The sequence below is a fragment of the Macrosteles quadrilineatus genome, unplaced genomic scaffold (genome assembly GCF_028750875.1).
Source record: "Macrosteles quadrilineatus isolate MER2022 unplaced genomic scaffold, UCM_ALF_1.0 Scaffold_19__1_contigs__length_3004403, whole genome shotgun sequence".
Classification (NCBI taxonomy): domain Eukaryota; kingdom Metazoa; phylum Arthropoda; class Insecta; order Hemiptera; family Cicadellidae; genus Macrosteles; species Macrosteles quadrilineatus.
This window is the reverse complement of record NW_026542612.1, coordinates 440,428-512,516: the sequence shown is the minus strand read 5'-3', so window position 1 is coordinate 512,516 and position 72,089 is coordinate 440,428. Positions and strand designations below refer to the sequence as shown.

The window sequence follows — 72,089 nt, the reverse complement described above, 5'->3', positions numbered from 1 at the left end:
AAATGAATAGATTACGAATATCAGATAATTTTTTCATCGTGATAAAATGTATTTGATTTGTAGTAGGATCAAAAAGATTGAAAACCATGATTTTTTAGTCAAATTTTTCGTTTATTTCGTGTTAACTAACAACACATTTTACAATAGAAACTTTAAAACTGAATTACTTTTACACCTCTCATATTTAACTTAAGTTAGAGTTATTTAATTTAGTTTCATAACCAAATACATTTATTCGTTTTTACATCATTAATGCGGATATAAAATATGTGTACATATTTTAGATGGATTAGTTGTATTCGACGCCATTCAGTGTACAAAACTCTACCTAATGACTAAAAAATAAATTTAAATAAAGATTTGTTTTTATTTTATTTGATAAAATGTTTTAGAAGTGTTTAAAGAAGTACGCCGACTAAGTAATCGAGAAACTTAGTCTTGAAGTACAGAGATCGAGGCAGAGGTGATTGGGAAACCAGATCTTCACCGAGGAGGGGAAGGATTTGTCGTGAAAGGAATTTATATTAGCAGCCAATAGCGGCAGGTCGCAGAGTTAATCTAGACTGATGAAAAGACTTAAAGGCTTTGAGCAGAATCGCAGTAAGTCTTCCAATCTGCTCAAGTCTCAAGACTCAAGACTCGACGGCCGCAGATCTTACCTTTCAACCGTAGTTTCTCTTTATCGCACTACAACCACTCCATAATTAGATATCGACAGTAATTTGTCAGACGAATCTTTGTAGGGCTTTACGGGATCTTACAAAATGGTTATTGTAGTAATTCATGTATAAAGTATAAACAAAAACTATAAAATGAGATTTTAGATCATCCACTTATAATATACTGTATGTCTGTATCATGCATAATACAAAATAAATAAATACATTAAAAAATAATTTTTGATCAGTTTATATAAGTACATTACCGACACGAAAGCGTATATTTTAAGACAAAGTCATTTCTTTGACCAGAATTGCTCTAATTGAAAATCCTGATGTAAAAAACAAAATGTTACCGAACTAATTGAGGATCGAACTGTTCATCTTCTGTTTATTCAGCGAGCACTGTGACCATTCAGCCTCCCACCACTTCACAATTATAATGAACCTAAATCTGTATTTAGTTAAAACTTGGTGGACCACTTTCTTTTAATCCTAAGTGCCTATCCTAGAAGCCTTCAATAATTTAATAGACCTTTAATATTTATTTAATGGTTTATTTTAGTGTCACATTTATTTTATTATACTTATACAAAACCCTTTTAACTTAAACAGTTTTTTTAATCACCCAATAGTTTCATAATTTCAAAAGCCATGTCCATAGTTCATAATCTCGAAAAGCCATTTCCATAGATATTAACTTGATTAAGTGCCAAAGTGGGATCGCAAGTTTGGAACATTTTCTGGATACAAAGCTTTAATACCCTCCACACCCTGTTACTGTGGTAGTGGACTGTCTGTCACATTTTAATTTCGCCTTTCAGAGGCTCTGCACACCACACAGCGCACCCTTGACTGCTAAGCTACTAAACTACCCCTCGTTGAATCTCATGAAACCACGGTTCTTTTCAAGCCGGGACTTAATACTATAGAACCTACTCTAATTTCTTCTTATGATGCTCATATATTTCTACGCTTATGAAATCTTGCAACTTTAATGTTGAAAAGATTACAGATGTATAGTTTGTTTTGCACAACAATCATATTTATAGATTGGTTGGTTAGCTGTGATTAATAATTGTTTGTCATCAAATAGCTTTGATAAAGATTACAAAACATTACAATTATTTGAACACTCGACATTTATCCGTAAACATTGTTTTGTAATTATTGATTGGTGTGTTCAGTTGCTATTAACCATCTTAGACAGATATGTATAAAAGGAACCGCTAATAACCGAGGCATCTATGTAGTATACGAGTACACTCAAGGAACAACTTGTCATCCAGTAATAAAAATGACGATACAACATTCAGTACACAAATAAAAAAGAGATAATGCAAAAAATAAATAATACTGACGTCCCCCTCATGCTGAATAAATTTTGTTCCGCCTAAGCGGTTTTCACCGATTTAAATCTTTAAACTACCAACTGAATTTCAAATAGTAAAAATATAACTTGTGTAAAAGGCAACTGAACTTCACATGTCATCAGTACAATAATATATAAACAATGTCGACGTAGACAAATAAGTATGTCTGCATCGATCTCTTTTTATTGATGATCTATTGTTTCAACTAAGTTATCTCAAAATGTCGTATTCTTTAAAACAGTAATTCGTACTATCTTTGACTATTGTCAATAGTCAATTGTACTATACAATATCTCTTCTTACTCTAGATAATAATTACGAAAAATTATTCATTTTTTATATCCATTTTAAGTCAACGACAGTAAATGTGTGAACATCTGTTACTTTATATTTATCATGCTAATTTTTATGTTATACTAAAGAAGAAGAGTAAACAGTTAGAGTTTTGTTTTAACAAAAATTTAATTAAAAAAATCAAACAATATTTCACACATATTTGAGATGAATGATGCTGTTGGTTTATTTGCCTCTGTTTAGTGTGTAGATAGCGGATTTAACATGGACTGTGTAGAGTTAAACAGCTGTTGTCGGGTCCGGCACTCAGGACTAAAAGCCGCTATAATGGACTTTACAGGGACACTTCATTAGGTTAGGTGGCGCCTTTACAGACCTCTTACCTCCAACCTCCAACTCTAACTGTATCCACCAACACCACGTTTACAATAGAACGCCCAACGCCCTCCTCCATTACCACGTAATTGGCTTTGCTTTAGTCTCATCTTTGTAGCTTGGATCAAGTTTCTGTGATAACTTGTCCATTAACAATATAATATTATTGTAAATGCAATTTTGTGTCTGATAGATTCTCACGTTAATCTACTAGAATATCTTGTATTTTTCATGAAGTTTTATACCAAATGTTCCCAAGTCGTTGAAAAATAACCTAAGAACTAGTAAAGGTATTGTCACCAGGATATCTTTCGTCTATTTAGACACTATCTTATAATGTAAGTGCAGGAATAAATTTCACAAAATAGCACCAATTTAACCAATTGAACTATTGTGCTTAGTATAGCTTAGCATGAAACAACAGCACAACATAAAATACTGTCCATAACAAACTACCTTGCATGTAATCATGTTTCTGTAACACCGTTGTCCAAAATCTTCACTGTGTTATTAGTGAAGTTTCTGTTTACCAAATTCCATAACAATAAACACAAACGTCCTTTAATCTGCCGCTTTTGTACGCCTAATTAATCGGTGTGAGAACTCGGATGACCTTTTGTTGTGATATTTGAGATACAACGTAATTTGGCCGATGAAATGAGCATCCCTCAGGGGTGGTCTTCTCACGGCGGCGATGGAAACAATAGTCGAACAATGCGACTATCGATGCGAGTGATATCGATGCTGCAACTATCGAGTTACCTCACTTTGTCGGCCGCTCGCTCGATTGTTTCGCAATTCTACAGGGTGGCCGAGAAACAATATCCGTCTGATGTTTCCAACTAACTAACCCGGCGCCGGATTGTTCTGAACGACTACTGACGCCGGACCGCGGGGCTGCATAGCTCTCTCTCTACCTGCAACGGGGGTGGAAAACAAGCTACATGAATCTTATTAAAAGTTACCACAGTTATTCAGTTATTTATGCTAAAAAAGGCTTACTTGCACTTGTAAATTATAGTAGTAAACAAATATATAATAAACCTTACATTATTACTAAATTACGTGCCTACCTCATTTCCTATCGCCCATAACTTACTGGTCTGAATAACATAAAATGTTGCAAAAAGATCATTCAATTATTTGAATTACTTTATTAGAGTATTACCATTTTGGATATTGACATAAGGCTTTGTCACCCGAGTTTTGATCTTATGAGCTTTTGGAAGTAAACATTCGTTCACCGTGAAAACTATTAATTAAAATAAGCCAAATAGAATCTTGTAAGTGGTAAAATTGTGTTTTTTTTTTATCAATCGAGGGGGTGAGTTTAACATATCTACAGAATTTCACAGTACCGTAGTGTTTTACATTAACACTTGAGATTTCTTATATTTTTTTATACATAATACAGATGAAACGGGTGGATAGATACATGATTGTTTTGCATACATTAGTATGTGCTAGTCTAGTCTTTATTATAATGGAAACGTCGTTATAATTTTAGTGACGTAGTCAAACAATTTGAAATCCCCAAAAACTACAAGCATAGTGTAAAGTTAGTGAGTCGGTGGCTCAGTCGGTAGCGTCGCGGACTTCGGGCCCCAAGGCAGCGATGTCGTGGGTTCGGATCCTGGTCACTGCCGATAACATTTTATCAGTACAGTTCACCTTTGTACTGTACCGGCTCACTCCTTGCTTTGCTGTTAACGATCCACGCACGGGCGCTTAGTCTATGTGGACGGGCAAATGCAAGGTTAAAAGAGGCCACCAACCTCTTTAAAAAAAAAACAACTTTAAGTTGTAGGTCAACCTTTGCCTTCCAAACGTTAAACAAACCACCCTTCTACTAGGATTCCGCATATCCACATTGTTATGTGAAATATTGGTAATTTTATCTTATAAGTGATTTTAATATACACATGCCCTTGTTATAGACGGATCTTATAGGGAATTAATTACCGTAATAACAACCACGGTATAGGTTCAACGAAACCTAGTTAAATCTTGGGACATATTTAAATTTAAAGATTTCAGATAAAAAAACCGAATAGGCAAGTGTTATGATTAGCACTTATACTCATTATCAATGCGCAATTCTCATCTGTTCATAGACGAATCTTGAAATTCCAAAGAAATTGGCTCATAAGTATAGCAATTGAAATGTCCTTCAAAGTAGTCGAATGTAGCATTAGTTTTAATCTAGTTGACCAAAATTAATATTGCAAAACTAAAATCAAGTTTCTTTGATAAGTTAAATGTAACACCAATACATGATCAACACGTTTATAATAATGAATTTCAACACTGAAATGAATTTCCAAGGCATTAACGAATCCTATACAATAGGTTGTATGAAACTAAGAAATGGTTTTTATAATCAATACACAAAGCTTTGTTTCACATATTATACATCATCAAGACTCATCCCAATCTACACAGTGTTTCATTAACTCAGCAAGAATTTATACTAAACAACGAGAAACAATGAGGAACTTCTAGCTAAAGAAGCTTTGATTATGCATTTGCTCGGAGCGATCATTTCAGACAAAACAAGACAACATGTGAGCTCATTGGCCAGCTGATGTAACTAGGGGGGGGGGGGTTGAGGGGATGATATAGTTGTTGAACAATAAGACAATACACTCTATAAGCTAGTATATGTTTTGATAATCACTCTAAGAAACTGATAAGATGTACATAGTAGTTGTTTGAAATGGGATATATTATGTAAACAATTATTAGCTTTATAAACTTTGTTTACCTCCAAAACTCGATCAAATGTTACCTGTATTTCGGAACACAAATTTCCCTTTAGCCATTTCAATTGTCAATTTCCTCACACCCATGACAACTATGAATCCTATTCCTGAAGTGATATTGCTGGTCTAGCTCAGAAACGTATTGCTCCTCTCCACTGCTACGATTTTGATTTATGTTATAATTGATTATATTTTTATATTAGTGTACAGTTTTCAAACTAAGAGTGATGGGGAAATTAATTACATTTGAACGTTATTCGAAGATTCTAGATTATAGTTAGGCCAACGATTGTTGATCCTTACCTACTTTAGTTACAGTTTATTTCCTTAAGTTAAGTTTTAGTTTAGTATACTTCTTTTAATATATAGTTTACTTTCCTACTTTATTTTACTTCCTTATTGCATCGTCTATACATTCTACACATCCTAATCGCCTCATGCCCTTTATGTCGATGATAAAGACTCGGATATGAACAACAAACTGTGGTCATACTGTCAAACTGTCCTTCAGCCCTCGAGGAATATTTGTCTACCTGGAAGATTAAATCTGAACCAACGAAGGAGAATGGTTGATTTTAAATCTTAACGTATACAGTTATAAAGGGCATATTGAAATATTTTTATTGATAAAAGAGATAACGTGGTTAACGGCAATAGCCACCGATTTAACAAATCAATAATTCAATAAAAATGTATTTTTTAATGTAGTCTCTTCAACAACTATGTAAATTTCATTACCGAATTATAGACAAATGAACGAGATCCGTCGATAGAGATTGTTAAATGGACCGACCGCTCGACGAAAGTGAACAAAAATGTAAATTAACCGTACGTATTTATTCGCGCCATTTAATAAACAACTAAGCTATAATCAGGACTCGGGATCGTTCGGTTAATCATTATTGCCAGTTGTGCTGGATAGCCTTTTATAATGTAATTGGAAAACACAATTAGTGTTGAAATGTTTTTGATAGCCAGCGGCAGCAATCGTTCTGATTGGCGTGATTCCCCATAAAACAGGCGATCACAAAGTTTCGACCACACCTACTGCACCACTTTTTACGTCCGACGTTTTTGTTTGAAAGTATTCCGTGTACCTTTTGTTCGCTGGTTGTTTACTGTTTCACATTTCCAGATGACTTTGTCGTGAAAGTATATGGGTGGTGTGTAAACAAAATAAACTGGAAAATATACCTATGAGCACTAGATGATTCTGCTATAGAAACAACACGATCAAATTCTAGGACCGGGATTTTTGATAGTTACGAAATATATTCCATCGCCATGCAAGGTTGTACTTTGAGGGCTAAATGTACTTTTGAATTCGATAACAGTTTTAATGTTTTTATTAACTTTGTTTTAGTTCTGATCAATATGGCTAAAGTACAAGTTGTCAAGACAAGTGAAAAGTAAATTATGCCAGAAAATAACAAAATACAGCATTCAAGAAATAAACCAGTATTTATTTGGTAGGCCCTGAGAGTTTTAAAAACTTAAAACTCATATGTGTGTTAAAACGCACATATCAAACGTGTCATATGTGTGACATATGTGTGTGTTTTTAACTTGCTTTTTTTGTAAAAAAACATTTGATTTTTTCAAAAATTCAGGGACAAAAATAAATGTATTTATTTTAATTTGTTGCCAGTGGATAAACAAAGACTTTTGTTTTTTCATTAGGTGTATAAATATACAAGTTTTTAGGCCTACCTACCACCACGTGAGCAATATACAGCTGTCCGTGTGAAAAGCATGCATTTTCTAAATTTAAACCGACGATAGTCAGGGATTGCCCTAGTGCCTTAAAATGATGATTGTGAAAGCATGACACAAAGGAAATTGTTGTCGTTTGAATTCAAAGGGTAATTCGGATGAAATCATGAAATCATAATTATTCTTGGGATTAAGACTATTTCTCCTTTAAACTTACCACTGATGATTGTTGTTTCGATCATGTTTGGTGTCATTTTTTAAATAGTAAGTATGGTTCCGTTGCACAGATTTGGTGGATTTCAGTTTCCCATTAGTATTATTTGAGTTCTTTCTTTTAATGACGGTAATGTGGGGGGTTCATGTCAAATTGGAGGCATTTGAATACCTGAGATAGCACACACGATTATTATTCACTTAATCATAATTTATGTTAGATTATGTGGGTATAGAACAAAAGATAAAAATATTAGGGCATTGCCATTCCTTTTATTGTTTATAATACATTGATAAAGGTTTTTTATGTTTACATTTAATAATGGAGATTTTAAACGTTGTTGAGTGCACAGGTGTGCTGTGATTGGGGTTTAATATATTTGGAGTTATTCAAAAGTAAAATTGTTTTCTGTGCTGCATTCTATGGAAACAGTGTGGCACTGTTTCAAATCATGACGAATACAGAATGTTGTGATTATTCAAACCTACAAAATATTTGGTGAAAGTAAACATCTACTTTTAAATTATATTTATTTGTAAACATTGTAGTTAAAAATACTTAAAAATTTCTGGGGCGGAACCCTTTTGACGGATCTGCACCAAGCTTCACAAAAACCCACCCTTGAATAATGCTTAATAATGCCTGGAAGTTTCATTACAATCTGTCGAAAGGTTTCTGAGTACATGGAAGGTTGTATATATATACATACATACTTCCTCTTTTATAAATATAGATGCTTATTTTTATGACGCATGTCTTTCTTTAGAGTTAGCCTCAAAATTTTTATAGGCTATGCTATGATTATAGCAATTCAGATCGGATGTTTTTAAAATATAAAATTTATTGAAATGATTTATTTTGTAAGCACTCAGTACTTTATTACAGCTTTAAAGATTTCTAATAAGTGGAGCGGTTAAATGACGAATTATATAAATAGCTGTTAATGAAGGAAATTATGTAAAGTGTTATCCTAACTCAATATTTTAGTCATGCGATCAGGCTACGGATAATTAATCCTTACTCATAAAGTAGTTTTCGCTAGTTTTGTTTCACATTTATCCTGATCAGCTGATGTTATTTATGCAATCGATCATTTAATCGGATTAACTAAACGCACTACATTACTGGCTGAAATTCAACATTAGCTAATAACTATAATTACCCCCATCATAATAACGCCTGATGGTCGATGATTTTTAGTTAATTTCTCCTATTTCAGTAAGTTGAACTCGATGAGTACAGTTGATGTAAAACTAGGTGTATAATGCAGTTGTCTGCTTGCAATATTGAGCGGAGCCAATATTGCAAGCAATATTTGCATATTGGAGCAACATGCAATATTTATTAACTGAGGGGAGCTAGTATCAATCCAATACTTTTCTAAAGTCAATGCTACATCTGTTTCTCGTAAATGAGACTTATCCAAGCCAAGGCTGTACCCAAAGTCAATGGTCCGTCTTGTTCACGTCAATGGAATGTATACTTGTACTATCCAAACACAATGGTATCTTGTTTCACATTAGTGGAATTCCTATTTGCAGTATCTATTCAAAGTCTGCATTAATGGTCTAGTTCACATAAATGGAAAGTATACTTGCAGTATCGAAACTCAATGGTAGGCCTATATTTGGTTCACATAAATGGAATAGCTATTTGGAGTATCTAAAGTAAATAATGTATCAGCCTAATTCCGACAACCCTAATTATTTGATATTTATTTTGTAGTAAATTATGCTCAATGATATTAATCCGATTGTTCTTCCTTTTTCTGTGTACGGTATTTGTAATGTTCTATTTTAGATGATTCGTTGACTAACATATGTTGCGACTCTTGTTTACCTTTTTATTGTTATCTCGCAAATAATGTCATGACGACCAATTAACCCATAAGGCCAATGTTAAATTTCTAAAAGTTTAAAGTCATGTAGGGAAAAGCCCTGTGGTCCGATTTGTACCATTTCAGATTACCCTCCCATGGTTGATTACTATGACTGAGTTAAATTTCGTACAGATCACTTCAGCTCGTTCAGGAGAAGTATTTGTAAAACAAAAGCAGGAGAGTAGTATAAAAGCTTCATTTGTGCAGTAATTTTATTGTTAAACAACTACAGAAGTTCTTTAATTTTTGACTACAACACATTAACTTTGTTTTTATCTGATTATCGGTTTTAATCTAGAAATCAAAGAAATAATAGTTCTGTATAAATCAACCTAATACTTCCCACTTTGTTTTCTAGTCAGATTACAATAAAAATGCGACTTGTTGTCACTATGGATGAGCACTCCGGTCGAATTACTTCTTAAACTGAAAGCTGAAACTAATCAAACTGATCAACTTATCAATGCCCCACGGTGAAGACACAGCCAAGCCAACAGACTGTGAAACATCACGTCAACATTTTCATTGATATAAGACTAAGTCACAGTAGTTGTACTTGTGGGAAGAGTGATTAGACAAAGAAATACTTAGCCCAACAAAAAATAATATTGTTGTCCCTGTATAGATGGATTTACAGTCTAATTTAGATTCAGGCTGTGAAATTATCCCAAGGGTCGGAAAATCAATTCTCGAAATTTTTATTTTCATTGGATTAGGCTTATTCATTAAATTTGAAATTAAAGTGTATGGTTGTTAAATGGTTCTATAGAATGATGTGGCACTTACGAGCCTTTAAAATGGTGAATTTGTCAAAAATGTGGGAACAAACATAGGGAATACACCATTAACCTGACCTAAGTGTAAATTTGCAATAATGTTGCTTGAGAAAATGGGTATGATTTCATCCTGGAATGAAATTTGCCACTTTTAATTGAACAATAATTTTAAATTACTACTTTGAAAGTCCAAGGGAATTAGACCTGGCTGCATTAGTTCCTGTGCTCTAGCATAAGACAATTTCATAATTTAGAGTTCACTAAAATAGTGTGGTTTTACTATTATCATCCCATAATAGTTAAAAATATTTTTAAGTGTTTAACATGGTGAAATATTTTCAGACTACTCTTTTCTTGTCAACAAGTATAATGCGACACACCCACCGCGACCAGCGGGCAGTGATTGTTGTTCAGCATTAGCTCAATTACTCAAAGGGTGTATCTGAAGGGGCTGCACAGTGCACTACAGGGTGACCGGTAATCCTCAGCCAGAGGCGTGTGTGAGTGTGTAATTATCCTCCATATTGAAACACGCCTAAGTGTCACATGATTATTGTTGGTTTTGCTCCCCCGATGATTTGTTTAAGAACGGCAAAGCTCGATTGCACTGGGTGCCCCCGAATGACCGACAGCTGCTCTCTTGTTACGATTGTGTTGGTTATTATTGCGCGCGTTTAACACAATGTCTAAACGCACAATGCCGCATGCCGGTGGGAATGTAGTGGAGTAGGGGTTTAGTTTGGTGTAATCAATCGATAATGTGTTATGTGAATTGCAAGAGAAAATTCAACTAAGAAATGAGATCAGTAATGTACTACTAGCACATCAATAAAAAGAATGTGCGGTACCTATGATTTTTCCCGTGGACCTACTTGGAACCTAACAACGCATTGAAAAAAGGGGTTTAGGTTCCCTGTGATTTTACCACTGCGTTTTAATAGTTGGTAAGTGGTAATTTTGTGCTGAGGAATCAGCAGATACGATGTATAATTTGAATTCCGTAACCGGGAGGCCAGAGCCAGTGTAGTAACCATCTTTTTCATTTTCACTGGACGTGCCAATGTAAAGTTATTGCAAGGGTGCCAATGAAACTGGTTATTTTTGTCGTTGAGATAGTAATTATATGGTAATATTTAACCCTGCAAGGGAAAGATCAACAAAATAGGTCAATAGAAGATACAAAATTTTAGGTATTTTCAATGCTTTAAACATGTTTTCTAATAATTACTATAAGCAGTTAATCCTTAACAGATGAAAAAATGAAAAAAATATTATATCATGTCAAATTGGAAAACAAGTGAGGCTTTAAAATAAATTCCTATATCTCAGCCCTTTTTACGGAACCTACAACAGTGACTTACGTACTATCAACATCATAAAAAAACCAAAATTTACCAAAATTTGGAATTTTACAGTTTAAAATTGCCTGGGAACTCTTTTAGTTCCCTCATTGTTAGTGAAAACCCCATAAGCAGAAACTGGCTCGAATGCGCATTTGTGACTGCCATTGTCAGATACATATAAAGACAAAAGCCTCGATCTAGCTCAGCGTCTCCGAGTAAACAAAGTAATATTCTTTTCAGCGAGTTCTGGTTCTCCTCCACATATCCACGCTAGGATCGCCCGGGGAAGTTCGCCGTTTGATATATTTTCGCGAGAGGGAGAAGCTTTTGTATAATGTGCAACGGGTAATTGCTGCTTTTAGAAGCAAGTTTTGTCTCATGTGTGGCTGTGATGAGGACGAGCTGTTATTGTTCCCGGACAATACACTTTCCTCTCAACGCGAACACCGAACACCAGCCTCTGACACGCTGACAAAGAAACTCACTGTCTTATGTCACAACTTCCGGCAACTATACACATCAACCACGCGGTGTTTAAAGTTAACATTTTCTTCAGCGCTTCATCAAAACACTTCCTCGCTTCAGCTTTAGATAATATCCGTATAGAAACTGAAGTTTCTCTAAGATTTACAAAACAACTAATATCCTTTCAAAGGGTTACTAATTATTTAGAATCAAATCAATTCCATATCACACACTTGATCACACAGTAAGTGATTTCAAAAATCACAAATTATTGAGCATGACGAAATGCCAATTTTTGGGCCTCAATTACATTTCCAATGTTTAGGAGTGTTTTTAATCTTTCAAAGCATAAACAGATATATCTATAGAGATAAAGGCTACCATCACAAAGCAAATCCCGAAAGCTTGAAATCTTTTATATTTTCTTCAAAATCAGCAAAAACTCTCCACAATCGGATCTACCGCGGCCCCCCATAGAGAGGAGATTCTGCGGAGGAGGAGGACAGATGCAGCGGCAGCTGAGAGCCTCCGCGATCTGACGAGGAAATGGAGGTGAAAATCAGCAGAAAGAACCGCACGCGCCGCCAACATCGGTCGGGTTAACCCGTCGACCCGGGACTCGTCACAGGAGAGTGGCAGTCACAACACAACACTGTGGCGTGGGCGAGTGGCGCCTACACTGTCACTGGACCAGCACTCAGCACTTGCACCAACACGGTGTTAAATTCCTGGGACACTTTGTTTATTTTTTGTTCCCCTATTTTCACAGAGAACTACCTGAACACGCCACGTTTTTCACGCCACTTCGGAGTTTATCTACTGGTGGTGACGTCAGCATTAACCTGTCATATGATCTGTTTTCCTTGTTAAAAACATTAGATCTCGCCCTAGTTGAAGCTTCAACTACTCGCTGCAGTAGCACTCAAACATCAGATGTCACACCCCCTGTCGCTGACTTTGGGCAACACTCACTGGGTGAAACCCGTTCGTTCAAAGCCAGCCTAACAAATCGACACATAAAACATGCATCTAACTTTACATCCAAGAGAATCCCCAATTACATTATTACATCATTTTCATATGTAGGCCTATAATTTAAAAAGTTTGAATGTAAGGCGTTGTGTTGGATAAAATGCAGTAGGCTAGTTCTTTATAGTTTTTAAGTCTTATACAAAAATAACTACTTTGCTAAAAACAAATGATTATTTACACAAAACGTAATTCCCGTTTTAAGAGGGAGTAATCTAATCGGTTGAGGGAACGAACAAGTCTTGTGGTAGAGTGCAGGATTGTTCTACGAGGTCCAGGGTTCAAATCCCGCCATATCACCAATGGATTTTATCAAAATTATAATGCCACAACCTCCAGGTTAAGCCTGAGGCAATATGAAAACAATTCTGGGCTCGTGCCTAGCGTCCTAGGAAAAAAATCTAATTGGTAAAAAAATAACAAAACCGCACGAGAGGACGATAGTGTATCAGTACATCCTTCCATTTCCACACCAATTGATGGAATCAAGGAAGGTATTCTAGAGGAGAAATCTGGTCGCCAGTGATACTTCAAAAATTGCCAATTCTCCTGTTTTTAAGTATCGATGATGCTCCCTATACACACACAAACACTCTCTCTCTTTCAGGTGTCTGATGCCATTCGCTCTGTCACCTCACATCACTTCAGGTGGAACTACACGAGAGTGGCTAAGTGGTCTTCTTAGTGACGAGGAATCATCAGATACAAATCTGTGTTCACAAAGGCCCAATACTTACTGGTTCTATGAAGTTCGCGCAGTTCCTCTAAGAGTGAGAGAGATCAGATTGTGTACCTACTTCACATGGATAGTCTCCGGTAGTTTAAAATGCGTTTACTATGAATAGGCCTGAAGGTTTGTGTTACGTTTTAGGGACTGACCCTCAAGAAAACCAATTTTGAATACAGAAGCTTGAAAATTCCTGCAATTTAAATTCCCTAAAAAATCGGTTGTTGTTTAAAACATTACTCTTACATCAATCAAAGTAGTCTAAAAGGTTTAAAACATTAATCCAAAGGAATGCTGCTTCATCTAGACGATGAAGTGTGAGTGATTCGAGGTCTGTCCCTACATTACTGTACCAGGAGTTGCAAACCACATTCTGTTGTTATAGGACCAGGGATTAAGGATGTGATGATTAAAACCTTGATTCTGCTATAGAAACGTTAACATGTTCGTCCTTCATCACATCCGACACCGATCCCACTCATACTCATAGGAAGCAATTGTGTATGCCATCACTATATAAAACAACGGTTTTATCCAACTGTCAGTAGGGTGTTACAACTACACAAATCGGCACGATCCCCTACACCTAATATATTTTAAGAGAGCTATAAGGAACAGCTTTAGAGGATTATCACTTCAGGTAGCTCGTCGACTGACAGAAAGAGTCTAAACCTTCAGATTGTTGTCACTAGGTTGTTAGATCTGTCGGTCTCTTTGCCGGCCTACCACTTCTTTGAAGGACGTGTTTTCTCGCTCTTCTCTCACCACTTACTTAGAACTCCTTTTTGGACCCGAGTATATCTGATCTGTTTGGCCTTCAACAGCCCTTAGCTTATCTCAATCCGCTTAGGGTATCACTCAGAACGCTCCTAAAAATACTTAATAGGTGTTTGTAAAGCACTGCTTTAAGGCACTCTTGAGTGATGGCATCGTTTGAAGTTTTTAATAAGTATTACAATTTTAATGTGCAGTATTATATCAAAGATTACATATGCTACGCAAAATTTTGCGTAAAAAAAGAAAACTACCACCATATATGGTGGTATGCGTGGTTGTTTAAATAGTTTAAATTCACTAATACCTAAATTAACGAAAAAGTTGTAGCAGAGTAATAACATATCATACTAAACATCCACGACAACCTATAGTGTAGGCGTTTTAACTCAAAATTTCCCCATTACCTAAAAACACTCATATAAGTGTAAAACTTGGTACGTATATTCAAATTTACTTCCGAAATAACATACTAAAAGTCCTCGAAAAAAACTTTTGCTATGGTCGCCATCTTGGAAAATGGCATCACAAAACCCAAATTACAAAAAAACTATTCATCCTATAAAAAGCATTAAATGTAAAAAAATGTTCGCCAAAGAAAGAGCTACAACTTTTGTCGAAAGAATATTTCGATATAATTAACCGTTTAGCCATAAAATGCAGTATTTAGAAAATTAATTTTAAAATCGTCAAACAAACTAATTGCCATTACAAAAAAATAATAAATTATTAAAACATTTATTTCATTATTTTAATTTCAAAAATTGGAGTTTCCTGAACAGTTTTAAACCATTAGCATAACTTTTTAATTTGCTGTTAAGTTTTAAATGTTACACTGCTGATCCTTTCGTTGATAGACTACCACAATAATCCTATACTGAGTTCATTATGTTACAAGGATGGAATTTGGTATGAATGTTTTATTTACCTACTGGAATAACATAAAAAAAGACCACGCAAAAACACCTGTGCAGTGGCAATTATCTTAGTAAATGGATATTGAATTTTACCAAAGGATTAAGACATTATAAATCAGTGGAAATATGTTAATATTGCATGTAGTAAGAAACAAACGCCTTTAATACGATTAATTATTTTGTAATTCAAACAATTACCATTGTATCTTGTCACATAATTGCCCAACCTCATTCATGATCAGACTGAAGTTCTACTGCTTGCCAAAAGTTTCCGCGTTATTATTGTTATTCTAGTTTAGTATGGTAGTCTAGCAACGATATTTAAAATTTATGGTAGTCTAGCAACGACATTTAAAATTTATGGTAGTCTAGCAACGACATTTAAAATTTCACAGAAAATATAAATGGAAAGGAGAAGTTATGTTACTGGTATGAAACTGTTCAGAACATTCAAATTTTTAAATAAAAATACTAAGATAATTTTTTAAATAATTTATCTAAAACCTTTTTTAATGGCAATTAATATTTTTTTACGAATTTTCTAATTTATTTTCTAAATATTGCATTTTATGGCTAAACGGTTAATTATATCAAAATACTCTTATGACAAAAGTTGTAGCTCTTTCTTTGGCAAACATTTTTTACGTTTAATGTTTTTTTTTTTTTTTTAGCAGAATAGTTTTTGAGTTGGTTTTTTGGGTGCCATTTTCCAAGATGGTGGCCATACCAAAAGTTCTTTTCGAGGACTTTTATTGTGCTATTCCGGAAGTAAAATTCAAAAACGTACCAAGTTTTACACTTATAAGAGCTTTTTTGGGTGGTTTCTCATATATGACTAGACTACTACTCTTTATTTTCACTAATTGATTGGCATACGTAAGATCATAAAAAGTAATTTACTTAAAAGGGACGCTTTTAAAGAAATATTTCCAAAAGATGAAAAGCTCCTGACTTTGTAAAAGTATAACTTTATGCAATAAAAGTTATAAAACAGAGATTGAACGAAAAATAATTTGAAAGGTTAAAATAAAATGTTTGGGTGTGTTTGTATTCAGTATTTTCTGCCCGAGTGATCAAACGCGGACTTACTTAAACCTCTTTGAAGAAGAAGACGCAGTAGCTTTTAGTGCGACCGGGGAAATTGAGTTTAGGTCAGTAGCCATTTCTCCACTCTCCACTCTCCGCGGCGTAACGCGATTTCTGAGATCTTCTACCCACCCGCGTATGTATCATAAGAGGGGTTGGTAGAGCGGTATACCCTGATACACTCATCCTACCATACATGTTTATACCCTACGGTCCGCCCGATATTTGTGAAGTATTTCTTCTTATTGGAAGGTGTGATATTTAATAAGCCTAATCGCATACTATCGGACATAGGCTGCGATAAACTTGTGTACATGGATTTAAAAATATTCAGTGAAACTTTTAAAGTGGAGTTGTAGTTTATTTGTTAATTCGTATTAAGAATTAATTTTGATCAAGTATTGAGTAATAGGATCTACTTTACATTTCAGCTTTTGCAACATATTTGTTGGTCATTTAGTTGGGTTAGAACTTGAGATGATGAAGCCATAGATAAAACATACTACTCTATGATGAAGCTTACTGACACCAACTAATATTAATTTATAATAAAAAGGGGCTATGAAGGATGTACTTTAATTTGGAGATTTTTCATTTACCGCATTTTAATACTTATTTACGGAGTAGCAAAAGTATGCTTGTTTATAAACACTGTAACTTCTGTAGTTTTTGTGCGTAGATAGTAAATATAAAGTTGTAATTGAATGAATGATGATGCATGGATGATTCGATATAATTCGAACAAAACTTGTAATATAAATATCAATAGTAAAACTCGTAAATGTTTAAATTAAAAAATGTTGATTTATTTAAATAAAACTGGACCAGAAATGAAAATGGAAAGATGATGTTAAAGTTGTCAGTTGTAGGCCCAGGGCATTCGTCGAGTCTCCCTGGTCCTCTATTGAGGCTGTATCGGACCAGTGCAGATAATATGTAAAGTGGTGGTAATACGGCATATAGAGCCGCGGGCCACCGCCGCTTGTTAGCTCTCCCTAGATAACAAATCGAATGTAGTATGTATTATACTCAAGATTAGCTTTGTATTCTTAAAAGGTCATTGAGAAATGTTATTGGAATTACGTGACAACAAATTTCTGATTTTTTATTTTCTAAATTATCTTTTAATTACAAGTGTTTAATAAAGCTTCATAATTTCACACCACATTTACCCGGTTTATTATATCGGTATATTGAAGCATGCAGTCTCCACAATGTGTTGTACCTTATTAGCTCAAGCCTCATGTCAAAGACAATCTTGTCCGTGCTCATACATTTCACCAAACTTCTCCCACACCCTGTGATAACAATGATGGGTAGTTATATCTTGATTTACCATGTTATCTTGTTTCATTTTCGCACATATTATGTTTATAGCAGATTGTTGCATTATAGTATCGTAACATTTTATTTATTAGATACACACTGTGTTATAAAACTCCCGGAACGGTTTAATTTTTAACCGTTATTTGTAAAATAGTATACATTAGTGTAAGTATATCTTAATAAAAATAAGATTTTTTTAAGGAACTATAATTTTTTATCTCATAAGGGTGACAGTCCATGAGGAGTAAATGAAAAATCTCAAATTTAAGCATAGGTTTATTTGGTCAACTAATGGGTTTAATTAGTAGAAAATGATGCCACAAACCCAAGCGATAGTGTCGCAGGTATACCAATCGATACTGCTTTAGATATATAATAGTTATATCACTTTTTAATCTGCATGATACGTGTTATTGATTTTACGGAAAGTCTGTACGTCTATAACACTTGACACATACATTTCCACTAATCCTGTTTTAACAAGACGGTAAATATAAACGATGTAATGGTGGTCGATTTCGATTGGACACTCTAATCATCATCAGACCCTGATCATCATCTGACCTCATCATGTAACATTCGCTTATTGGGTCTGATGATGATTGGAGTGTCCAATTGAAATCGATCCCCATTACCACCGTTTATAAATATTCACCTTCTTGTTAAAACAATATGAGTGATATACCAAGTGTTATTAGACGTATTTTTACTAACTCTACGTATAATAGCTAAACAAATTTATTAAACCGTTACGGGACTTTTCTAACACACTGTATATTAATCTAGAAAACACCATCATATTAAGCAACTTATTTGATCATGAGAGTTCGGATTTAAAAACTATCATTGGTAACATTTTTGGCTGAAATTTAAATTTATATACATATTTTATCCATACAAAGTCAAAATAAAGCCATTACCTTTAAATGCCAGCAATCCCCATAATGGTTTTGTATTGTAATTGTTTTTTTTATTTTGAACACATTTTATGTACGTAGCCTACAATTTTTTGTAACATTGATCAGTAGTTTGTTGAAATCTGTTCTATCAAAGTAAATATTTTTTAAATTTCAATGGTAAAAACTTAATAATTTAATTCCTCGAGGTTCTATAATATTGTAGCTTTCTTGTTACACATTACAAAATCTTCACATAAAACTTTTTAAATGAGTCTCAGATCATGGGAAGGCTGTATTTACCAAGCTAATATTATCATCATAATTAACTAATAACTAATATAATATAGTTATTTTTGCAACTAGTGAGAAAAGTGAGCAATTGACTCACTCGAGAGAAATCCTTACTTAGAGCCGTAGGCGAGTGAGGAATGGTTTCTCGAGTGAGGCAATTGTACTTTGCACTCGAGTTGCACATTATACTTTTCCTACAGTTACCATAAAACAAATAAATTGGTGAAGAAACATAACCTATTTTTACACAGAAGTGAACTTTTAATATAACATTTAATGTGAAGTGACAAATACAACAGTACAACAGATGACCAGCTGATTTACAGCCAGTGCTGCCAGCGTATTTCGCGCGCATACGACGTTGCCTGCATGTTACGCGCTCACTATTTCTTGCCTTCACGTTGCAAATCTGTAGTGATACAAAGTAATTAGAGTGAGACAATGTTAACATTGTCTCACTGATGAGCAAATTGGCCACTTTGCTTTCTCAAATCAGTGAGAGAACATGTACATTGTTAGGTAACTGTAGGAAAAATAGTTTTCTTATGAAAACAGTTTTTTTTATAATGAACAGTTTGGATCGTGAAATTTACGTGATAAAATAGCATTAAATAATAATTTAGAAACAGTTAAAAAATGAAAATAAAAGAAAGAGAATTTAATTTAATGTCAAAGTAACATATTTAAACTTTGTTGCACCGATTTGTTTTCTTATGTTGATCCTAAATCGAGTTATTCCATTTTAAATTATCTATTAAAGTTATTAATTTTATTTTAACGCTCAGACAACTTGTAAATTATCTGTGGATAGTCCTTTATTAAACTACTAAATAGTCATATTTAACGACAATTATACTACAATCCACTTTAAACAAGATGGAACAGACTAAATTAAGAGTGTAATTCTGAATAATCATTGTCCTGTAGCCTGTAGTGCTAAGTGAGAGATAAACTCGTGTTACAGCTGAAGCCACTAGCCAGTAGGGAGTTATAGTTATAACTCTACAGCTAACTCCTCCACTTTACTAATGTGTCGTGGTCCGCTGAGAGTAACACCCAATATTACCACAACTTGGCTAAACTGTTTCATAAACATAGAGCCTTGCTCCCTCAGGAATCACATATTGCTTGCTTCCATATTGTTTCTGGTTATGACTAATTTTAACCTCTGTTTCAAACCGGGCAATTCATTTAAACATTCAGGGATGATTCAAGCAGACATACATACATTCAGTAAAATCCATTTGTTTTACATTGTTTTAAATAATTCATTCAAGAAGTAACTACTACACGCAGTATACGTATGCGTTATCAGTGTAATTACCCATTTTTATAGTCCCCTACACAACACAAGGCTATATAAGCCCAATGTGATAAGCCAATAAGCAATTCCAGAGTCATCTGTGATATTAAACAATCAAATTGCAACGGAGTTAACAAATAAATGGTTTACATAGTTCTTTACATTCACCAAATTATACATCAGAACTACTTACTTACACTAACTACTTGTCAGTGTAAGACGTGTTTGTGTACAACCTACAACTAAGTCATTAACTGAGGGATACAACATCATATTCAGATCCTTCTTAAGTGACGTTAGTGTTCCTAAAACTATTATTGATTAATGCATTGTACATTGCATAATGTAACATAAAATCAGCAATAAGTTTTCTATTGAAGTGGATATTTATGGTGATCGCTCCAATTATATGATATACTAAACAAAGCTGCAATATGATTTGCAATAATGGAGGTGTCACTGTCCTCCAACTGACCACGAAGTGACGAGGCAATAAAATACAATGCAGTTGAAAAGAAGTGATACGCGTTTATTTAATTTTAGCCTGTGATTTTTACTGGTAAAACTTTGTTAACACTTGTTGGTGCCTATCTGAAGCAATCGTCAACGATTGTAATAAAATCACTGTATACTATTAATAAACAACTCTTGTGCAATTATTATACCCACTATAATAAATATGCTCATTAATTTTGTACAAGAAAGAAGACGACATTACTAGAAAACGATTTATCGAAATAATTATTGATACAGGCGTAATAGTTATTTAAATTAAAACCGTTTGTTGTTTTTCAAAGTTGGCCTTAGAAAAGAACAACCGTCTATGGCAAACTAAATCTTATAAATAGGTAACAGAGCTAGTAAAATAGTGGTAAAATAAGGATATATAAATTTTATCACATTTATTAAAAACTCAATTTACATTAAAAAAAATTGAAGTATATGTCACAATATAGCTCAAACAAATCCAACTTTTCCGATAGTTCCCCAAACACCAGTGACCACAATACTTAAAGTTCATCATGTTTGTGATGTTTTTATTTATTAAAGATTGGTCTTCTCACAGCTCTGCACATTCGTTTAGATTATCTGGTTTCTTTATATAAGAGGAACTTAAACGCTAACCGACAGTAAAACAATATCAGTTATTTTTCACCATGTATACTTTGGCATGTAACAATAAGAGTTTTAGCACCTCTGCAAATGTTATTTTTGCTCAATTACAAAAGTAAAGTTGGACCTTTAAAGCCTTTAAGCGTTTCTCATGACCTTACTGTTGTTGCTGACTTTTTAAAGTGTAAGTAAAAGTGGAGAAGTACTGGAGTCAGTGTTACGGTAAATATACGACTGAATTGTTTTTGGATAAGTTTTACAAAGTATTGCAAAAACAGTACAAATCAATTTGTAATAACATAGATAAAAAAAAAATGTCCACTTCGAAGAGCCATGTGGATTAATTTGTTCAGTAATGAAATATTTCTTATCAAACAATAATGGGGTTTCGAAGTTAAAAATCATCTAATTGTGTTTATGATAAACTGTGTGTACGGTTGTGCAGACTTAAATGCTGCAAATGATTGTAAACAGCTACATAACATAATCACAACATAATCTGTTTAAAATTATGTACAGTAATTCTACGTTGAATGCGAATACCACTGCTACAAAATGCGAATATCACTGAGCCAAATTAAATAGCTTTGGTAGAGTATTAATTGACTCTTTTTTGTCAAGTCAAGTTAGCTACTTAATGTGTTTTACTTTTGCTCGGATCGTATTCAATTAAATAGTAAATAGTGTAAATAGCTCTGGCGCAAAGTTCAAATATTCTATATATAATATATCACACGTGAGTCTAAAAACCATTTCATGAGTTATCAATTTGAGTCCCATTAATTATTTTTTTTTGCTTCCAAAAGACAATTAAACTAAAATAACAGTTAAGTTTAACTTACATAGTAAAAATAATACTTCTGCAAAATAAGTTGTTTGAAACTGAAACGAATATTCATCAAAGTTTTATCCACTAAAAGCTTGTTTAGACTTGACTAGCGTCGAATAAGACACCGATGAAAAGCGCTAATTATGTTAAACATCATTACAACTGAAATACAAGACAAGCTGGAGATGATCTCACTGATGAAAAGCGTTAATTATGTTAAACATCATTACAACTGAAATACAAGACAAGCTGGAGATGATCTCACTGATGAAAAGCGTTAATTATGTTAAACATCATTACAACTGAAATACAAGACAAGCTGGAGATGATCTCACTGATGAAAAGCGCTAATTATGTTAAACATCATTACAACTGAAATACAAGACAAGCTGGAGATGATCTCACTGATGAAAAGCGCTAATTATGTTAAACATCATTACAACTGAAATACAAGACAAGCTGGAGATGATCTCACTGATGAAAAGCGCTAATTATGTTAAACATCATTACAACTGAAATACAAGACAAGCTGGAGATGATCTCACTGATGAAAAGCGTTAATTATGTTAAACATCATTACAACTGAAATACAAGACAAGCTGGAGATGATCTCACTGATGAAAAGCGCTAATTATGTTAAACATCATTACAACTGAAATACAAGACAAGCTGGAGATGATCTCACTGATGAAAAGCGTTAATTATGTTAAACATCATTACAACTGAAATACAAGACAAGCTGGAGATGATCTCACTGATGAAAAGCGCTAATTATGTTAAACATCATTACAACTGAAATACAAGACAAGCTGGAGATGATCTCACTGATGAAAAGCGCTAATTATGTTAAACATCATTACAACTGAAATACAAGACAAGCTGGAGACGATCTCACTGAATGGAAAGATAAAGTGAAGACGTAGCAATTACTCTAAGATCGCGACTCGCGACCAAAGAGACGCTTATTTCTGAGCTTATCAACTAATTAATCTGAGAGGCAAGGAGATCCTTGACTGACTCTGAATGAGTTTGTCAACGGATGAAAGATTTGTTGAAGAGCAAGTTGATACTGACAGCGATAAAAGCTAAATTATACTCACAGACTCTGCAAACGGGCATCTTGGTCTGTGCTTAGATCAGCAAGCTACTGTATATGCCATCTCTGCCGAGACGTCACGCATACAAATAATGGTGAGGTAGAATTATGATTCATCTAGACACAGAGGCGATTCTAGATAGACTGCGATTTAATAGTTTCGTGGTTTAATTGTTTACAATTTTTCGTAGAGTTAGTTTCGCTGAGTTGGAGTACTATGGTAGAGTGTCCTAATTGATTTTAAATTTGTGTATGATTTAGTTTCAATCAGTTTTCTGTTTAGTGTTAATTCAAATCGTTAAAAATGGTTAGTTAGAAGTAATCATAAAAAGGATAACCAATACTTAAGTAATAAAAAAATAATTCCGTATTTTTGTTCAATAACTTATTTATTATTATTAAATCAAATTTAAGGTGAAGAATTCCAGATCTTATTGTCCATATATTTACAAATACACCATCAGCTACAAACTTTTTGGGATAAAGAATAAGTATTACATGGTATTACTTAAAAATTTAAGTTTTTTCAAAATTTTCAAAAAATAAAAAATAAACAATAAAACGATTAATCTGAAATATTCGGTAATCCGAAATGGGCCCGGTCCCAACCATTTCGGACTATCGGGACTCTACTTACCCTTTTAGTATTACGGTATAAAAATAAACTAGGACTTTTCATTTAGAACTAATCAAAGTAAATTTCAAAAATTAATTACTTGTGCAGTCAAATCACATCAAGGAAGGTTTTATTTGACAGCCCCCCTATAAATAAAGATAAAGTGGTTTGTTTTATTCACATGCCGAAAATGTCTTAGTCTTTGTTCTGACAAAGTAGTCCTGAAAACAAGTTTAAAATTGAGAACAACATACACATAAACACGTGTTTTGTTGTTGTTGTTGTTGTTATGACCTCTTATAGTTAACAATCAAAGGTATTGCTATATAGACTCAAAACACGAGGATTATAATGTTGTTACATTTTTATTACCGTATCATTATTGATGTTAGGATTCTAGGATTCTGTCCCTGTCTAAATGACAGTGTGAACACCCTTCCATTATAAAAACATCTATGAAACTATTCTACAACGAGAGGCTATCCACTTTCCCACAAACAGATGAGTTATCTGAGTCGGTTCTCTAGGGCATTGAGTGAGATATTCAATGACTTGGCCATGTGGATGACTCTCGACAAAGGTGTTCGCACAATCGTGTCGCTGTTTGTCGCCGAGATCAGATTATCCTCCATTAGGCGTTATCCGCGTAGTCCGCGTAGTGCGAGTGCAGCAGGGCGTGTAACCTTTGTGTGTAATCCCTAATGAAGTGGGTCCTCTGCGTCTCGCAGGTAAGTGCCAACAGACGGTTAAAATAACAACAGGTACAATCGTCGCTATGTTGTAGTGTTGCAGTGCTGAACTGCACCCAGGAGAGGCCATGGGCGCTCTTGACGTCTTGGAATATGATTTTATTATAGCGAGTGTAATAGTCTAAAAGTTTTGTATTTGACTGCAGGTACACTACCTACTGCCGAGAACGTGAAGTAGATATCACCTATAACTCCAAAATAAAAGAGTATTAGGTACTGAATTGAGTAACAGATTTTTGGCTGATTTCTTATTTAATACTTTAAATACTTTTCATACTTTTCATTGAAATGTCGACCATACAGAGTAGGTATTTTAAGCCAAGTATGAATGGAGATGAGTGTAGGATGAGTGGCGCGATCTTGTAGTCTTGTTAGTGACAAATCTTTTTGTTTCTAATAAATACAACAAACGAATAAATTAATTGACCGTTTCTGGAATAAAATCTCACGGTTTTGGTCATGACGGATTAAAAGGTCTCACAATTATGGGTCCTAATTCCAGTTTTCATTTGCCATCAGACTAAGAAATATTGACATTTACCACATGTATTCGATCTGTGCGTTATAGTAGCAAGACCGGAGTTTGAACCACCCACAAACATATGAATAACGAGTAGAGAGTCGCGATTGCATTGATAGACGCAAAGGCGAAATTTAAAAATTAACATATTTTGCTATTAAGTAAGAGTTTCACCAAGCCTGCAAAAATGTATAAAGCTTGTGAAAATTTTGATTTCAAATAAACGTTCGCTTTAGTTGTACTCTATTCCAAGCAGCCTAAGTCCTGGAGTATCGGGCCATGTAATCGACCACAAAGGCCAGGTCTCACCTCTAATGATGGACTTAAGTGCGAACTGTTCACGCGGAAAGCCGCATCGATAAGTAGATATTTTGACAGAGACCCTCGTCTTTGTCACCTAATCCAGCCCAGCCCCAGGCCAGGTGAACAACTAAAATCACACAACGCTTAGAGAAGAGAGGGACTGGGTCTCCAGGAAATATGCATACACCTTTTGTGTACTGAGAATCAGGGCTTTTGATGATTATTCAATTGCTTTGGTTGAAGACGCCGAAGCAAATGCCTCACATTGCTTATGAACTTTCAGCGTTCATTCATCATTTATCATGAAATCGAATAATAATAACTCATTGATCCACAACATTTGTGTAGTCAAGGTTGCCATTCTTTTGCTTCAATATGCTATAGTATTGAAACTAATCCAAGAAATATCCTAGGCTTGTTGCAGATACAGTCACGGCAATCCATTAAATGATTCCCGCTTCATAAAACAGCCAACCCGAACCAGCAGGAGCAAGCTACTACAGAGCTCATTAAAAGCCCGACGCACTCTGATGAGGTCACTGCAGGCAAATGTTTACCAAGTGGATCTCGATGGCCAAATGAAAAGTTATTGTTACTAAAACCCAAAGTTGTGTTTTAATACACCCCCTCTAATCATGATTCAGTTATTATAACCTCCCCTCCTCCATTAGTAAGCGGATTGTGATTTATAACTTCAATTAACCAGTAAACCCTCCCCCTGGTTTTCTCTTACTTACAGACAACAAAGCTAACTGTTTCCTTAGAGGGGGCTAATCCCCGATGTGTAATCGGTGGGGGAGGGGGAGGGGGTCCCTTGAGACACAAACCCCCCTCCCCCTGCCACAGTACCATCACCCACCCTGGTGACCGCACGAAATGACAAACGAATTATCCAATATTATTGCCGACCCGGCTCCCCCATAAACACTCTATTACATACATGCCTGAACCCTAATGTTCCAAATTAATGGAGTGCCGGGCTCGAGCTAATGTACACCTTTTATGTCTCTTCCCTCCCTCGCAACAACTGGCGCTCTGACTCACACTCCCCAAAGTCCATTTTTCTAAAGCTTTACGAGACACCTTTTAGAAAATTAAAGGTCTCTGACCACGGAGCTGCGGCTACTTAATTACCGTGTAATAAACCGTAATTAAAACATCTGGCTGGCGGCTCGGTGGCTCATTGGGATTGTAAAGTGCAGTAGCTGTCACAGTCAGACAGCTGGCCAACCGCATCAGAAAACCTTCACTTTTATTGTATCCTGATGATTTAGCATCGGTACTGTGACTCAAAGTATTTTGTACTACTTTTCTTTAATGTTATTTTAACGATGAAACTAATCTTATCCATCTCAAATGTTGACAAAATAAATTATGAATTGTATTTACCTTTAATACACGTCTGCAAAAGTAGGCATTCCGATTCAGAATTGGAATAAAAAAGCAGAAACTGTTCAATTGTGCCAAACTCGTAGAGCGATTAAATTGGGATAATGCATCTTTTAAGGTTCCTATCATAATCATTGAATAAAAAACCAAAATAGAAAAAAACACAACAATCATACTCTATGGCAATTCTCACACCCTTTAAACAGTTTTCTCTTCTCGCTAAGGCTGGGAACACACTACGCAATTTTACTGTGCGTAACTCACTTGAGTGCATAATTACTTCATGACATTCTCCACATTTTCACATAAGTTTTGTATTATACAAGTAATATTGTTAATTATTATTTAATTTATTATCTTTAAGCTCTACTTATCATATTATTTGGTTTACTGCTTATACAAACATTGACTATATACCATAAATATACATGGCTATTATCGTATATAGTCAATGATATGATAATATTAAACACTGTGTTTGTTCATTTTTTATGTTTGGTCGTTTTGATAGCATATTTTTTACAACAGAAATGGCTTTGGCGTCATTGTGTCTCTTGATTATTTCAGCGAACAACATGCACATTTTACACATGTACATTTTATCATGTATTTTAATGATAGTTAGTATCGACAAACACTAATAGTTCAGGTGTTTGAGTACCTACCTAATAAAAAAACCTTTACTCCATAAGGAATATATTATAACCATTGACTATCTATGATACTAAAGTTGTATCAATATAGTCAAAGCTATAACTTTGAAGGCATGTTGAGCAAAGCCTGCGGATTTTCATTACTTTTATTAGTAAAAGAGGAAGTTTACATAAAACACTTTATTTTGACACTTCGTTTGTAAAATTCCGTCCATTAGTAACAGAGCAGTAGTGTTTCAAGAAATTACTTTCACGGATTAAATCTATAGATGGATAGAATAATTAAATAAGTAAGACATTGGTGTTCATAAAATGTCAAATTGAGATTAGAAACACAATCAATAATGGATTAGACATGTTGTTTACTACTCTCAATCAAATACGACGTCCACGCTCTATTTACAGAATAGTAAGAATGTACACGTTAACGCATAATGTATCCCTGACGTATGTATTATTCTGTATACACACATACGAGGGACTCCTAACTTACGTTTGGCACTAGCTTTCTTTGTACCACAACATTTTACATAACAGTTGAAGACAAATATGCATGAGTTCCCAAGTAAAGTATGCAAGTCGTCCACACCTGAGGGGTATTCTCAATTTCCACCGCTCGAGATTGCTCATAAACTCTTGTATAATAATAATGTAATATTGAGTCGTTCAAGATAGTTGTACCACACATGACGGCAAGAAAATAATTACAATAACATTCCAAATTACACGGTATACCTACTAGATTGTTTTTAGAATCAAATTACAGGTATAATGAATAATTAGAAAGTTTCAAATGATTTCGGGATATTAAGTTAGTATAGCATCAAAAATGAAATTCTTCTTTTGTATGGTTAGATGTATGGTGCACTGATTATTAACATTACACATTTCTTTAATTTAGACCATAATTCCAGTTGTATGTAAAAGAATGAAATAACTTACAACCCATGATTACAGCTATCTCAAGACTACAACTATTCATGTATCTCAAAATATGAAAAATATTGCGCATCTCTAATTACTATACGTAGTATGGTTGGTTGTGCTTTACTCTGGTATTAATTAATGTTTTGGATACTATTAACACATCATTATGGCAGAATAATATGCATAGTACAGTAACTATGTTTCCAAACCATTAAACTATACAGAGTGGAACAAAATGTAAAAACATTTTATGTGTAAAACTACTAAGTACTGGTGACAAAATGGCACAAATTTAGGTTTCCATACCCTCACAGGTAAGGAAAATTATGATTTTGTTTTAATATTTGTATTTGCTTAGATAAAATGGCTATAAGTGCACTAAACGTTCTTTTTATTTCTGATTTATTGTAATTTTCAGGATCCAATAGTAGTTCAGAGTAATTGTGATCAAACATCTGTATAAGTCCTTATTCTGCAATGGAAGTTTGAATTTGTGAATTTTGAGAAAAATCCAATGGCTGTTACGTAAGTCTTTCTGTAATACACTGGTCAGATATTAGTCCAATTAATAACCCTTAAAATGATGTAGGGGCTGAAAGTAACTTGCACCCCCTTAACTTTTTAACTATTTGTAAAATCTGTTTGCGGTAACCTTCTTAGATATGAGGGGCACCAATAATGATGGTCAATTTTTTAAGTTTTGCCCTCAGGGGTAGGGGGTTGCTCAAAATGTTCAAAAGAGAAGTATAGTCGTCATTGGTATCATTTTACAGGTCTCGATGAAGCTAAACAATTGGCCTAACGAAAATTGAAATCGGACCACTAACAAAAAAATGGCAGCTAAAAACGTAAAGTCTCTGATCATTAAAAGTAATGTTTAGCTGTGACATTTTGTCACCATTACCACAGAAAATGTACTAGTTTTCTGTGCCAATACTTAGTATTTTTACACATATCATTTCTTACACTAACTTCGTTCCACCATGTATATTATTAATAACATAATCTGGTTAGTTAACAATTAATTATGCCAAGTTCTTAAAAGTCTTTACAGAATCAAGCTAATAGATTTCAATAAACCTTTTATAACTAGCAACATATTCGATCCGGAATATTTCTCTTGAAATATCCCCGTAGGTCTAGTTGTTCAAGCGTGGGACTTTTGTAACATTCAGCTACATAACAATTAGAAGTCGGTGGTTTGACATTTAAACAACTCTAAAACAGTCGAAGAACTTGGGCTTTGACCTATCTAAAAGGAACGGTTTCTTAGGCAAAAAGAGTATTCTCTGTGGAAAACGCATACAACTCCCCACAACTACAAGCCATACCATTGTCTAATAATAATAGTCAATGGTGATGCTATGAAATATTTAATATGTTATAGTTTAGCCAATAGTCTTCCGCTCAACAACATGAAATTTCGTCTAAAGGTGGCGTTTTCAAGGGTGATAAATGGCACCAATTAGTGCCCATATATTTATTAGCAGCTAGAGCTACAGACCGAGAATAATGTATTCAGTGATTAGTCAGGAGTGATTGCCTAACAGCTGGGATTGATTGGTTTGGAAATAAATCTGAAACAATTTACATATTTAACGCGGTAGAAGTGCCACCCGTGTGAGTAAATAACATGGCTTGTTAATATATTGCTGAAATCGCTTTATGAGTTCATAATGACTCCTTAAATGCCTCTTGAATTTGTATGTCATTGATTGATAGCTCTTAGTTAACGTATAAGACCTCCTATACGATTGTTGCGCTGAATTTATCCATACTCAATGACTTTATCTGCAAATTACTGATAACAATATAGAATTTAAAATATTAATAATGTTACATCTTATTACACAGCTAGGTAAAGAAACACACAGACAACAGAAGATAACAACACTTCGCATTCGCAGGGATAACAATCGATTATGTAGTTGCAAAACCTCCAAATGAATATTGCAATTGACAAGTTTTGCTTTACTTTTCTACACATGCTAATTTACAATGATTATTGTTTCATATCGTGAACGATCTAAAATATTTAATCAAAGCATAAATTTAATTATGAACGATGAATTTATATGCTTGTGTAAATTTGAGTTAAAAGTAAACAACAATTTTGAATATTTTTTTCAGTCAAGTTAAAGTGTCAAGATTTATTTATTTATTTTTATTCTTTCAACGGTAACACCATTTTTACATTCAAAATATACATTAAATAGGATTAATCACTATATAACAATAGCATAACTAGGTAAATAATATATGAGAAAGCATGCCGGACGTGCAAAAAGACATAACCAGTATAAAATATATTTAATCAAACAACACTGTCCGTGACGCGATATCGTCACATACTACTCGTACTTTACTTGTCTTTGCATTGTGCTAACTAGGAAGAGGAAGTAACCCCTAAGTAAACTCTATTGGCCCTTTTGTATCTGATTCTAAAGATAATCCTTTATGTGTTGGTTCAATATCTTGAATGTATTTTTAATGTAATATCGTTACAGCCTCAAAGGTCGTTAGTTCTAGAAACTTTCTTTACACTGCATAAGCAAATATGACATTTGATATTCCTAAAACTAAGTTTATGTATGGTACAATATATTGAAAAGTAACTCTTTAAACATTTTTCTTTTACGTTATATGCCTAACTAACTATTTATACATTTATTTAAGAAGTCTTTGAAACCATTTCATCACACTTTACCATTTATTGTTTTTGCCAGTCTCATTTCTTGTGGTTAAAAACTATATTTTTGTAAAAGAGAGCAGTTTAAATTTTCACGATATTTGTATGAATATTCAGATTTCAGTACCTATATTATCTTATGTATGTTCGCGAGTGAAAATTCATGAGTGAGCTTTACATAGGTAATATATAATATTTAGATACCATTTATAGACTATTATTATGTTTTCCAAACTTTAAACGTGTATCTACTTAATTACTATTTACTGTAACATTTAATATGTTTTCTATGGATGCACCAGGACAATGTTTCAAGAGGACCTCGCTAGTGACTTGACGCAGAGGTGAACATGAGCAAGTAGCGAACGATCGTGCAATACTGAGCTATACAGCCTCTGTCTACCGTGAAAACATCGCAATCACCGCGATGTACCGGGACAATGTTTCAAGAGGACCTCGCTAGTGACTTGACGCAGAGGTGAACATGAGCAAGCAGCGTACGATCGTGCAATACTGAGCCATACAGCCTCTGTCTACCGTGAAAACATCGCAATCACCGCGATGTACCGGGACAATGTTTCAAGAGGACCTCGCTAGTGACTTGACGCAGAGGTGAACATGAGCAAGTAGCGAACGATCGTGCAATACTGAGCTATACAGCCTCTGTCTACCGTGAAAACATCGCAATCACCGCGATGTACCAGGACAATGTTTCAAGAGGACCTCGCTAGTGACTTGACGCAGAGGCGAACATGTGCAAGCAGCGTACGATCGTGCAATACTGAGCTATACAGCCTCTGTCTACCGTGAAAACATCGCAATCACCGCGATGTACCAGGACAATGTTTCAAGAGGACCTCGCTAGTGACTTGACGCAGAGGCGAACATGTGCAAGCAGCGTACGATCGTGCAATACTGAGCTATACAGCCTCTGTCTACCGTGAAAACATCGCAATCACCGCGAATGTACCGGGACAAATATTCCAGCCAACCGATCATTGCCAGTGGAAGAAACTAAACAGTAAAATTAATTACAAATTTAAAATTTTTCCTCAATTGAATAAAAACAGCGTTATTTTTGTCTTTGCAAGTGAGAAGTAATTGTTTCCTCTCGATAAAACAGGATAAACAATTTGGGTTATCAGCAAGGAAAAACATACTTGATGTGATGAAAATGTCAGTTTCGTGGTTGTAAACCTTTAAAAACATTATGTATTTGGTCCCCTACAGCTACTTAAAACTAAATCTCAACCAGTCCAAAATAAGTGGTCTGTTATAAACGCTATTACATCACCCGATGTGAGATCAATCATTGAATCATTGATCAATTTATTGATACATTATAAACTAACGATAACTATTATTTGAATGGATGATCTATCAATTTGTAATAATTAATATGAAAGTTCATGTAATATCTAGACACACTTTAAGTCAGTTATAGACGCTAAGAGTGCGTAAAACTCAGTAATTAAAACACCCATTACCTCAATTCTCCAACATTTTAATCTTCACGCTTTTTAAAACGCACGATGGGGGGAGAGGGGCAGCAAAGGTAAAAGCATAGCTCGAGGTCCGTCCCTCAGCAAAGATCGGATTGCACCTTTATTCACCAACGTCCAGTTTAATTAATATGTTCATTAAAAGCGGCGGCGAGCTTCTCTTTGTCGGGCATTGCCAAACAAAGGAGGGATGGAACCCTTAACTCACGGGTCAAACATATCTTGGCCTAATGGCAGCCATTATAACGACGATCATCCCACACTCCCAGCTTTAACGATGTTTCTGGAACACACACTTCCTTACACGCTCGAGCTGTATTGCAATGTGTATTCAATGGTCTTGGAGTGGTTTTGAGGCGAGTCAATGAGCTATTAAAAACAACTGCCATTAAAAATACAACGATTTCCAATTTCATCATAATAATGTATATGGTATATCTACTGTATATAATATATGTATATGACTTTGACTACTTCAATAGTTTGTTTTTAATTTACTTTTTAGATGTAGCTATTTTTTGTATTTGAAACTTCAGGGTGAAACAAGTCAACCACGAGCCCATTGTTACAAAATTATGAGTTCACAAACTAGTATGTACTTCATATTTTAAATACTTTCTAGGATTGTTCGTGGTATTCGAACTGGCAAAAACCGATTCAAAAAGATGATTTTAATAAAACATAAGTCAGGAAATCCTTATCTAAATAAGTAAAGTTTCCATGAAGTTTTCCATTCTTAATATAAACACTGCTATTTTTTATTCGAATTTCGGACTCACAGATATTTTTATGTTGATCGAATAATTTATCTATTGTAGCCTTTGTCTCGTATTTAATAGCAAGCCTATATTCCCAGACAATTTTATGTACAGACTAATTCGATCTCTTGCATGCTGTAGTATGTTAGTTTTTTATTTTTTTTTTTATTTTTATTTAAGGCAGAGCAAATTTTTCAGAAAACCTGTTTTTTTACCAAATCTTGATTCACAACAAAATAGTACCTAGATATGTTTAGATAAAAAACCAAATATTACAGTATATAATTATTTTTATTGATTGCGAGTGTATTCTAGTTACCATGTTGTATAAACAATACTAGAGGTCGTCCAGTGGTCGAAAACTCGACCAAAAATATGTAATGTAGAGACTTATCTATTTTCACCCCACGCTGTACATATAACACGTGATAGGGATTTCTTTTGAAAGTGTCTTGAAAAAAGCATTTTGTATCAAGGGCTGTAAAACAATTTTGCCTATGTGGCAACATAATGTGAATGCTGTCGTATCACGTTGTGTGGCTTTGGACCAGAAGTGTTTCCCATAGCAAAATCTGCATTCTAAGTAGTTCATAAAAGTCCAATGTCTGAGCCACAAAACTTCCGAGGCACTTCTCTTAGACACATTTAAAACTATCCATCAAATTCGGTATAATAACTGCATCATGTTGATTAACTCTCATAGTCCTATTATAGAGACGGTTTCTTCTTTCTACCCGGCCAGTTAATGTTCGCCGTAGAGGTATTTCAGAATGATGCTTGGAAGTCATTCTAGTTTATAATATCAAATAATACGGCAAATTTATCGAAATTTCACTAAACAAAAAGTAAGTAGGTATATAATAATCGGACATATCATACAACACACAATCAGTGCAAAATCTGACTAATTACCACTGAGAACTAAATTTGTTTTTGTTATTATTTTGATTTTATATTTGTTTTGATTTTCTGTTTATATTGAGTTGTTATTTCGTCACCAGCATGGTAAACCATAAGCCCCATGTTAATTATTTAGAAATTTTAAACAAATTTTTTGTGCTTATTTTTGAGCCTTTTTTAATTTATAAAGGTATTCTGCACATCTAAACGAAATTATCTTTCTAACAGTATGCGTATATTTTCTCTACTATGCACACGAGCTGAGAAAAAAAGGTTTTAAAGAAACATGCTTGCCTATTAATATATAGATAGATTATATTCCATGACCAACCATAGTGGTTTGGTAGCCCACCTTTTACGTTCATGAGATCTATGTTGACGCAAATTGTTAAGGTTAAAAGAGGCTACATATCTTTTTGAAAATGTCTTGTTATATTGTTAAATAAATTGTTTCGTAATTGTATCTTAGCTGTGAACAAATTTACTTTTATTTATTATATCCAAAGTTTTAATTGTAGAAAAAGTTATTATTTAACCAAGCTAACCATGACATGAAGGTTTTATCTTCAGTATTTACACTACAATATACCACTATGCAGCGTCTACACATGATTACTTAGTACGATCAAGTCTACTCAAAGACCTACCACTGTCCCTTAAATTTAAAATGTATTAATGAGGTAATCTCTGAAGTCAAAAAGCTTTGCCTTGGTGAATACATTTACTACTGGGTTTATTAAAAGCGTTCACCGCAAAGATTAGCCTGGAGATCTGAGTGGACTTCGCTGGAACTGCAAAAATTACACGGGTACTTTGTTTAATTTTGTAAAAACCTCATCCCTCTAAATTCCCTCGACTTTTTAATTCCGCCTGAGCCATCAAAGTGTCCAAAGTCGCCTACAAAGAGCTACTTAATTCTACAACTGGACATTTCATTCGGTTGCGTCTCTTCTTGCTTTTTCATTTCCACCAGTTCCATTAATTCATTACTGGCAATAAATCTGGTTGGCCTTTTCTTTGTTATAGTTTGCTTTGTCCACTGTGTGATATTGTGTACAAGAGGGGAACTAATATGAACAACACTGAAAAACTTTCGACCTGTATGTTGGAATTGGTTGGAATACACTCTTGTAGAAACAATCGATTCAGATTCAATCTACTTCAAGCGCTACAAAATAGGCAAATAAAATAACTACGATTAAGATACGTTGATCCGTTAGTGTTATAACGTGAACTACTGGTACTGATATTGAAAAGGCACAGTCTTGTTAAAAAACGTTTTTATGAATATGGAGTTAGCTGTTACAGTTCTTTAACGTGTCATTTATAATACTTGAACACCAACTTTAGATTTGTGGCCGTGACTGAATGGGCTAACTAACCCTTTAGTATTTTGACCGCTGCAGTTCACAGTTGTTTGCTCTATTGAGACGTTGCAGTTGGTTGTTGAGCTGCAGCTGCTTTGGATTATTGTACAGTATTGGCGATCTCCTGTGTCTCTGTAGCGGGGATTAGGGTGGTGCAAAGTGTATTTGTTCTAAAATGGTAATTTTAAACATCAATACATAGTTTAATTAATTAACATCTTCAGATGGGGTATATAGCGTATTTTGCCCGAACTAATCTTAAATGTTAATATTATGTTTACTAGCTTTGTAACTCTGAATGTTTTATAAAAACTTCGTCTAGAATTTATTATGAAATAAAAGCCGTGTGTATCAATTCCACTTTTGATATTTCAGGTTAACAATGGAAAGTTCAATATGAGAGTCGAATCTAGGCTTAGTATCTTTTTTCATTATCATTGGTCATTTTATGTTTGGGAAACGGTGAAATAGAGATTTTTATTTTATAATAACAATCAATAAACCTATTAAGGTCATATCTTATTTAGCTATTTAACTATTTAGCGGAGATTTAATTTAGAACCTTAAGCAAATACTTTTACACTTATTGTTAAAATGTATTGCTGAATTTATAACTACTAAGTATTTGGAAATTAATTAAGAAAGTTAAAACACTTAAAATAGAAATAATCAAAAGAGTTATTTTGGTATAAATGTTGTGTTGCCAGATAATTGAACACAATTTTAAGTGACAGTATGGTCGTACATGGAACATACAGACCGACTACCGAGCCAGTGTGGTGTGTAGTGTTGTGGGTGTGTTGTGTGTCTGACGGCGACGGCTGGACGACTGACGACTGTGCACTGTGCAGTAGGAGCGACGGAGAGCGCTATCGATTCTCACCAACCCCGACGATCAAATTATGAGCTGCACCAATGAGAGCACAGCAACCCCTCCCCCCGCACTCCAACTGGGGAGGTGCGATGAGCGGCGCGAGGGAAATTGGACCTTCCACCCTCTGAAATAAGGCCTAGTTCTGCGCACCACCATGTCGATCATAAATAGGGGTAGAGTTTTATTAGACCGATAAAACAGGGGTTATAGCGATGAAGGGGAGGAATTTTTATGTCGGACTTAACACCGGCGCGGCGCAGGAAACTCGTCCGAACGTGGGACGAAATAAGGCTCTTTTTCGTCCGAAAGGCTTCGATAGCTTCACGTGTATCGCCGAGAAACGACACGAATGATATGTCGCATCGTTCAAACTAAAATCACCCTTACATCAGCCCGGATTAGGTCGAGATTCGCTCGCCGGGAGGGACGGAGGGGATACCTACGGTGTCTCGATTTCACACCGGTGGCACTTCCGTTTCGGGGTTTTCGACGTGCGGGGGTTTCTAAAATTATGTTATTTTCTAGGGTAACATCGCCGAGGGGAGGTTTGTAATTCTCCGACTCGAAAGGGGGTTGTTCCGATTTTACGGTGGCTACCGACGACAGCGACAAAGAACTTCTAACCCCACCCCGAAATGGATATTCGCGGCTAGGGAGGGAGGGGCGTCAATTTGTGTTATACACATCTAGAAGTTGTTCAGTTTAACTTAACACTTTGGCCGGCGAACACAGACTAGCGATCCACTTGTGATAAGTGCCAGTGATAGTAATAGTTTTAATCTTTTTTTATTTAATTCTTTATAACGTTGTGGACATTATTTATAATATTTTAATGTTTTAAAAAGTACATCAATTTAACAAAACTCTACTAGTACCAGTGACTGGTGATGCGACTATGAGTTCCTCGCCGCAGATAGATGTGTGCTCATCCCCGATGCGGCCGTCGTCGCCTCTGCGCTGCTGCCCCTCCAAGACCTCGGACCGTCACTCTCCCAAGGTCGCCGACTCCAAGGGCTCCGGGCCGGGGTTCACGTCGTTCAGCATCAGTAGTATCTTGTCTCGTGGTGACGACCGGGACCGACGAGACCGCGACTCTCTGGACGTCGCTCACCTCGCTGCCGCAGCGGCGCTCCATCCCTGCCACTCCGACCCCGCCATGCTGTCCAGGTCAGTGAACCGTCCCGCCAGTTCAAATATTGTTAGAACGGTACATACTTTTAAAATATGTTAACGATGCCAAAGTAACATATAGTAGATTCCATACGATTATAAAGGATAAGATTAAAATGTATTGGAATTGGCATTGGATATGTACACCCAAAGTAAAAATATTCTGGTATACATTAAATCAAGAAACTTTATAAACTTAAGTAACATCCATATAAGATATCCATATAGTCCCAGATTGTGATAACCAAAAAGTTTAACTATAGGTTGTATTTATTGCTTAATAAAAAAAACCTATTGAATTAACTTTTAAGATAATACATTACGATATCTGTTACTAAACAATTAGGTACACATAAGTACTTAAAGCTACTACAAAATGTAGACCTAAATTTAAGAATTCCAAGCTATAAATAGTCTACGTAATTGGAGATATTTTAGTTGTTGTCAATATAACGAGGCTCCTTACACAGAACACTCATTTAAAATTACCCTCCCATGCAATATAACCAATATGGTAAAGCTTGGTTCCTATGTGAAGATTTTAATTCTTAGAATTCATTTCCCACTTCTACTACTGGGTTTACCGTTTCCTTCTGGCGTTCCTATTCGCTGCTAATTTGCGACGCGTCAATACAGTGCCATCTTTAGGTATCTACAATAGCTTCGTCTTGAATGAATATAACACAAAACAGTCATTACACAACATTTACATGAAAAAATAAATTTGACAAATAACCGGTATCGTCGTCGCGGAGCCACATGTCACACGAGTCATTCTGGGCGACGACTACCAATTGAGTGACCAAAACCAACTCACGCTAATATCTGACTATCATACGGGTGTTACATTTTATTATTTGGTTATTTTAGTTATAAATAATATAGATTATAAAACACAATGCAGATTATCTTAATTTTAGCTTTTGGAGAAAGTTTTTTTCATTATGTGTCGAATGTGTGATTTGCTCAAAATTATTTGACACTTATATATATATTCAAACGAATTGTTTTTTCGACATCTAGGAACATCAAAATGAATAAGTAAATCGGTCCCGAGTCAAGATCTTTCCGTGCCACTAATGGTAATAGATTCTTCCCTATGGGGAAATCCGCTGAACCCTTAATATATGCATTTTATTATATTTTTATGTAAAAAAACAACTGCACTTATAAGATAATCTAAAATACCGTGGATTAAACATAATCCCCTGCAAAGCTAGAACCCTTATATTTGACCCTCCTATTACATTACTCATGCCATCCTTGTCAACTGACCACAGTGAAGTCATTTTTCTTTCTGGTATAGACCTATGTTTGCGATTTCAAGTGTGATATTTATTCTTGTTTTACCAGCTTTAAAACCGATTAAAGCAAAGTACCTATTAACTTATAAATTACTGCTATATCGTAATCGAAGAATAAAATGAGCAGAGTAAAACCTAACAGAAAAATAAAAAAAATAATAAATTAGTCGGCAACAGCTAGTTGCGTGTAAAACATAACCTGATATAAATCACAGATCAACACAGGCGTGAGACTTAACAATAGGATGAGAAGCTACTGGAGATATACAAAGACAATGTTGATCAAGGTAATTATTGCATGCAGGTTTTTTTATTTTTCTGATCGATGAATATCAATAAGTAGCCTATTATGCCTGACGACGCGGAGCGAGTTTGCTAAACCACTACATTGTAGCTGAGGTAATACACAAGACCGCGACAGAGGTGATTTCACAGCTGTCATTATACCTAAACACCGTAGTTTTCAGCTGATAACGAGTTCCACGAGAGTTTCCTCCCTGGCGAGGCCTCGGTTCTGTACAGCTATTCGATGTTCGACTTCATAATTAATTACAAAATACTGTACTACGGGTTATTTTTTAGTATAAAACATTTACTTTCATGGTTAACATTGTGGAAGGTATTTTCTTTACTTATTTATTTTAGTTTAAAATATTATATATACATCACAATGTAGATCAGTAGATTAAATTTCGTCTTCTACATGTGACAGTGTAACGTAATATTGGAGAAAAAGTGGGTCTGGAGTAAGTGCATTGATAAAAAATACTAGCTATAAGGGATTTCAATACTTTGAAATTATATACATTTTGAATTATATTTAAAAAGGAAATTAGTTCATTGATAGATATAGGCTAATTTAGCTAACGTAAACTATACATTGTGTTAAAACATTTTATTTAGGCGAAGATATTTGATCCCAATGAGTAGGGTCTATATTTAAGAATTTTCTTTATAGTAGTAGGCCCCCTACTGTTGAGAAACAAAAATTATACAAATTAAAAACTATAATCATCATAACTAATGTGATAGCCTAAATACCTAAAACATCGCCTAAACTTTTGCTCCAAGCATTTTACCAGTAAACATTAAAATTAAAATAGATTATTTTTTGTTTATAAAATATTAAGTTAAATCTAAGTATACGTGACTTACAGTATGGATTATTGTAAGCCCTTCTACAAGTAAATCAAATAAAAATATTATATATTAATGTCTTCACGCGAAAATCTACTAAATAATTATCAACTTCTACACGATACCGCTGCCGCTGTGAACATTTCAGAATCCGTGCAAATTCTTTCTTGTAATTTTTAAATGTATTTGCCACGAAGTTTCAACTATGTACCACTATTTAAAAAAATATACAATAATCTCCTAATCAACTTGCATTGAAGGAGTATACGTGAACTTATAAAACAACTTTCCCAAATATGCCTGAAGTTTAATTAATTAATGAAGTTGTTACACATAAGGTATATGCTCTTAAACGAAACAGAAAGTATTAATTGAATTTGGAAATAATGAGGGTTTCAAACTGATTACAACTAACTGGTGAATACAGATTTCATTTATATTTTTTTATTAAAATGGTCATTCAAATTAATATTAATTTATGCTAGTAACTTAATACATAAAAAAATAATTTTTTACATATACGTAAAAGGCCCATATAGTCATATCACAATATTCATGACAGTGATGGCTGTTACTGTAGCCTATAATCAAAGAATCAAAATCAAATCAAAACGCTTATCTATATTGATGCTGAACATAAAAATAAATAGTTGTTTGGATAATTCTTTGACATTTCCTCTACCAATGCAGAAACAATCCTCCTCGGCTAAGTCGTCTATCTTTTACTTGAAAGGAAGACCTGTTGCTTGCTGGGTTACAACATTATACATAACACAATACATAGCATAATACACAGGTAAAGACAACATGCTCGGCAGGATTGACTAGGGGCCTATATAATAACATTAGCCGCAACGCTAACATGTTCCTGAGGATATAGATAGGTTAGTTATGAGATAATTTTATACTTTTTGAGTGACGTGTACAGTGCTAAAATTTCCATTTTTATAAGTAGAATATTCCTTCTTAAATTACTTTTCTACGGACTTAGTTACGTTACTTGAAACGTTTTATCCAGATTTCCTTCAAATCGGAAATTTTATACTAGAGTTATATGAACATATCCCATACTATAAATGAACTAACGGGGATTTTACGTATTGGATTGCCTAAATTGTAAGTGTGTTGGTCGCGGGACCAGGTAAAAGAACCCTTATGGAAATTCCGTTTAAAACCCAGTTTCATACACCTGTTAAGAGTCTAACTACTCTTTATTATACATTAAGTGGACATTTTAACAGTTCAATTTATAAATCAAATCTGTTCATTTTTTATAAAACATACTTCCTGCTATTTGCATGGTCAAGGTTACGAAACTATACATTATAAACCTTCGTAAGTAAGGTATTTTGCTCAATCTTAATATTTTTTCTAGTTAAATAATAATAGGTATCGTTAAATAATTTTCTTATATTTACTTAGTTTGTTTTCTTTTAGAATGCATGTGATACCCATAACTAAACTGTGAAAAATTAAATTATTAGTTATGTATACATGGAGATTAATCCCCTAATTCTTAGTCTTAAGTAAAAGTTTGTATCAATATACTTCACACTACATAGTGAGTTCAGAAATTAATGAAAAAGTCGAATCTAAGCCTAATACATCTTAAAAATATATATATTGTATATTGATAAACACAACGCATGGAATCTCCCACGTTTAGTGCCATAACTATTTCTCGCAAATAAGTACTGTGTAGAATTAACACGTTAAATTCCCAGGATTAAGTTATGTCCATCTAATAAAAGGCATTTGAGCATTAATACGTCATAATGGTATTTGATGATCCGATTATCCGCTGGAGCTAGCAGCTAGGCCCTGTAGATGTACTACATAGAGTAACAACCGGCTAGCTGTGTACAGTACACAGAGTACACGGCGAGAGCGATGAACAATGTAAGCGCCATAGAGTATAATAGTGGCTGAACGCGCACTTAGGCCTTGTTAATGGAACAGGCATCACCAATAGATTAGCCATGAAGTAATCAACACACAAACTCCATTACCCGCTACTGCATGCCAGGATTATCTATTACTGGGAATCTGATCTCTTATTGGATAAATGCACCACGATTATAATACTAGAGCTTGGCGCTTAAGTGCTTTACAAGGGAACACTTTGGACGTTTTTGAAAAGGATTTATACAAAATAATTGTACAAGAACGATTCTTTTTAAATATGTATTTCCGTAACTTATACACTAAATCAGTTTTATGGATGCGTTTAAATTCACACTTAAGTGGAAAGATAGACCGATATCATTTACTAAATCTTGTTAAATGAGTGCGATGAGTTTCCATGAAATAAAATAAATATGATGGGTAGATTCAATGATTTTAATTAAACGAGTGCTAAAGTCCAAAAACGATTAGGCCTATGATGAAGCAGTTTTTTTTTTTACTTTAGACTAAGATAGGTAAGAAGTAACTACCACTGAATTGCAACTCGAGTCAAATCAAATCAGTCAAATCCGTGTAAAATATTTATTATTTAAGGAAAATCTGTATAATATCGTCACAAGGTTTACTTAAATGTATGAATGAACAAGATAGTAAAAATAAATAGTCGACAAAATTGTTGTACCATGTCCTTTATTATTAATGAAATCATAAACTCATTCCGTAATAAGTAAATCATAAAAATACGGTAAATTTATTTTTGTTAAGGGTAGTCTATACTTGAGCCTTACCGTACAGAAGAAGTAACACCACATGACCTTATATTTTTCCATCCTACTTTTTATCACCATAATTTTTTATTTGTAGGCAGAATTATTGTAAAGATTCACATTCTACTCTTCAAATAAAAAAAACCTTAACACTCAGAATTAATCAGTTTTTACAATTGCAATACGAGTATCTGTGATTAAACGCTTTTGCCACAAAGAGTTTGTATTCACTCATAGTTTCCGACCTCAATTAAAAATATTCAAACATGGTCCGTGCCCGGAGCGAGTGGTGTACAGTATTTGTTGTACCGGAACTGTGCAAGTGTGTAGTTACAAACAACGCCTATTGCCCTATTATCTTCCCTAGAGGTAGTTAAAAATTACTTTCATCTATTGTAAAATGCCTCTCTTTTGTTTGGACGTCGCCTTGAACCATTTTTGTTTGATTATTTAATTAACTGAGATTCATCGCTGTCATGTGGCTTTGTCATTCGAATGCGGTTTGCTTTCCACTATTTTTCTACAACTATCAACTAATTAGGCCTCGGGGTTAGTGAAATAACGAACACTGAGTGGCGAGGGAGTAGTTTAACATTACTGCGCATTCATTAAATCTCCTATCATGCGGATGGAGTTTTTCTATTCTCATTATTCATTATTCTATAAAATTAAAGGGCTGATAATAGTATCTATTCATCCATCTAATATTTATCCAATGGTAAGCCCACGGGACTTCGGTTCTGGAGAATAGGTTTCTATCTTCGCACTTCCCACGGTTATTAAGTTATTTTATAAGAAAATGTCATGATCTAATATGTCAGAGTCAAACTTGAGCTAAATGTTCATCTATATAAAAGAGGAGTTGTAGGCAGAATAATTGACTCTGTATAAAAGATCTCCTTCTTCGAAATGTCTGTCGAAATTAATAGTTCGTTATATAAAATACAAATACATTTTAAACCCATATTTGAGCGAATGCATTATTTTTACTTAAAGAGTTTGACCATGTGAACTTCTATGTAAATTTTAATAATATGACCTTTTATTTGGCACGAAGTTATGTTGGAGACAAAACAATGGGACGGTCTGTTAAAAGTAGATCTGTTTGTTAGCCATCGTTAGCAGCCGCAGACGTAATCACAACCAAAATTTGATCTATATTATTTAATTAGATATTTTTAGTTTTTTTTCTAAGCCCTCCTTCACGTAATAATTTTAAAAAATATACATACTCTTTGTTCAGAAGCATAATAATTCCTGAAATCACAAATAAAAATTACTATTGTTATCAATAAGCCTTAATGTAATAAGTTATATTCTTATGAAGTCTTAGGTTAACCCCGTAAACTTTAAATTATTGTATTTTACTAAACAGATCTCTGAAAGTATTTTGTGAAGCCTTAAATAAACGTAATACGCACAAAGCTAGACGGTAACCAAAACCGCAATTTTGTAACCGTTAACGGCGACGGCCGACACACGACGTTGACGTTTACAAATCCAATAAAGCCAAAAGCCGCTGTCCAAACATGTTTTTGGAACCGAGAGCAGCTGACTCATTTATCTTCGCCACATCTCCAAGCACCCGCTCCAACAGTTTTATTGCTGCGAAATAATTAGAAACAAAGATGATCTCCAGGTCGCTAATTCATACAGCGTAATCACCCTTCCCCTTGAGTTATGACGACTGTTCACCGCTGTATTATTTCCATGACGTTTACAACTGACGAGTGGGTGGTTTTATGGGTGCCAATTTGGTTTTTGTTGTAAAACCCTCGAGTAAATGTGTGTTTTTTACCTGTGAGCATTGGGTGAAAGAATGCTTCGAAATATCCATTTAGACAGATGCGGTTGGTGGGGTTTAAGATAAAATACGGAAGAATGATAACATTTGTATTAATTAAATGGTATTCAAATTAGGTCAACTAAACTTCTGCTTCACAAATGGGAAAATATTAATAATATTGTAGACAGCAGTTTTAATAGATACATTTATCAGAGCTCAGATATAGAATTTATATCTACTACTGTATTATGATTATTTTTTAAGAATTTGAATGACGGTACTCTGATTTTAATTCACAGCATTTGTAATATTTTTTTAATGTTTGATTATTAGATGTACTTCGTACAACCATAAAAAATAAATCAAGCTTTCCCTTTTTTTAGATTGTCAATTCATTTTTCAAATGAGATTGAATACACAGTAAGTCATATTTTAAAAGAATGTTTGTGTTATTTAAACATGCAAAGATCTCTTATAACCACCGAACGCTAAGCTCATTGTTATAAGTCTTGTCTCATCTGTTGCTGCACCTCCTCTATCACGTATTGAGGACGAGTCCTATGTAAAACATATCCAACAATCTTTTTTAAGCTAATTACAGAAAAGCATTTTAATGATAAAGATTATTAAATTTAGTTTTATTACGGACCATGCAAAACATAGCTTTTGTTACGGTTTCATACTAGAATACCTAATGAAATAGAGTAAAAATGAAGGTAGTTGTTGAGCCATCGACAGGAGTGTGCTGATGCCAATTGTACTCATTTCTGTCAAAGACGCTAACTTGCTCACCAAACCCAACTTGAAGTGCAATCCCCTGTAAACTGTATTATATCTTTTGTTAATAACCACCAAAGTATTAAAATATAAGGGAGGAAATAGAATTTCTACTCAGTATGAATTTCTACACTCTGTGAAAGACTCATTCAGTACAGCTGATCTGTACATTACTGTACATTATCTGTACATTACTGTATAGGTGGAATCTGTACCTCAGCATCCAAGCTGTAACTAACTGTTATACAAAAATGTGAATGTGATGGATATTTTAGTTCCTCAAAACTAATAGATTACTTTATTTCTAACTTTTCAAATGTCCGGCCCGAAAACTCTCGCGTCAGTTCCCTGTAGGATCGTTGATGGAGAATTAAGTGTTTTTGTCAAAATTTGCATTTTAGAGAACTTGTTTTGGCGTCGAGGTGGGATAACGAGCCAGCCTATCTCGATTGCCATGTTGTCAAATTCCAATTAATAAAACCGGAACTATGTTGACTAATTTCGCTAGTCTAGTAGTGGAAGAGTTTAGTGGAGTGTCGGCGTTTGTGTCTGTGGAGCCCCCGGGAGATAATTATTGAAAACAAATGCCTTCATTATATCTACGACAAGATTAGAGAATCTCTAGACCTACTTTAGCACTAGAATATATTACCTAGCAGTAACATCCGTGGTGTATCCATCCATACTAATTAGTGATTAAAAAACTTTATGTGTTCTTAAATTTTGGAGAGTACGGGTGATTTTGAGGCATCCGAGATCGTGTAGTTACTTAAAGTGCAGACCCGTACTTAAAAGCATGAATTGTGTCATGTCATGTATGTCAAGTTGCCAGGCTAGTTGGTATTGCACCTTGTGAAAAAATAGTCATGCGACTATGTGTCCCAATAAAGTCGCTTTTACGTAACATTTATTTTAATATTTTGCAGGCTGTGATATTATAGACGTACCTTGGTAAGATTAGACGAATTTAAACATTATGATAGTAATAAGTTGATTGACATGACTTGACATTCCAAGTCTCAGATTTTTTGCTGCAATCTGCTTGGCAGTCTTTGGTAATACATTTGCATTGTTTTTACGATGTTAATAAAGAAAAATGGCAAATGAAATCAAGAATTACTCCTTTTTAGAACCATATTTATCATGTGACCCTGCAGGACCACGAAATAATATGTACAACTTGTTATGATACACTTATAAGGCAGCATGTGGTACACAACCTTATTTTCTCATGGGATTTACTGATAGTAATTTTCTTTGTTATCAATTCAATTTCCAAGCCACCAGTCCTATAGCTGTAACAGTAACGTATCTTCCACGTCTGTCTTCTTCCGCTCGCTCCTGTACAATGCGACCCTCTGCTCATCCTTCCTCGATTTGCATGAGAACGGCCCACATTAGCATCTGACAGGGGCGGGAATTACAAGTACACACTGTTGGCACAAGGCGTTCATACCGCCATTTTGCAGCACATGCGTCGTCCGCCATTTCCGCGATATATTTAATTACAGTATCTGCCCAGGTGGCCAATGACGAGTCGTATATGTAATGCGAGTGTTGTACCGAGACCAGATGTCTGTGGCGCGCGACACGCGACGAAGCTCCGCGCCCGCGCCTACTCGCGATAATTGATAGCTTCTTATCAGTCTGTCCCATCGCCTAATTGGGAGTCAATTGTAGCGTGTCCCTCGTTACCGGATGACGATTCGCGAAACTAACGGCCACGCATACGATTAATTATTGTAATTGATTTCTAGTTATGCGCGCGTGGCGCACGATCCCACCGCCAGATAGGACCACGCGGCTATCTCCCTAGCTACTCTGCGGCGCATAAATCTTGAATATGCTAAACAAGAAATTGGTCGAGACGATAACTTTGATGATTTGTGTCTAAATTAACTCCGACAGTTATGTGGTCGGAGATCACCACCACATTTTCCTGAAACATTGTAGCGGTCTAAAATGTATACAGTGTGTAAATTAAGTTTAGAAACAAATATGCATTTTTTAAACAGAAATACAGTAGATAGAAATATTCTATTTGTGGAATTGATTTTTAAAAAGGTTTCAAATTTGTTTACATCAAAAATTGTTTAACCCCCCTTAACATCGTAAGGGGTAGGGGGTGACTTATTTTTTGAAATAGCAACACCTATAGAGTGGCCCCTAATTTTGAAGGGTTTGTCAAAAGAAACGCAATGACGTAAACCCGAGGTGGATATCCCACCCCTAGCCAAAATGGCGGGTATTCCAAAATTTGATTTAGACCTACAGTATGTGAAAAACACCAATCCATAAATATAGAAACAAATCTGTATTTTAAAACTGGAATTGATAAAAATATTCTGTTTGTGGAATTGATTGTTCACAAAAGTTCCGCACTTTTTTACATCAAAAATATTTATTTAAATAACAACCCCCATTGAGTGACCCCCTCATTTTGAAAGGTTTTTCAAAAGAAATACAATGACGCCAACCCGAGGTAGATATTTCACCTAAATGCCGGTTATTCCAAAATTTGATTTATGTGAAAAACACCCATTTTGGAATACCCGCCATTTTGGCTAGGGGTGATATATTCACCTCGGGTTTGCGTCATTGTATTTCTTTTTACAAACCCTTCAGGGTCACTCAATGGGGGTTGCTATTTGAAAAAAATAAGCCCCCCCTACCCATTACGCTGTTAGGGGGGTTAAACAATATTTTAATGTAAAAAACTGCAAACCTTTGTTAACAATCAATGCGACAAACAGAATATGGTACTTATGGATTAAACGGAGGCCACATTTTGTCAGCGCGCTGCGGCGGTTATGTTAGGTTGGGTTATCATAATAGAAAGTATCGTTCGATTCATAACGAAGCGAGGAAAGTCCTACACACATAATATTTACGATAACCCAACCTAACGTAACCGCCGCAGCGCGCTGACAAAATGTGGCCTCCGTTTAATCCATAAGTACCCAGAATATTTCTATCTATTTCTGTTTAAAAAATACAGATTTGTTTCTATACTTAATTTACACACTGTATAAATATATAGGTTACTTACTGTCTTTGCAATTCCGAATTTGTTTTACCACTACGGCTGTTTCGGAGGTTACTCCAATGTCGGATGTATTCGTACACTAAACAAAATACTCTGATATTTAGATTTTTTTACGAGATTTCTGAATTTTCATTGGGTCAATTGTTAATAAATACTACATATTATACAACACATGACTCGACACGAAAACATTTAAGCACGTGCACGGTTATAATACTGACGACCGACGATGGAGTTATCTCCGAAACGGCCGTAGTGCTATAACTTAATCAGGATTGCGAAGAAGTAACCTGTCTGTCGAGCGGTTTCGTAGTCCATAAAGGACAAACATACATTGGATTTTATATATATAGATACGTTTTTGAGTTTATTTCAAATAAATTTCAATTACACTCAATTTATTTTTTTAGTTATTAACACTTAAAATAGAAAACTACTCCCGGACATTTGTTAAACTGCTTTGCTAAATTGAACTTAACCAAGAGACTTGTATATTATCCGCATAATCTTTACGTAAATACACAATAACATTTTAATAACCCGCATATTAAGGCTAAGAGTTTTTATTTATTTATAATATTTGAGTTAGAAAACATAAATAAATTAAATAATATTATAAAGTCATGCAAAAACGCAAACTTTACGAAGAATAGACTGCTTTGTATTATTTTCAGCTCATAAGACCGATCGGAGACGTCTTCTTAATCTTTAATGTCTTGCCCCAGCACTTAGACCAATCGCTTCCATCTCTCTCTCTCTCTCTCTTTTTCTCCCCCTTATCCTCTCTCTTTTCACTATTTCCTTCCCTATTCTCGCAAGTGTTCAATTATACAGACAACAATACTCTAGCCCCGATGGCAATCATTAATAGCTCTCAGCAACATTCTGATAAACCAAACAACTATTAACTGTTACAATCCTCTGGAGTTTATCCCAGTTTTGTATATCTTAAACGCCCTTAGGACAAAAGCGGTTTGAGACAAATGTTTTGATAGAAAGTGACTTTTTCATTTTTCTTGATTTAGCAAGTCTTTGGTTTAAAAGACATGTTTTAGCATTGTTAAATATTTGTGTTGGCATCGTTTAACATCACAAAATTAAAGTTAGGGTACATAAATTTTAAACCTAGAATCATCTGAATAGCCATTCACTAGTCAATCTCTTTTAAATTTTTTGATAAAAATGTAATTTTTGGATTCAGGTAAGTGCAAATGAAGTTAAGTATTGTTAAGTATTGTTAAAATAGCATGGTTATTTTCACTATCCAAAGTCACTAATAAAAGAAAGGTGGAATAGTAGCTACCTCTGGGTAAAAACCTTTCGAATTTGTGGTTGTTAAAATTAATGATTAAAAAACTACATACCAAAGAAATAGTGTAAAAGTTACCGTTCTTTTGAATATAATTACTCTGTACAACTATCATCCTATCGTTAAAAAATATCTATATTTTTGGACCTTATTCAAACATTTGGTAAGAATTAAAGATAATTGTAAACAAAAATATACAATGGGAACAAACCACCAAGCCATGCTTCGGTCCCCAGCCACTTATTATAATTATTAACATTATGATGGAGACGTCACCTACTGTAGGTTAATACAGCAACGTCTGTAGAATCTACTTATTGCACAAATCAATGATACAATCTTGGGATAAATACACCCACCACATGGCATTACAGTATTTTATATTAATTTTTTTAAATAAGCTAGGTGGGATTCTAAAATAAAGCGAATTCAATGGTTCGATAAGTTTATATTGAAATGTGGACGCAAACGGAAACATTGTTTTTTTTTCAATGGAGACACATCAATATTTAGTTCTTCCAATCTCACCTCAGAACTTTGAAAGCACACGAGGCATAGTCCCAGGTCAATATCAAGGCAAGAATAGAAAGCGAGTTATTGGTGCGGTAAATATATATATATATATTTTTTAATTAAACCTAATCGGTTCAGTACAAACGAACAGACAGACAGACACAGATAGACACCACCTCGTCTTTATAATACTAAAAATAGCTGATTGTACGAACACTGTTGTTTTCTCGCCCTTTACGATTATGTATTTTAAGATGAAAATCCAGCCAATAAAAAAGTAAAACTAGTAAAGCTAAGTAAAATACCCCCGCCGCAGCAAACCTGCAGATTAAGCGAATTTCCATTTACCTGGCTGGATTTCTACTAAGATATTCCCTAAACATTGTCAGATTTATTTCCTATTTAAAAAACATACATTTTACTTACTTGATACTTGTGTGCTGCGTCGTTGACCGACAATGTCGGATAGACTGCGTACTTTTATTGAGTACTTAGGTTTGCTGCTACAGGGAAGGTATTGAGGTGTGTTTTTATTGCAATGTTGATAGCTTAGTATGAAATAAACAAAATGTCCAAATTTGGTTAAAATATATCCATAAACAAGCAAACTACAACAGTTTATTTATTCACAATAAGAATAACAAAACACTTTTTAGTTATTTTTTTTTATTATCTCCGTAACCGTTGGGCATACGACAACGCTTCAATATACAAAGTTAATTATTTTTTAAGCTCTACAAATGGGATTGGAGAGAAGTTATGAAATTTTGTTTTGTAGGGTCAAAAATGTGAAAAATCAATTTTTACCCCATAAAACCCCCCATAAACCTCCGTTCCCGTTGTCTGATTATGCTGGTTCACGAACTCGTTTGAATAAACGTACGTTTACACGTTTGTAGCAAATTTAATCAAAATCGGATTATTTTTGTTAAAGTTATCGCGTTAAGGGACACTTATACATATATGAATTTGAACGGATGGTGTTTTGGCATCTGGGGATCTCAAAACGAAAAAGTAAATTGGTCCCAGGTCTAGGTCTACTGGTCCATGAGACCTACGGTAATAGCTTATTCCCTACGGGAAATTCGATAGTCAAATCATCAAATAAAATCGACAAATCTATAATTCAATTATATCCACACAATTGAGTCGTAATACTTCTAACACCAGATTAGCCATACGTTAGACGTTTTCGGAGAAGTTTTGAAGTGAAGACCGCCAAGTTGAAGGTGAGGAGCAAGTACCAAGGAGTGGAAGGAAGTTAACCAAGACGATCCTGCTTACTTAGTTAACAAGTCGGTCGCGAAGCTGCTCCGCTAAGTAGTGAGTTAATCGATAAGCCGCCTGTAAATAACACTCTTTGCCCCCTCCCCCCCCCACGCTGCAGCCCCTAAGCGTATTAAATTTGCAGGAACACTTAAGAGGCAGAACTTAGAGGTAAGATGATGTACAGTTTCGACAAAAGTTCATTGTTTCGCCTCGCAACTTGGCTTTATTCGCCTCAGCTCCTAATTCATTACCGTGACGTCGACGTGAGATTGTTCAAAACTTGGAGTCGAGAGGAGAGATCAACTTTGGATTGGAGTGATTCTTACAAATCAGATAAAGATTTTAAGTCAGCCGAAAAAAACTACTCAACTGCTGACGTGTGTTATTTGAAACTAATTATTTAAAAAAAATCTCTAACACATAAGAAAACTATTTGTAACGCCCAAATTTCTTCGTACATTTATTGTTATACATACTAATATGAAGGATACCTCTTCGACGAATAAACACATACCTATTTGAACAATTATTGATAGGTAATAAGGATGTTACCTGTCAAATGATTTTCAAAAAGATTTACTGCTTTAAAAATATACGCCAAGAGATTGTCATTATAAGGTTACCAAAGATTGGACATAAAAATACTTTAAACCTATTACTCCCTCGTACGTATTCATTATAATTTTTAAACGGTTTCATGTTAAGCTTAACAGGAGCTATTTCAAGCACGCGATTTGGTTTTGAATTGAAATAAAGTGTATATGTGAATAGACCAACACCCTACACGAATATGTTTCCTGACTTATTTCAACAAAAAATAATAGTTAAACTATCAAGTATATCGACGAAAGCCCAACGTTAAGTCACTGTAAAACAAATTCCTTTAACAGTTTTAACTGAAAAGCGATGCCAGTTGAGAAACTCTCTTTCATGTTAAACGGAATGAGCAATGATCGTGTGGTTGGGCCGCTGAAGGTAAGGTACTTGTTATTGGTTGAATGGGTTGTGGGTTTGGTTGTGGAGGGGGGGGGGGGGTGGGGGTGGGGAAGTTTGCAAATGTTTATTTAGATGTAGAGAGCTGTAAACGGCGACACTTGGATTGAGTGGCACTTGACTGGAGAGCAGGGAAAGCACTTTGGCGCCCCAAGCGGCCCAACACTTAAGTTCAAGTGCCGTGTTCAGGCATCCATTTCAATAGAACGTCGAACCTCTCTTATGCATATTCCCACCTGGGCCAAGTTTCCCCAACCCTTCCACAAGTCGCTTTGAGTGTTTCTGAAACGGCGATAAAGTTAACTTTTGGTCTTTCATCCTCATCAATAACAGTGGCAATCTCACAAGAAATAGAATGTAAAAACAGTTTTTATATATTTTTTACAAATATTTTTCAAATATAATATAGCTATTCAAATTAAATAAATGTTTCCCCCAGCTCGTAAAAATTGTTATAATTTATAATCAAGGCTTAGCAAAGTGAGCATTTAAGTTCCTAATCGCAAAAACCTTTTAAGCATTTACCTCAAGTGTGATAAACAAAAGTTATGAGCGGAGGGTATTAACATTAACGATTATTGTAAGTGGGTTGCACTTAGAGAGCGCTGAGCTTAAAAAGCGCTGTACTTGGATCCCGCTGTACAGGCTATATACTGCACGCTGTTTTATCATTTTGTGTTTTAGAGCTTATTCACTCGCTTAGGGAAAAAATATTAATCCTAGAAAGCTGTAAATAAAAAAAACAGATTTTTATTTCGATGTTCATATTTTGTGTTCACCCAATGTATTTTGCGAAATGTATTGGGTCATTTAAAGTTTTAACTGAGTTAGTTAAATATTGCCGTTATTAATAACCACTTGGAAGAACAGTATAGTAGAATACTTGTCCTCGCATGAATAACGTATAGGCCTACAAACAAAAGGTTATTTACCTTATTTGTACTGTGCTAACTTGATATAACGTATATGCCTACTGAAACAAACAGACAAGACCATGAGAAATACATGAAACAGATTAATCCTTAAAGTTAAATTTTCCATGGAAATCATCGTTATATTGGACGCCTGAGCTCTTTACAGCCTGTCGTTGCTTTTGATGATTACAATTTGAAACAAACTATAGGCTAATTGTTTTTTTATTTTATTTTTGTCACACCTTTCCAATACCAAAGTCTCCTACCTCTCCAATAACAACCTCGCTATATCGAGGGTATCAACAGAATAACCGATTGTTCCATTTTCTTGCCAGCTGTCCATCTTTCTTAACGACACTGTCTGCTGTTTGTTATCATTATTTCCTTCACATTCAGGTACTGTAATTGGCAAGGAAGGTCCAATGGCAATGTCACATTACAGTCTGTTGATGTAACTCATTTCACATGGAGTTATCTCCAGGTGGTAATTTACCATCACATTGTCCTGACAATACACCTTGACATGACATTGACAAGTTCCTGTAACACCCATCCCGCTACGGGAACGAATAACAAAATGCCAGCTGAGGACATAATATTGAGTAGAAATGTTCAGTTTTGATTTACTGCTGATTACTAAATAATCAATTGGTTACTGTGGCTGCGACAATTACGAAACAGAAATGGAAAACCGAAGGTCCCAGCGATCGCAGTTTGTTCGTTTTAAACATAATCAAACGATTTATTATTATTACGAAATTTAAAATGTACTGTGGACTTGTACACATCACATTGCCTAGTATCAAAATGTAACTTCGATTGTTAAGTACTGTATATCGTTGGCACAAAAGACAGCAGAACCTTGATAAGAAGACTCTCATGGGGATCATTAATTAAAACTTGTTATCAACGTTGACTTCTTATCAAGGTTTTCAGAACCATATGATTAGAAGTCAAATAAATTGTAGGAGAGTTGAAAAATACACTTGTTATCAAGCTTCCTTGTCATCGAGGGTCTTGCTATCGAGGTCCCATTGTATAAATGAGTTCAATTTTGTTATGTCCACACCAAATGACTTAAGGATATTTTCACGACATTTGGTAACTGCACAAACTGTGGTGTAGTTATATCAATCGATCCAATGGATACGTTGTCCCACGTGAATCCATCAACACCTCGACATTGCAAACTCCCCTGAGAAAAAAATATCAGAACGTCTGTAATTTATTCTCAGGAACGAAAAAGGGCTCGTTGAATCATTTGTAGCTCTGAATACTTTCAGTTCAGCACGTTTCCTATGAGGCTTTACCCACTTCTAAATGTACGTATGTTCTTGTGTAACCTTATGTGTGTATGTTTCAGACTGGGGCTGATGTCCCATTTCAACGCCCTGGCCGCCGCCGCCAGTGGTCGCAGTCCCTTCATCGCTGTCTACCCTCACCCACCCCCGGGCACTCCCTCGGACAAGCCGTGGTACGCTGCCTGGGCCAGACTGCATCAGCCACCTCCCACCACCAGCCCTACAGGTGAGCTTTGCAAACAAACAAACTTGGTACAGCTGTGGTACTGGTCCTCCAACATTGAGATCTCAGAGGTTCATGTTTGTTATCTCATAACTTTAGAATTCTCCCCAAAACTACGAGTACATGTTTTCAGGGTAAAACTTTTATTATGCTACCTCAGATCAGGTACAAACAATGTAGTGAGCGAACTGTGGCTTGCTTCGTATCCTATGCTGGGTTACTAGAGAGTACTAGAACTCCAAAATACTTTTTTAGATCTGAAAGCTAATAAGAATTGTTAGACGATTTTTTATTTGAAATTACCCAAACGGAACTCTTTGATCAACGATCTTTGAAAAAGTAGCCTATATATTGATGACGTCATGTCAACAGAACCGATGTTGGTTGTAGTTGCAGATTATATTGGAGGTGTCAGTTCTTAGTTAAGCAAAGTTGTGTTGTATAGTTGAGACTGAGAGCCGATTAAGGAGGTGTCGACGCCAGAACTGGGTCGGCCACTAGGGCCTCACTTGCGGGGCGTCGCAGTTTGAATGTAACGCCCCGGTGCTCGTGTTCGGGGCTTCTCTTCCGACTCTCTATAACAACTGTTTACTTTACACAACCCACGGCCCCCAGCATCAGTCATCATTGATAGAGTTGAGTTCCGTTAAAACCATGAAACGTTAGAGTTTCATCTCTGGTACAAAAAAATAAAAATACAATTATTGTATTTCTGACTTGCTCATATCTTTAGGAAAAAAGTATTTGTACCACATCTATATACTTAAAAAACCCCGACCTTATAGAACAACTGCATGTTGAATAACGATTCAATGTCTTTATGCTGTGACCATTTACGCCAAACTCTAATCGAATCCATCGAATTTCTGATCAGTGATTGCATAGGCTACATTAGATTTTGTAACATATACAGTCTATATTCAACGAATGGGCCATGCAGTGATTAAAAAACATTCTACAGGGACAAACACCCTGAACCACTCAAGTTTGTATTTTGTTCAACTTTGATGTACCTTATTCTTAAAAATTCCTTGAGTATCTAAAATACGTTTGGATAAAGATATGACGATGATTAGTATATTATGCAAACATGAGAAGAGTAGTATGGTACTGCAAGATAGCTGTCTGAACATAGGCGTTCTTTGCCTAAGACATTATGTAGATGACCTACTACGTTGATAATTGTATAGAACGATCACACTGTGGTGACCCAAAGTCATTATAGTTTATTAGATTAATAACCCAGTGTGAATTGTTGCTTCGAAGGTTGATACAGTAGGCTATTAAATACCTACCCTAACTCTAGGTCGCCATTAATTGTTAACTTTCAAAAAATAAAGTAGGCTATTAGATAGCTACCCCTGTAAGTACTCGTTCGCTGTTAACCGTTGCCCTGCACTAGTAAGGTATCGGCTTATAGCCAATTTGTGCCCACTCACACATTTTCACTGTAAGCTCCAGTTAATTAGATTTTAAATAAACAGCGAAGCCGTTTTAAGCACTTCTCTCTCCGCCGGCTTAGGAGCCCTTCAAGTGTCCACTGCTTATTGGTTTTCACTTTGTTGACAGTTTGTCTTTCGCTGTTTTTAAACTTCCCGCCCTTGCTTTGTCAGCAGACACTTCATTTCGGATTTGTATCAAGTTCATTCTTCAATGAAAATACTTCAAGGATCTATTTAAAATTACCTTAAACTTTTATAAGAATAGACTTGAGAATACTTTGTAAATTGTTCGTTTTACAAAACAGAGTTTACAATCTTAAACATTAAACATTCATTTAGGTACAGTTAAAAAAGGTAAAATTAAGGTAAAATCCAATCCTAAAGTACAAATATTAAAATATTATATGAACGAAATAAAAAAATTGTTTGTAATTATTAATATTGTAGCTAAAAAGCTATTAATTTCAGTTGGGACTAACAAAACAAATGCAACTCTATGTTTTATGTTTGACAACATTATGAAATATTACTAATATTCAGAAATAATAACGTTGGAAAAGGACATTTCAGTATATTATTTGTTTATTTCGACTGGTCAATTCTATGATGTTAATGGGCAGTTATTGAGGTACCTGAGTTTTAACTGCTGATTTTCATAGTATGGGGAAGCACTAGTGCTAGACTGTATACATAAGGTTTACATTTTCTTGTCAGAATAAAAAGTCTTACTTACCTTAAATTTCCACTTTACTTTTAATTACGACTAACAAATAACTCCATACAAAAATAAATACTTTTTACTTGAATAAACACTGAAACAAATCCTTTGGCATAACAAATTGTACTATACAGTGATGGTCCATTGATAACATATCATCTGTGTAGGTATTTGGCAAAGTATGGCAAATAAATATTCCTACGACTGATATTTTACTAGGTATTCTTTAAAATATTTAAATCACTTTATTAATAATTTACATACATATTTTTACTGAGTTACTTGATTATGCTACGTTAAAGACTCGATGAAACATTCGCAACCCCCAACCATGAGCTATGAATTCCCAATGTTGAAGCAATATCGTAAGTCTTGTGCTGCTCAATATCGACATGTCTTGAGTTTTGAGTCTCTGCTTCATTAAACATTGACATGGCACTTAAGATCATTTCCAAGGCGTTTCCGGCGAACCTCTCCCGAAGGATCAGCTCCTCTCTCTCTTGTTTTGCTAAAATCACCGTCAAGTGTCTTTCGATCACTTTTAAAGTGGAGAAACAAGTCGTTTCAAAATGGCCAACCTCTTGTACGTACACGATAGGTTAAGACAAATAATAAAATTACCAGTATAAGATGTATTGTGGTGGGGGGTTTAAAACGTTTTTTATTGTAGTGCCTGTACATATGTTTCACAAAGGGTCAAGAGTTCAAACGGGAAAACTGTTGGTAGAGATACCCTAATCATACAATTATAGACCATAGAATTTGAGTTTTAATTCTTATTTAAAAAACCCCTTTCAGTTTTATTAGTCTACGAGATACCTGGAAGAGTAACATTCGAGTTAAAGTATAAATGTTGTAAAATATGAATGATTTGGCTAAATAAAAAAAAAAAATAATAATATTCACAAGGAAGAGGCTAAGATTGGCATCAATACAGAATCATCACATCGGTATAAACTTACTGTATATAATTACTACCCAAAGTTTCAAGGTAATCAGATGTTCGGTTTGTTAAGAACTGTATGGACCCAAATATATGAAAGACATATTAAGTATTCGTATATTTCTGTCCGTCATACTTCAGCAAAAACAGCCGTTTTTATTACATGAGTTGCGGTTCATATTAGCTATTTTACTTCCGAGAGAGTAACAAGTATATTTAGTCCCTAGGGAGAAAACTCGGCTAAACTTCGAGTCCTATCGCTTGTTTTAATTGGTTGTAGCTTATTGTTGCATTCTTGTTAACAGTTCGACATATCGATGGTATAATGTACACTAACACAATCGTTATAGTCACTTTACGCCCTAGTGATGAAATAATACGATTAATGGATAAGGTTATTTTTTGTGATAACAGTTCATTAGAACTTAAATTTTTTAATGATGTATTTTACTTAAATTCCTGCTTTTAAAATGATTAAACTGTAAACTTGTATTTTGGTACGATAATATTTACGAATACCATTACGAAAATATAGGAACCAAATTAGCGACTTAACTGGCAATAAACGTAATACTACACATCCGTAAAAAAATGTGTTCATACATAGTTATAAAGTAAACGTCAGAGTATCATAGTGCGGGAATATGTGTACACTTAGCTGGGGTTCCGGAAGAATGAACACAGTATTATGATAGACGATGTCGTAACGCACTTATTCGGAACACAAACCACACCGGGATATCTCCAATAACAATCGATGAAGCCTCTCAGGACAATCACCAGAAGCCATGTGGACATTCCTCCACCTTCAGCAGCTGATCGTCAGCTGATCCTACGAGCGTTAACATGCGAAGGAGTAACAACGTGGAATGGGAGCTTTTAATTTCGGAAGTAACAATTGAGAACCTCTTGTGGTTTCTTATATATTGAAAGTATTGTACTTTAGGTTGGATACAATAAAAATGCAACATGTTTTGTCCACACAAAGGCCCAGTTACTGTATAAATTTTAAATCTAAAATACAATATATACGTCTTAAAACTAATAGTTACGTTGTTATTGTCAGTGTAGTTGGTGTTAATGGATAGTAAAATATTTCATGTTTTCATAAAAACAGCTCATTGTCACCAACAACGCAAGCATTGTATACAGTTTCAAAGTTAAGTGATTGGAATGAAAATGGTCCTTATAATTTTAATGAAATAGTTTTGCGTAGTTGAGTTTAAAGAAATTTTAATCAGCTACTGTTGCATAACGTTAATTTAGCACCAGATGTAGTAAATACCATCCTGTTATAAAGTTAGCTACGAAGTACATAAGAAGCACAGCATTAAAGGTTGTTTGAACAAATAATAAAGCACTGAGAGGGCTGCGGTAAAAGTTGATAAAGCTAACTCGGGTTATATCTTGTAACTATTGCACTTTCTCCGAAGAAATCGGTAAGGGAGGTGAGTTTATAACTTTAAATTCTACGAAAAACGGTTAAAAGCTTATATGAAAAAAAACAGCTGAACATGTTTTTATAAAGCTATACGTAATTTGAATATCTAGATGAGAATCTCAAGACGCCCTGGATCTGGCCGTGCAGCTGACATCGACCTAATGTTTGGATGTTCTCCGCAAAGCCCTGAGTTATTTCCTCGTTGCATATGTGTAGGATTATGTGAAATATAAAGTGTTTGTACAGTCTCTAATGTCAAACCTTTTGCGGCTAAAAAGAAAGGATTGTCACTGCAGCAAAGAGTATTTATCAAATCACTCTTCTGGGAGTTTGGACAAAACTAAAAAATGATTGTCTTATGCTATGTGAACCAAAATGCTCACATTAAACGTTTGTAATACCTATATGGAAAAACTATATGGAAATTTTTTTTTATTTTCTTAAAACATAGGCTGCATTCTCCTTGTATTTAAAACATAGCAGTATTAGACAGTCAAAGATGTTTATTTCTTTTAGAATCTCCCTGTTTTACCACTTAATTAATCCGGACATAGAATTGGGCACTAGACTTCAAACATTAGCTAACAGCTTTGAGAGGATAATAAATACTCATCTTTATCTCGATTAAATAGTTAATTTACGTCATTATAAACAACAATCGATTAATCTTGCACCCAGTTTTAGTTCGGCCGGAAGCACCTTGAAACCCCGCCGTGACTTGATTGAGTGTTGCGCTATCTAGATCAAAGAATACCATTTATCAGCTTCGCTCCAGTGTCAGACTTGTATGGTCTTGGATACACAACTGCAGAATAATGAAATAGTCGTTAATCATAACATCGTTGGGTCCGTTCTTCGAAACACCTGTTGTTGCTTATATATTAGTTTAAATTTCCTTGTCCTTATAATGTTACTAACTCGATTCAATTAACAAGAGCCGCATGAAACGCTCAAAGCATTTAAATATCTCAGTTTCGCACGTTCTATATATTCATATTTTCTTGCAGGTGGCTCGACGACGACAAACGAAGAGACCAGTAGGCCGAGCACTCCTCACAGTGTCGGGCCTCGGAGTGGATCTCCTCTACCACCCTCCAGCAGCCAATCCAAGGACCATGGACATTCTGTTGGGGCTGACCCTCACCGACGCAGCCACAGCCCTGCGAGCTCTCTAGGTGAGGAAGCGACGTCACCGAGGCAACCTCTGGGTAACCATCACCTCAGCTCTCTCCTCGGGCCCAGCTTCCTCCATCAGCACGACTCCTACCTACAGCTCGCGGCCGCCAGTCAGAAGAACATGCACAGTTACATGTCGGAGCGACGGCACGACGACGACATGGTTGTGGACGGTGATGAAGTGGAGGAGGGAGACGACGATTTCGACTCCAAGGACGACAAGAAGGACGGAGGCTTGATGAGCAACAATAACAAGAGGAAAAAGAAAACGAGGACGGTTTTTTCTAGAAGTCAAGTCTTCCAGTTAGAATCTACCTTCGACATGAAGAGATATCTGTCGAGCTCAGAGAGAGCGGGGTTAGCCGCGTCTTTGCATTTGACAGAAACTCAAGTGAAGATATGGTTCCAGAACAGGCGGAACAAGTGGAAGAGGCAGCTGGCGGCCGAGCTGGAGGCCGCGAACATGGCACAGGCAGCACAGAGACTGGTGAGAGTTCCCATCTTGTACCACGAGGCATCGTCTACTCCTGGACTACAGCATCACTTGTCCGTCCCTGTCACCTCCGCCTCCTCCGCGTACCCTTCCCTCTACTACCACCATCACCACCATCACACTCCCCCGTCCTCCTCGCAGTCCTCACCTCCTCGTGCGCCCTTGCCTAGCCTAGTCTGAAGTTTACCTCACGTGTACCCTGTGGAGGAGCCGACCACTTTTTCCTTCCATCCTTACAGAGTAACCTTCCCAACGGGCTCTGACAATTTCTGTTACACACCTAGCAAAGAACTCTAACATTAATTTCGCAATACATCGACAATCCTACACTTACACTGGTACTTGGTGCTAGCAAAATTATTCATTTTCGTCACTTGTTGTAAGGTACATTGTTTAATAATTCATTCTCTATTAATAGTTTAGTTATATTTTCAATATTCAGGAACCAAACCTATTATGATCTCATGCTCGGACAATGATACAAACTGGCCATTGAAAGTCTGTATCATTTACTGAAACTAAAACTATTAACCTTATTAATGTATGTATTACTAAATTAAATTTGGGTAACTCTCACCCATTAGGCTGTGCTATGACCTAAGTATTCCGCAAATAATTACAATTTCGTTTGGTAATAGTCATTTAAATGTGGAAATTGCGATTTATATTAATTTATTTTAGTTATGAATTTGCTAACTATTTTATAACAATAAGACTTAAGTAAAAAACAACATTTCATACCTAACATACATAAGAGATAGAGTGATTCACTGTTATTTTATTTTCTAATTTCCCATCAAGATCCGAATTGCAACTATGAATGAAAACTATTGTTTTGCCCTGTCTATAGACCAAATATTAGGAATTTACATTTACATAACATTTCCTTATAAATTGATGGTTTTCATGCTTGAATCTCATAATGTACTAACTTGAAACTTGCAACAAAATAATTGATTTCTTTTCCATATTCGATGAAAAGTGAAAAGAAGTTGTTTTATGTACAAATATGTAAGGACTAGTCAGTGTTGAATTTGTCGATCTCGTTTTGTAATAAATGTACCTAATTATGTACAAAATAGTAGTTAGTATTAAAGATTTGTGATAGTAATGTATTATATAGATAGGTTTAGGAAGTAAGTTTATTTATTTGTAAAGAATTGTCATTGAGTACCTTTATGAACATTAACATTTAACTTTAAAACAAAGGTCCCTTGAGAGAATTACGTTTCACTAAGCATTGTACAAAACCTTGACATTTATTTTCTCAATTGGAATATGACAACCTGCGTTTACACAATCTTAAGTGATTTGTAAATTGACAAGTTACTGTGCAGTACTTCCACTTCACAAAATATTCTTGGATCTAAAGTGAAATTACAAACTGTTGTAAATATATTAAATACGGTTACCATGTAAAATGTACCATGTTCGATGTTGTCGTAGACCTTCGCTTCATACGTGTTATGTACATTTTCAAATAAATGCAACAATTTAAATGTAACAATTGTATTTATTAATATTCCACAACAGATTGATATTTTTTGTAATAAGGAAACACAAACCAAGAATCAATTGGTAAACCTCCAGTGTTAATGCTTGGAACCGATAATTGCATGATAATAACATGGCTAAGTAACACATTGACTTTGGATGCTGCAAGTAGTCTTCCCATCTTGGTGTGAGAAGTGAAGCCTGGTTTAGTATCTATTTTCATATCCTGTTACTTTGAGTGGACTGATCTCTAATATTTTTTTATTAGTTCAGGGTGTAATTTGTAGTGTGGACTTTATTAATTGATTATTATACCAAATGCCAAAACATATTTAAATATGCTTACTTAGAATAGTTTAAAAGTTAGAAAAACAACAGGTGAATAGCTAACGTAAAAACTCGCTTTACATATACCTTTAACTAATGGAATACAAGTTATAATCTATAAGGAAGTATCTCCAAGCAATCAATGATGAAATGAATCCAGGTTAAGTATTTAGTTCTAAGTAGGAGAAAAATTTTTGTTAAAATGTAAGGCTTACCTTAGATCCAACTTGTTTACTTAGTAGACATAGGTTTCAAAGTCGCTCGTAGCGTTATCATAGGTCCTACCTTTCTCCTATCTTTTCGCTTTAACAGTGAACAGTATTTAAACATCGCCTTTTCATCTCTTACTTGAGATACTGTCGAGTTGATAAAAACTACACTAACTTTGGACCAAAACCATGATATACAAAAACAAAGATAAAATTAATTTTGATTCATGACCTTGATTGTCCCTATTTGTGGTAAATTTGACTCTATAACAATAGATGTCATGAATAGTACATTATAATTTGACTTACAAAAAGTTCGTCAATAATATTTTGTAGCGATTTTTAAAAGGTTAGATTATTATAATTAATATTTTGAACACTATAGAATACTGCGATCCAACTTTTGATTTGTAACAGTTTCATCATCTTCACACTTAGATAGTAGGGTAGTAATTATCCAATGCTACAATTAAGGTTGTCTTTGGGTCGACACATTAGAGCTGAAGAAATAATTGAAGATCGAAGAGTGGTTATTAATTTGGACTAACGGATTCGCGCGCAGGTGCGTTGGATTTATAGGGCTGAGGGCCAGCACCCATTCCAATTAAATGCCCTTCTAACCAGGGACCGATTAATGGTCCCAATTTACTAACGGGCCTACAGGTGTTTGTTTATTCCAAACAAGATAAGCCGTAGGAACGAGCGTTTTCGTCAACGGACGTTTTCCACATCTTTGTCATCGCCAACAATCAAACCGCCTGCGAAGGAATGCAGCCGATGTGACAGGTACTCATGTATAATTAGACCCTACCATGAAGTTACATAAGAGAAATTACCAGATCGTACACTCAGCGCGCGGTAGAGGTGTGTCCTATGACAAGTATAACACAATACATGAATAAATTATTTATACTTCGATTTTTAAACAAAGGTACCAAATATAAATTCGAACTATATAATTCTAACTGCAGTTTATTTCACAAGAAAAACATTTTAAAATTTTAAACATACATAGTACACATTATATTGAGTTTACATTAACATAATTTCTGAATCCAATTCAGGCTATAACTAATATTGACATAACTTATAGGTGTAAATTATATTAAGGTGTACAATAGGTGTAAATTATACGAAGGTCTACACTAGGTGTTCTTTAAAATCTTTAAGAAATAGATTACTGGGCTACAGCATCTACATGATAATAATAACATCAAAACTAAAACAAAGATAAAAAACATTATTTTTTATACTGCAATATTAATTCTACAAGCATAATAAACGAGATCTAAAATAAATATCACAACAGCCAGATTATGTCTAACGAGATTTTGTAATAAATAGAATACATATTAAAAGAATTTTTACAGTTAACTGAGTGATTTAAACATATATCTAAAAGATTCTCCAAAAAATGTCAATAATTTTACAAACTTTCTAATCTATTGTCCTACAATTATCTATTTGAACTGATGGACAATTGAATAGAAGACTTTCAAAAATGTTCTTCAAAATACTACATAATATTTTTAACATACATTTACTATTTTCTAAAAATTACTAGCTTATTTATTTTTAGTAATTTAAAACTTATGCTAACATGTTACATTATCTAAGGTGGTGCGCGCCAGGTCTGGTGAGGAATAATGTACAGTATCACACCAATCACCAACGTGATATTGCCGAGACACTGAGCTGCTGGTCCACTGAGTTAGAATAATCCGTTAAAATTATCTCGAACAGATAAACAGTTTCATCGTATTTGATCGTTACTTTGATATAAAGATAAGCACTGACCACCTTGGTCCAAATGTCATTCGATGTTACATAAGTGCATTCTTTACCACAGTATGATTGCCCTAAACTAGCAGTGGCAAGTTAATTATTGTAGAAGTTAATATTCGCTATTTCAAAGATTTTCTTCGGTTTTCAAAGTTGACTTTAAACAGTATAACAGGTTATGATTTAGTTCAAAAATAATGGGTTAACATTCTCAAGTTTTTCAATGGTTAAACACCTAAAGGTAAAAAATTGATATTTATGAGGAGGGATTTTTGTTCTCAAATAATTGTTAAAACAATTAATAAGTCAAACTATAAACAGAAAAGAAATTGGTAAGTTTTATACTGTTACTAGTAGAGTACCCGTCCTTCGTACGGGGTTGGCGTCAACGATCACATAAGACCAAGTTTGCGTACTGTATATGCTTATTGCTGTTATAGTCGTTCTACTTTGCGTTTGCAATGGGAGAGGGCATGGTTATTTTTGCATTTATGCCAACATCTAATTTTAACCAAATAGTAACAAAAAGCTGTGAAAAATGAGAATTTCACTTTTCATTGTTTTGATGCAGTGGTAGAACATTATGGCAATGGTATATGTGCTATACTAAAGCATACCGTAAATTAAAAGAAGACAATTTTCTTAAACCGTGTTTTCTCCAATAGCAAACGCAAAGCACGATTATAACTGCAATAAGCACTTTATACTTATACACCAACCCCGTACGAAGGACGGGTACTCTGCTAGTAGTAATATACATTACATTTCCCAACTTAGCTGATATTTAAGCGGCTAAGTATTTATAATACATTTACTTTTAAACGAACAAAACTTCTAATATACCTGTACATAATTGTCTTGTACACTATACTATACCTTGTACACTAATTGCTCCAAGAAATCAAGAATGGAAGATAGTTTTTTTAGAGAAAATTTCTTATATAAAATCCATTTAAGAAAAGCAACAGAAAATCTGAAGTGTTGAGAACACGGAGGAATGTGATTGGATCGAAAGATTGGAGATTGGAGCCGTAAACGTCAGGGTAGAGTCCCTCAGGACCGGGATAACCTGGGGGTGACGGGACTTATCCTTCCCCTCCCACTCCACATCACTCTCACCTCTTAACATTCAATCATCAGCTGATCAATCATCTGCCTGGAGAACTGTAAATTACTTAAAACAATGGCGCGGAACGTTCGTACAGTAGTACGTTATTCTAAGCGACATGAGTTATTGCTCTGAAATTCACTATTCAAGGCACTGCTCTGACAAACCACACATGGTCAAGCACTACTGCGAAAGGCTTTACTTAGAAATAGATCCAGGAAGTTTGTCATCACTGCTCCCAAAAAACATACTCCGAAACACACTGCTTCGAAAAAATACCCCTGAGACACTGCTTCGATAGAATGTGTACGGAAAGGCGTGCTTTGGAGTGGTATCTTTCGGCCTTAAGCCTTTCAGATTAGTGCCTGTGTTTATATTTTAAGTGGATTACTTTAGTATTTTATCACTTGATTAATAATGATTACTTATTAATGATTATTAATAATGATACCGTTTTATTTAAACATATTTCGTTGTGATGGCATTAGCTATTTTGTCTGTGGTATTAGTTTAAAAAGTTCACTCATAATCATTTTATGATCGTTCACTAGATTTTAGATTATTTCCAATTTATAGAGATGCAAAATCTTTTTGAGATATGAAAGCAAGGTGTGTATTACCAATACTATACGGACTTAGGTTTAAAATGTAATTAATACTATTTAGTCGATACTTAGTCAATTGCATAGTATCGCGGAGTTAAACCCTCTTGTACTTTTAATTCGAATAGATAGGCTAGCGTTTGTTCAATAAATATAAATACGGATGAGTTGTTCGTTTTGCCAACATAAAATATAATGAATAAGTTGATCAAAATCTGTAATAAGTAAAAAATTTGCTTTACGCTCTTTATTTGAACATGCAATTAATAATCTAATAATACGTTGAACATAAAATGCGATTTTTTATGCTTCTCTATACTTAACATGCTTACACATGTTTAATAATTTTAGTGTTTATGAACGTCGAGTTTATTTCATGCACATAAGTTGAATTTTTACTAACTTAAATAATACATTAAGTACTACTACCATCGTCAGATTCCGTAGCATATAATGTGAGCCGTATATCCCCACGTATACACATTACAATCACACACCACTATGCTTGGGGGGAAGAGGGACCAAACTGTTATGTAAACTCGTTATGATTGTGAGTGGTAAAAAGTGACAGGAGCTAATCCACAGACCGGCTCCTCAATGGGCGCGGTAGTTTTTAAAAACCCTCAAAAGGATATTTCCGTTTGGCGACAACTCGATCTCGACACCTCGGGGGCAGAAAAACGTCTCGGAATAAATCACTGAATCGAACCCGAGGCCTCCGCTTCCGAGCCTTTGTGCACCCATGTGTTAGTTCGAATGTCACCTAATTTTCGGCTTATTGAAATTTGAGTTGTTAATGATTGCTCCCCTTCGGAGAGCTTTATTCCCTTGTTTTTTGGGGCGGAGTCGTCAGAGAGGGGTGGGCTTTTAATTCCCGTGAACACATGGTACCGGCCCCGAGCCGAGCACACAATGCTCTGGTAAACAGCTCAGTTGTGTTTTGCGTCACTAGTCGTCGTCCACTCACACTCACACAATCGCGCTACAATGAACTTCAAACTCCCACTTGTGGTCAGCTGAGACCCTTACAACATCAGCTGTGTCCAAGTGTCAATCATCTGTATTTAAATGACACATTACTGCGTTGTAATTAAATTACATAACAAGGGTTGTGAGCTTGATTCATCACTAGTGAAAGTTGTATACAAATCCAATTAAAAAGTATATCCTCAATGGATATCGACAAATAATTAATAAAGTTACGTTACATCTGCATAACAGATCCCTACCTAAACAAAACAAGAACGGTTGGCCCAAACAGTGGGCTATACTGTATATGATTCGAACTTTACATATTGCGTATAACATCACGAGATTTACTTGTAACAAATCTATATGCAGAAATAACTATACCCTAATTAATGCTAATCCCCCCTGGGGTTCTTATGAATTATTATGAAGCTACTGCAAACCATTAACAAACCCCAACATATGTTTGAAGCAGATAAAAAATAAATATTTACATATTTAGGAGTATTAACTCGTGTTTGGTCAAATTCTAGCTAGACCGTTAAAATATGAGTGCGTAACCACGTTTGTGGATGATTCAATAAGCCGGTTATGCTTCTCGGTGTGTCTAAACAATTAATAATTGATTCCAAAACGATATTTACAGGGGTGTGCCGGACCACTTAACAAGCAGAACGAGAAATGCCACGCGGTAATTTATCTGATTAATCAAACCAGAATCAGACAATATAGGTGAGTATGCGGAAGACTGAGTCCGGGCCCGGAACGCATTGTGTCCCGACATTTGAATAAGCCTCGTTCCAATTAAGTCTTACCACGTGACACCTGACAACCATTGTGGAAGTCCTTCGCTTCTTTAATTGAGCCAATTCGAAAGCAGGTAACCCAAAACCATCGGTGGACAATGAAAGGCTCATTTATTTGTTTATAAATTCGATTTCGCCGTTGTTTTTGTAGTCCCGCATAAAAAGGCGTCCCTCCGCGTTTACGAGTCCGGGCATTATTTCGGCTTCAATCGGAGAAAAGAAAAGCCTCTGGTGGCAGTTGTTTGTCAAAAACCAATTACATCCCGTTTAGCCGTGACGAGGGAGGGCACCTTTTCAAACGCTTTCATTGAAATTAAACGCCGCTTTTGAAAGGGGCTCCGATTGCTGTTGTACGGACGGGGTCGGATAGACCGTGTGTTCAATGTTCGGGATCGATCTAGCGCTATCTTATGTTTAACAGACACAAAGTAATCAACAGCAATCGCTTTGTCACATTACGTGATTGTCGCTACACAAACTCAACTGGTCAAATGTGCGTGCAAACGCTACAGTTTGACAGTACAAAACACAATGTAAACAATCAGATGCTGCAACAGTACGACAAGTCATTTATACATACATTTAATCCACACAGCAGTGACACAATAACAATATTTTAGTTAATGGATGTGCCTTGCGATTTAAATTAATTTTTAAGTTTATTACGTTTACGATAGCACTGCTGCATTTGGTCACTGAAGAAAACCTCTTCGATTGTTGTACAGTATTGCGTTTTTGTATCAAACTGTCCAATAGAAAGTTGCCAGCTTCTTCACCCACTTAGTATTTATTTACTTTAACGAATTTTCCCTGGCTCCTATATAATTAGGACGCCACAGTATCATCCGGTACTTATAATCACCTTCCCGTTTCTTGCCGGACTTTCCTCTCGCGATCAGCTGTTTTGGCTGTGACGGAATCTCGTAATTGTCAGGGTCCAGCTGATGATCAGCTGATTATGCTAATGTCCCGGCATTCCCCAGTAAATGATATGTCCCGCGCATGCCGCTCACCTGTTTACTCGTGTTTATAGCGCCAAATAATTGTGGCCGACTATAACGACGCAGACTTTGTAGTTTGTAGCCGTCCAAGCTAATTCCGCCTAATTGTGTTTTATTGCTTTCACTTTTTATAGCAACACAGTGTTTATCCACTCTTGCGAACTCAACGGAACTTGATTATGGAGTAATTGACATCGTATAGGTGATTAATGTAAGGCTTTAGGTCATCTATAATAGGACAAGTGTATCTGGAAATCGCTTCATTACTACGTCATCGAAGGAAAGAAAAAAGTGTTGTCGAAATTAAACCTGTTACATTTATTAAGTTTATTTATAGCAAAACTTATTTATCAAACTGACTCTGAGAGTAGTCAGATAAGTATTTGGCATATAAGTATGGCATTTTAAGAACATCTCGCATCTATCATACTGTAATGGAACTATCGATATGGATGAGGAAAGTGAGTAATTTACATTCAAAAGATACAGCAGACCAGCAATGTACAAAACTAAAGTTTCGCGATTGTGGGCTTTTACAATGGATATTTACAACGTACAGTAATATAAAAAAATTAATCGTCGGTTTAATGGGTTCACTTTTTAAGGGTGTATCCCCTAGACCCCTTGAAAATGTTTGATTACACTCCTTAACTGCTCTGGCAAAACTTTTTTTGACAATTAATTGTATCAAACCAACAACTTATTCAAACCAACACTTTTACTCACATTAAAAATAAAATTTGTAACCTTCTTTAAATATTTCTCTTCAAAAACCACATTTTAGTTTAGTTACATATTTTAGAAAATTAAAATATTCATTATAGTTTTCAAGAATAAATATTTTGGGTAGGAACATATCACCAAGCGCAGTGCATTGCAAAGTAGTTTAATGTTGTGTGCAAAGCCCATAACAATTAAACACAAACATGTTTCGCATAGCATTCTAGCAATCGACGTCATAGTTTACTAAACGTGATAAACTGTTAATTAATGGATGTCCAGATTGTGATTAGCAACTGAGCTTGTGTGCTGATTGGCCTAAGGCCGGGGCTGAGCACTCAGTATCCTCAGATGTGGCCCCAGGCCTGCGCCCATCTCATCCACTAATTAATTGATGATACTGCAATCGTGTAAGTGGCCCTCACATCCTGTGTACTGGCTCATGTATACAGTACTGTAACGCACTGTGACTCATTGTCAATTATCCTTTCAGTTCCTGGTTACGAAAACGAATTGATGAAAAGTGGTAGTAATACTTGAGGCATTTTGTATTTTTATTTTTTGCATTTTTAAATTATACAGCAGATTGAGTTTGTTATCTAAAAATTCAAAAAATAATAAGTGTATAATACTGCACTTCAAAATATTGTTATTTGTACAATGAATAGGCTGGCTGGTATCAAATATGAATAGAAATATAATGTTTTTCTTTTCACAAGTAAAGGTCACGATTTTGGTCAGTATTTCAATAATTTAGAAGATCACCATACAGTACGTAACGTTTGATACGTTACTTGACGTATTGTAGTATTTTATCTTGTTGGAATAACTCTTCAATATTTTATGGTTACATAGGTTTTTATCCAAGAGTATGTTTACGCCAAGCATACATCTATACTAATATTTAAAAATGAGATGGTGTGTGTTTGTGTGTGTGTCTGTCTGTCTGTTACTTTACAATGCAAGAACCACTGAACCGATTGAAATAACATTTTGTATGAATGTAGCTTATATACCTGGTTAACATATAAGCCTATTATTATATTTCCCTTGGGCTACGCCCCATGGGCTTCCAAAGTTTCAATGTTTACATTTTGGAAGAATGTAAATAGTAAAAAGTATTAATTGAAGTAAGCTGTAAATACTATAATTTGACAGTTCAAACAGCAGAGGTTAAAAGAGATACAGGTTCTGCTCCCAAGATTCTAAAGTTTTATAAATATGAGTTTGATTAAAATATTTATGAAAATATACGTATTTTTATGGAACAGAAGGATCATTACAATGTATAATATCACAAAACTAAGCTGCACGAAATTAACTTTTGTATCTAAAATCAATGAAAATCTGTAACGTAATTATGTTTTTTTACTCGATGTTTTAAATAATGATGTAAATTAATGTAAATGCAGACACGTTTTGAACTATGGAACGAGTTACATTTATTATAAACTAGCTGTTTTACCCGTGATTTGCAACGGAGAGGACACTGAAGCGAAAAAAAATTGATCTTGGATTGTGTTGTATAAAATAGTTCCACATTCCCCTTTGGTTTCAGGAACATAACACAATTGAAACTCTTAGTTTGAAAAATATCTTTAAGGTTAACCATAGGTTTGTGTATGTGTATGAATACAAAATGTATTTATATTCTATTGTACAATAAAGAGCATTTCATTCATTCATTCTAATTACATTACCTGACTAGAGACTGTTGTAGGTATGGTAATCTATTAGACAACAAGGCCGATGCGCATGTACAGAATCAAGACGAATCAATCAAGTAGGCTGAGCTGATTGAAGGCCTACAATAGCTACAATAGCGACTCCAGCAAACGTCAATCACTTCAATTGGAGATCAAGCCATCAAACCATCAGACCATCGAGAACTGCCATTCATGTTTGTGAAGCGATCGCTGCATAGTTGTGTCAATGTATTAACGTAAGGTGACTT

General features: G+C 35.0%; 1 protein-coding gene across 1 annotated transcript; it reads left to right on the top strand.

Annotated features, from left to right (window-relative positions):
* Nucleotides 1-37,217: 37,217 nt before the first annotated feature.
* LOC129005298 (homeobox protein Hmx-like) lies at nucleotides 37,218-62,543 on the top strand. The gene is made up of 3 exons (XM_054434155.1): nucleotides 37,218-37,657; nucleotides 54,744-54,907; nucleotides 60,456-62,543. The coding sequence occupies exons 1-3, from the start codon at nucleotides 37,386-37,388 to the stop codon at nucleotides 61,295-61,297; spliced, it is 1,278 nt and encodes a 425-aa protein (XP_054290130.1). The 5' UTR covers nucleotides 37,218-37,385; the 3' UTR covers nucleotides 61,298-62,543.
* Nucleotides 62,544-72,089: the final 9,546 nt, after the last annotated feature.

Bases quoted from the DNA above. Each gene is read 5' to 3' on its own strand.
- LOC129005298 (XM_054434155.1), top strand. From the start codon at position 37,386: ATGAGTTCCTCGCCGCAGATAGATGTGTGCTCATCCCCGATGCGGCCG. The intron at 37,658-54,743 runs GTCAGTGAACCG...TGTATGTTTCAG, and splicing joins GACCCCGCCATGCTGTCCAG to ACTGGGGCTGATGTCCCATT. The intron at 54,908-60,455 runs GTGAGCTTTGCA...ATTTTCTTGCAG, and splicing joins TCCCACCACCAGCCCTACAG to GTGGCTCGACGACGACAAAC.